At 44.0% G+C, this 72,089-nt stretch overlaps 1 protein-coding gene and 2 pseudogenes across 1 annotated transcript; 1 reads left to right on the top strand and 2 right to left on the bottom strand.

The window, feature by feature from the left end:
• Positions 1-6,262: 6,262 nt before the first annotated feature.
• Positions 6,263-7,225, bottom strand: LOC128846073 (olfactory receptor 14I1-like). Its single transcript, XM_054045147.1, has one exon. It carries the CDS (start codon positions 7,217-7,219, stop codon positions 6,263-6,265), a length of 957 nt encoding a protein of 318 aa, XP_053901122.1. The 5' UTR covers positions 7,220-7,225.
• An 8,980-nt stretch (positions 7,226-16,205) lies between these two features.
• On the bottom strand, positions 16,206-17,190 carry LOC128846071 (olfactory receptor 14A16-like; annotated as a pseudogene).
• Positions 17,191-33,070: 15,880 nt separating this feature from the next.
• LOC128846070 (olfactory receptor 14A16-like) lies at positions 33,071-34,014 on the top strand (annotated as a pseudogene).
• Positions 34,015-72,089: the final 38,075 nt, after the last annotated feature.

The raw sequence follows: 72,089 nt of genomic DNA, 5'->3' as shown, positions 1-72,089 counted from the left end.
TGTACTGCACCAATGCCTAGGTGTTTGGAATTGGATGTGTGACTTTTGCTGAGGCCCTCGGGGCAGATGAGGCTGCCCAACTGCCTGCACCTAACGTATGGCCAATGCCCTTCATAACCTGAGAACCAGGAGAGAGCATGCTTTCAGAAGTCTTAAAGAGCAACACTCTGATGCGGAAACTACAGAACCCAAACTACCAAAAAAGAAAATCAACCTTCTGCTGGTGGCATCTGACTCAGATGATGAAAATGAATATAGATTCATAGATTCATAGATTCTAGGACTGGAAGGGACCTCAAGAGGTCATCGAGTCCAGTCACCTGTCCTCATGGCAGGACCAAATACTGTCTAGACCATCCCTGATAGACATTTATCTAACCTACTTTTAAATATCTCCAGAGATGGAGATTCCACAACCTCCCTAGGCAATTTATTCCAGTGTTTAACCACCCTGACAGTTAGGAACTTTTTCCTAATGTCCAACCTAGACCTCCCTTGCTGCAGTTTAAACCCATTGCTTCTGGTTCTATCCTTAGAGGCTAAGGTGAACAAGTTTTCTCCCTCCTCCTTATGACACCCTTTTAAATACCTGAAAACTGCTAGCATGTCCCCTCTCAGTCTTCTCTTTTCCAAACTAAACAAACCCAATTCTTTCACCCTTCCTTCATAGGTCATGTTCTCAAGACCTTTAATCATTCTTGCTGCTCTTCTCTGGACCCTTTCCAATTTCTCCACATCTTTTTTAAAATGCGGTGCCCAGAACTGGACACAATACTCCAGCTGAGGCCTAACCAGAGCAGAGTAGAGCGGAAGAATGACTTCTCGTGTCTTGCTCACAACACACCTGTTAATACATCCCAGAATCATGTTTGCTTTTTTTGCAACAGCATCACACTGTTGACTCATATTTAGCTTGTGGTCCACTATAACCCCTAGATCCCTTTCTGCCGTACTAACGGCAGAAATGTGTGTAATATGTGTCAGTCTGCACTGTTTTGGATCATTATTGGGCAGTACCCATCATCAGCACGGAAGCATGTCCTTTGGAATGGTGGCTGAAGCATGACGGGGCATATGAATGTTTAGAATATCTGGCATGTAGATGCCTTGCTATGTCGGCTACGAAAGTGCCATGCAAACACCTGTTCTCACTTTCAGATGACATTGTAAAGAAGAAGAGGGCAGCATTATCTCCAGCAAATGTGAACAAACTTGTTTGTCTTAGCGATTGACTGAATGAGAAGTAGGACTGAGTGGATTTGTAGGCTCAACATTTTTGTACTGTTTTGTTCTTGAATGCGGTTATGTAACAAAAAAATTGAAATTTGTAAGTTGCACTTTCATGATAAAGAGATTGCACTACAGTACTTGTATGAGGTGGACTGAAAACATACTTCTTTTGATTGTCATTTTTACAGTGCAAATATTTGTAAAAAAAAATAATAATATAAAGTGAGCCCTGTGCACTTTGTATTGTGTGTTGTAAGTGAAATCAATATATTTGAAAATGTAGAAAAATATCCAAAAATATTTAATACATTTCAGTTGGTATTCTATTGTTTAACAGTGCGATTAAAACTGTGATTAATCATGATTAATTTTTAATTGTGATTATTTTTTTTTAGTTAATCACATGAGTTAACTGTGATTAATGAACAGCCCTAATGGTTACACATAGTGGGATCACACATGTAGGAGACTACTTAAAATGAAATCCGCAATTCATATGAAATGGGCAATTAACACAACTCTGTAGAGCTGTCAGCAGGGTCCATAGGGTCCAAAGGAGCTACAGCCAATTTACACCTGCTCTGCAACCAATGTGAATTAAATATGTTTTAAATGCCATGTAGCATTGCCTCTGCAGCCCATTGAGCCTTTTAAATTAGTGCTCTCTGCAGTAAGAGAAAAAATAATGTAATGGCTGAGCATGAAAGAAAGAAAGAAAGAAAGAAAGAAAGAAAGATAAAATTGGTTAAAGGAATCAATTACATATAGCAATGACAACGTTCTTGGTTCAGGCTTGTAGCAGTGATGGAATAAACTGCTGGTTTGTTAAGTCTCTGGTTTCTTCCAAATCATTGGAAGGTCCTCAGTCCCTTGGTTAGAATGCTCCCATTAGTATAAGTTCGTAGTCCAGAGGATAGAGCAGGAAAAAGGCAAAATGGAGATGTTTCCAGCATCTTTTACAGCTTCTCTCAAGTGAAGGGAAACCCATTGTTCTCACTGTGGAAAATTACAGGTGACAAGATGGTGTTTGGACTCACATGGGCAAGTCACATGTCCACACATGATTTCACTTAGTCATAGCAGGAAAGTCCATTAAGTGCAGGTAGGCATCTTCCATTGTGAGTTAAGTGTTCTTTAATGGGCCATTTACTTGAAAAGTTCATTCACAATGAGCTCGCTAAATACCTTACGGGTGCTACCCAGAAGCAAACATTTGAAATACAGGTATAGAGCTAAAGCTCATAACTTCAGATACAAAAATGAGACATGCATACCAATAGCATAACCATATTCAGCAAATCATAACATTTCTACTTGCACCTTACTTGACACACTTTGAGTCTCCCACCTCTTGGGTAAATGCTTTAACTACAGAACTAAGGATTATGAGGGAGGCTGCCTCCCACCATCAGGGAAACAGAGCTGTGGTTGTCCCCATTGGGCATTAGCAGGGAGTGAGTAGAAAACAGTTCAACAGCATGGGCCCAATGTATCTTGGATACAAATCTGCTGATTTCATTGGAGAGGTACCAGGAATGGGCTTGGTCCTGTGGCGGGACCTGTAACTGATTGCAGCATTCTTAGAAATTAGAGCAGAAACAAGGGGCTGCAGAATGTGGCATGAATGATACAGTGGACTCTTGCTCCAGGCTGTGAGCTGTGACTGGGATATTCAGAGTGGCTTCATGGAATTAGGTGCCCAACTCACATTCACTGGTCAATGGGAATTAAACATCTTACACCACTTTGAATACACCAGCCTTACTGCACAGAGATTTCTGTCTTGTCCCCTTGTATTCTACTTTTCTTTGCATCGCCCTAACCCTGAGTGGCCAGATGATTCCCCCCAGGGTCTGAAGTCTGACATTTTTCAGTAGTACATTTTGAAGCCCGGGAGGCAGCTGAGCAGTTTTCCACCACTCTGCATTCCCTGGAAAAGTGCTTCTACCCTGCCCTGGAGGGATCCTGTCTAGACATGACAGAGGATTCCCTTCTCCATACTTGGACATCTCTATAGTAACAGAACACAGGTGTGCAAATATAATTCCAGTGATGTTGATATTTGTGTGGCAGGGCACATCTTCTAGGGACTGGACAAGGAACCCCAGTCCATTTCTGAAGGCCACCATGAAGCCATCAAAAAGTACTAACTTCTCTCTATTTATAAAGGGGTAAGTAAGTTTGCAAGACTACGTCCATGTCTGTAGACCTCTCCTAAGCTAGGGAAAATACATAGGTCATACAGCACATGATTAAAGTCAAAAGAATTGGGATGTAGCACAAGAAGAGAATCCTACTGTCAATGAGCCATCAGTTGTTTGATCACCTGCCTCAGCAGATTCCGATTACACTGGTGTAAATTATTACATGAGAGCAGAGACTCTGTAACATGATGTTATAATAAGGCCTAGATTCGGGAGGTGTTACTCTTGTGTAGCCAGGAGTTAGCCCTGGTAGGCAACGAATGGACATTGGTATTTACTGAAATATATATTATAACACAGCAGAATACAAAAGCTGCATCTTGATTTATGTCTCCTAGATGCTTGAGTGAGCTTCTACCCACTTTCATTTGAAGAAGAACTGAATGAATACAGCAACCCATATATGTGTGCATAGTAATTTTACTTTTAAAATACTTTTGATTGAGGTGAGGTCGTGACCTCTTTGTGGTTACATTCCATGCATATTCCACCAATGCAAACATGAACGTTCAAGGAAGCTGAGAATGTGAAGGAACTGGGATGGGATTCATCAAAAGACCCAAGGAAGTTGGGTTTTGAACACCCAATGGAAATCTACAGGAATTTCATGTCTAGTTAACCTAGGCCCAGTTGACAGTCTCATTCATATGTCCAAATCCAGAAAAGCACTCATGCATAAATTTATCTTTAAGCTTGCAATGGGACTTCCCACACGTTTAAAGTCAACAACTTGCTTTTTCTAGATCAGTGCCTTTAGTTCCGAATATTCAAAGGAGATGAGTTTTAACTTCATAATCATTGTGTGTTCGGACAAGAAGGCTAATGGCATTTTGGGCTGTATAAGTAGGGTCATTGCCAGCTGATTGAGAGACGTGATCAATCCCCTCTATTCGACATTAGTGAGGCCTCATCTGGAGTACTGTGTCCAGTTGTGGGCCCCACACTACAAGAAGGATGTGGAAAAATTGGAACGAGTCCAGCAGAGGGCAACAAAAATGATTAGGGGTCTGGAGCACATGACTGATGAGGAGAGGCTGAGGGAACTCGGATTGTTTAGTCTGCAGAAAAGAAGAATGAGGGGGGATTTGATATCTGCTTTCAACTACCTGAAAGGGGGTTCCAAAGAGGATGGATCTAGACTGTTCTCAGAGGTACCAGATGACAGAACAAGGATTAATGGTCTCAAGTTGCAGTGGGGAAGGTTTAGGTTGGATATTAGGAAAAACTTTTTCACTAGGAGAGTGGTGAAGCACTGGAATGGGTTACTTAGGGAGGTGGTGGAATCTCCTTCCTTAGAGGTTTTTAAGGTCAGGCTTGACCAAGCCCTGGCCGGGATTATTTATTTGGGGATTGGTCTTGCTTTGAGCAGGGAGTTGGACTAGATGACCCCCTGAGGTCCCTTCCAACCCTGAAATTCTATGATTCTATGATTTACACCAACTGACAATCTGCCTTTCCATTTTCAAGAATCTGGATTATAATTTGTCAATGTATCTGGTCAGCAAAGAGAATCAGAGCATATTAAAATGTAATCAGATGAAACAGCTAAAAGTTCAAACACTTAATAGTAATCAAGATCTTATTATAAATAAGAACTGGTGTACGAAATGGTGACAGAAATTCTGTGGTGAATAATGGTGACAAATTAATACTTTTAAGAAAATCATGATCTGGGCACTTGGTAGTCAGGAAAGAAGCTATCTATCTATCTATCTATCTATCTATCTATCTATCTATCTATCACACTCTCCTTTAATCTCACTTATATTATATGCGCAAATATGGTAGTAATAATAACAGTAAAAATAAGTAGCCAGCTTCTGTGATCCATGGCATATTTTGTCACTTTTGGATCCTTCTGGGCTAAACCACCCTTGGCCAAATCCAGATCCCTTTAAAGTAAATGGCTAAATCCTAGTTGTTATGGTTACAGGGCTAGTTGCATCTCTGACCCCCTCAGATTTGTGCTTCATGCCTACACATTTCATAGGATAGGAACTCATGATTCTTCCACTTTTATACCCAGACCCAGGCTACAGCATCCAGTGCACCAACCATGTTCTGATTGGGTTTGGGTCCTGCAGTTCTTCCCACAGAGCTGTGACCAATTGTAATTTGAGTGACCAGCTGGTCTTTTCCAAAGTATAATTTACTTAGCACAACAGGAACAAAGAAAATTGTGCTCAGACACATCACTACTAACAGACTAAAACCCCATCATTTGAACATAAACTCAGCCATCCCTATACCTACAGAAATTCTTTCCCATCTCTTGATCAGCATGGGAATTAAAAGTTGAGCTGTCTTGAACTCCCCTCCACCCTATGAAAGGCATGACACACTGACACCCTCAATACAAGGAGAGAACAACAAAGAAAGAGGGGAAAAGACACATGCTTTTAAGCAAACATACCCCCACCCTCTTCAATTCACAGAAAACAGACCAACCAGCAAAACAAATCAAGGAACAGAGGCAATCAAGCAAATAAAACATCTCTTATCCCAAACACAAATTTTACCCCTCCCCCCAAAAAAGAGATGAGCCAGAGAGTAGATGAAGTTGACTAATGACTTTGCTGTAGCTACTGATTTAATGTGTATGGTGCTTTGATGATGTAGTGATGGTAGCCATATAAATACTTAAGATGGATTAATAGATAGGTTCGGATCTTATTTATACTGTTTAATTCTACAGTAACTCCACTGACTTCAGTGGAATTAGTCTGGACTTTAACCACTACATAAACACATTGCAGGTGATTTCCCCATGGAAAGAATATTTCCATCACTTGAATGTAGCTATAATGAAACACAGAATAAAATGACAGTCACAGGAGAAAGACAAACATATTATTCTTGGTGAATAACTTCCACACAGTCAGCCTCCTCAGGGCAGCTTTGATCTCCTTGTTCCTCATGCTGTAGATGACTGGATTCATCATTGGAGGCACCACAGAATACAGAACAGCCACCACGAGATCCAGCCCTGATGCTGAGCTGGAGGTAGGTTTCAGGTGGGCAAAGGTTCCAGTGCAAAAGAACAAGGAGACCACAGTGAGGTGAGGGAGACAGGTGGAGAAGGTTTTATGCTTGCCCTGCTCAGAGGGGATTCTCAGCACTGTCATGAAAATGTGAACATATGACACAATGATTAAAGCAAAGCAGATTAATAGCAAACATGCACTAAAGCCAAGAATGCCAACTTCACTGAGGTATGAGTCAGAGCAGAAGAGCTTGAGTAGTTGGGGGATTTCACAGAAGAACTGGTTGATGACATTGGACTGGCAGAAGGGTAACCTGAAGGTGTTTCCAGTGTGCAGGGCAGAGTACAGAATGCCACTTGTCCAGGCACTGGCTGCCATTTGAACGCAAGCACCCCTGTTCATCACTGTCTCATAGTGCAGTGGTTGGCAGATGGCGACGTATCTGTCATACGCCATGACAGTGAGTAAAGCAATATTGGATGCAGCAAAGAAGACAAAGAGAAAGACTTGGGTGATGCATCCAGCATAGGAAATTGACCTAGTGTTCAATAAGGAGTTGGCTATGGATTTGGGGACAATGACGGAGATGGATCCGAGGTCTAAGATGGATAGATTAATCAGGAAAAAATACATGGGGGTGTGAAGATGTTGGTCGAGCGCTACAGCTGTGATGATGAGAAGATTCCCAATTAAGGCTGCCAGGTAAATTACCAGAAACACCACAACATGTAAAATCTGCAGTTCTCGGACCTCAGAGAATCCCAGGAGAAGGAACTCAGTCACTGTAGTTTGGTTGGACATTTTCTTCCTCAGTTCATTGTGTCCTGCCTGTGCAAGGAAGAATAAAGACTATGGTCATCATTTTACTCTGTGTTTCATTACAGCTATATTCAACTGATGAAAATATTCTTCAATAATATCTCATGATGTGACTGTCACAGGAGTACTGCACCCATCAGTTCCATGACCAGGTGTGGTGAATGCTCCTTTCTCCTGACAATCAGACCATGAGTCAAGTGCATTATCGCACCAGTGTAAATTGGCATTGCTCCCAGTGTTGCTGGGTCATTTTTCACCATCAGAGGATCTGGCCCAAGAGTTGGCTCGATTAAATGTAGTATAAAGGCTGGAACAAATTACAACCTAAACCCAACACTGCTAACAATGGTCCCTCTATTCTGAGAAATAGCCAGCTGACAACTTGGGCATGAAACTGAAGTCCTAGAATATGCCAACATAGCCTGATTCCCACTTGCTGAGGCTACATCCAGCTTGTCTGTTATGATTCCACCACAACAGCATGTCAATGGCCTGCTGCTCAGTTACAAACTGGTTTACACTGTGCTTCCATTGGCCTGGCATGACAATCTAGCTTGGAGGATTGATCGCTCCTGGATGGTGGTGTTCACCTCTGTGAATTTAGGTCTGTGATGTGGCTCATTTGCCATCAGTACACTTAGGTTCTATGCTTGGCTGTGTCACTGACCTGCTCTCTGACCTCGGGCCAGTCACATTGACCTTTCTGTGCCTTTTTTTCCCCTTTCAATTTGTATCTGTGTATAATTATTACTCCTCCTGAGTGTGGTGGTCTTTCCCATCTAGTGGCACCGAGAGCATTTTAGAGCTTAACAAGTCTGCTCTACAGCCTTAGTTAAGGGGTTTGTGGCTTTTAGCTCATGCAGTAAAAGCTCATGGATTTAGCTCTAGAGATCCTAGGTTCAATCCTGCCCACCAACGCCCAGGGTCTGTCGCTGTTACACTTTGAAACAGAAATGCACAAGGTTGCAACAGAATAAAGTCATTTGAAATTAGGCAGCATTAATGTCCACCGCACTTCTTTAAAGTTTAAGGCTCATTGCAAATTTTCTGTTGATATTTTTTTGGAAATTTGGCTTTTTTCACCTAAAGATTTTTTTTTCTCAGAATGTGTCTGTTTTACTACTAAAAGCATAATTTTCATCTTAAAATTTTCAGCTTTCAGCTGAAAAAGTTTGATTGTCCACAACTGTCTAAAAAATAAAATCAGATTTTTTTTTTTTAAAGAAAAAATCAGCATTTTCCAGAAGGGGGAAAAATTCTGACCAGGCATTTTATTAAACTGATGGTAAAAATCTGAAGAGTTCAGATTACAATTCATATTTATGTTCTTAAATTTCCCCTCTATATTAATCCCCAACAATATTTAATTGAAGTAGCCAACTTACTGTGTTGGAATTTGTAGACTTTTTCCCAAATTGCGACGCATTCTGTCATCCACTGCCTGGATTCTTTGGTCAATAGCTATCTATCTATCTGTCTATCTATCTACATTTTCTCCACCACTGTGATGTCTTGATGACAAAGGCACAACTGCCTAAGAATCCTTTCAACCCCTCACTCTTACCTGCTCAACAATTAAAACTTAGATCAACATAGCTATACCACTCAGGGCTATAAAATCACACCCCAGAGAGGTGTACGTATGCTACTTTCACCCTTGGTGTAGATGGAGCAAAATCAATGGAAAAATACATTTTGATGATCTAGCTCCCATAACTTGGGGAGATGATATTCCTACATAACCCCCCTTTCCATCACTGCACTGTGTCTACACTACACGGTTCCTCTGGCACATCTACCGTGCTGTAGCTAAGCTGTTACAGCCCCCGTACAATAGACATGGCTTTTGAGACAGAACAGACTGTTGCTCTCTGCAGATGAGCTGGGTGTAGCTGGCTTTGATCGTCACCGTCATTAGACAACCAAAACTGCAGGAAGGTGATTTATCCGTGTCTAATTTGTAAAAGTTGGAAGGACTTATTCCCTGGAGCCCTGCACAGCTCAGAAGCAGAGGCCCAGAGGCAAAAGTTCATGAATTCATCAATTTTAAATCCAAAATGTACCATTATTATCCTGTAATTTAACCCAAGCACAGCACAGTCCCTAGAATCTCCCCCAGTTTCCCGATTGCAGCCCAGCTTCTGTGTAATCTATGGGCCACAGTTGCAAAGGGATTTAGGAACTAAAGAAAGAGCCAAGTGCCTAGTGGGATTTATCAAAACTCCTAAGTGAGCCAAGTGGCTAAATCCCATAGACTTTCAATGGGAGTTAGGTGCATAACCTGCTTAGGTGCTTTTGCAAATACCACTAGGAACCTATTAGAATAGTTAGGTGCCTAAACCCCTTTGTAATCCTGGCCTTGTGTCTATCTTGTTACGTTCTAAGGCCTGGGCTTCCTTGAACTTCAGAAACATTGAATCTATGATTTCCAAAGGAGCTTAATGGAGCAAACTTCGGGTATATACAACTGATAAGTCACCATCTGCAAACCACTACAGTCTGAGACTTTATGCAGGGAAATGTAGGTGCCTACATGGTTAAGCAAGAGCTCAGAAGAGGTTTTCAGATGTCAGTTTTGGACTTAGACACTTAAATCCTTTAGTAGATCAACACCTTGGCCACTGTTCAGTGGAGCTTGGTTTAAACAGGGGACTTTGAGGTGAAAGCAGCTGCTTCATCTCTTGTCTCCCCAGCCAACCTGTTCCCTCCTGCGGTAAAATATTTCTAGCATTCACATGGAAATAGGGTGTGAACTGTGTCCTCCTGTCCTTTCAAATGTCCAGTGGGGGCTAAGGCCAGGGACTGTCCTGCTCTCTAAAGATGCCTTGTTGAGACACAGTCTATTCCCAGGCCCACCCACAGTTGAGCTTCTGCATTATGTGCAAGGAACATATCATAAGCCCAGGGATTTAGGTACTGATAGCAACCAAAGCAATCAGATCGAGTGGGGAATTCTGCACTGTGATTATCCCCAGTGGGCATTAGCAGAAGAGTGAGTAGAAAACAAGCCCCTGAGAATGGGCCAAATTTATCCTGGGCACAAATCCACTGAGCTCCATGGAGAGGCATCAGGGATGGGCTTGGGCCTGTGGAAAGACCTGTAACTGACTCTGCAGTATCCTGTGCAATTAGAGCAGAAACAAGAGGCTGTGGGGGGCTGCAGAATGTGGAACAAATGATACAGTGAACTCTTGCTTCAGGCTGTGAGCTGTGACTTGGATATTCAGAGTGGCTTCATGGAATTAGATGCCCATCTCCCATTGACTGCACAAGGGCAGTTAGACACCTAACTCCCTTATACCCCCTTTGAATATACCAGCATTAATGCACAGAGATTTCTGTCTTGTCCCCTTGTGTCTTAGTTTTCTTTGCATCATCCTAATACTAAGTGGCCAGATGATTCGCCCAAGGTTCTGAAGTCGGATATTTTTCAGTAGTACCTATTGAAGTGAAGGTAGCAGCTGGGCAATCTTCTTCCACTCACCACTCCCTGTAAATGTGCTTCTACGCTGCCCTGGAGGGAACCTTGCTATATATGACGGAAGATTCCTTCCTCTGTACTCCTGGACTCCTCTGTAGTGATGGAACCTAAGGGTGGAAATATAGTTCCAGTCATGTTGATGTTTGTATGGTGGGGACACGTCTTCTAGGAACTGCACAAAGATCCCAGTCCATTTCTGAAGGTCACCATGACCCACAGTCCTGGGATCTGTTTTTGGCTCATTTTAAAGAGACAGGGCCATTTGTAGAATACATTTCTGGATATGGATGCTGTTTACAAAGCCCCCAAGTCTGGAGGGGCTCAGAAATGGTGGTTCTGAATCTCTCTCTAGTTTTTTGGGATGATATTGTCAAAGCCTCTTAGGGGATTTCAGAGATCCAGGGCTAGATTCACAGAAGGAATTACTATTTGATTTTTAAGGTATCTAGGCACCTAATGGGATCTTCAAAACACCCTTTGATGTCAATGGGAATTAGGTGCTTAAAGGCTTTTGAAAATCCTCCTAGACACCTAAATGCCATTAAAAATCTGTCCGTTAGATGTTCTAACACTGAGCGATGACTTCAGCAGCACCATTGCAGTACACAGGCTAGCAGCATATGGCCCTGGTCCCTTTTAACCTCCATTGCCCTCAGGAGTGAGACATCTGCTAAAATCCCCAGCACCTGTGGAAAACAGTGCCAGCATTCAGTTCAATTGCCCTATGTGCATATACTGAGGCCTGTGAACTATCCCCCCCTTATTGCCCCAACTCCCTCCCTCACCCCAGGGCCATCCTCTCCCTGGCTGAGATTGCTGCTGTGTTCTATGAATCCCAAGTAGAATTGAGAATGTAGTGCTTGTAACTTGTGTGGATCCAATATACAAAGTTTCCATTTATCTCATGATTACATTCACACAATAGTACCTTTGTGCATTGTACCTTTTGCAGATGACAACTTGGCATTGAGGGCCTCTCCACCCACACCAGTGGAGTGGCTCAGCCAGATAAGGAGGACAAGGAAGAGGATGCAAGATAACATGTCACAGGAGACCCTGTAAGCCTCTGCAGCCTTGAATGCTGAGCACAGGGCTTGGAGGATCATGGACAGCATGGTCAGGGATAGAGTGGAGAGGAGAAAGGTGCTGGAAAAAGGAGAGGGATGTGCAGCAGGAGATGCTAGTGCTTCTCAAGCAGCAAACAGTCATGCTGCAGACTTCTGTTGACCTTAAGGTTCAATAGTCCTGTGCTCGCCTCCCTCTGCAGCCTATAGAGAACTGAATTCTAGAACCTCCCCACACAGCCCCACATACATTCCATTTGGCATCTGGGGCTGTTGTACACAGTTCAACAAAGAACTAGACAAATTCATGGAGGATTGGTCCGTCAATGGCTATTAGCTAGGGTGGGTAGGAATGATGTCCTATCCTTTGTTTGCAAGAAGTTGGGAATGGGCAACAGGGGATGGATCACTTGATGATTATCTGTTCTGTTTATTCCCTCTGGGGCATCTAGCACTGGCCACTGTTGGAAGACAAGATATTGGGCTACATGGACTTTTGGTCTGACCCAGTATGGTCGTTCTTATGTTCTTATGTTCCTCCAGCTCAACCTCCACCCTGGGGGAGAATATAGGAAATCACAGCTGCACATACACTGACCTGTGAGAGACACGGTTGGTGTATGGGTTTGTGAAATGGAAATGACTGTTCTTTCTCCTTCAGATATTCTTTTCCCATTATTTATTAATTTTTATTCAGTTATAAATGTGTCTATTTGCATGCATATGGCATAAAAGGCTTTTTTTGGAAACATTTTTTCCTTGCACACATCAGGGGCTCCTTGATTTCCTCCTTTCCCCCCACCAGCTCCCTGTGTGCCACCCTCTCATCCCCCTCTGTTTCATGGACTAAATAGCTACTTTGCACAAACGGTATGCAATGCATCAATGTTTAATTTATTTTAATTTTGCTAAATTGAAAATAATTTATACCAATATAATTATTCATATTGAACAAGAAATAGTTCCCAGACATTTTATATTCATTAAATGTTAAGTTAAGAAAATTGTAAGTTTTACATAACATGAAAATATATAAACGACCTTACGGGGTCAAACCAATGGTCCATCTAGTCCAGTATCCTGTCTTCTGACAGTGGCCGATGTCAGGTACTTCAATGGGAATGAACAGAACAGGGAAATTATTGATTGATCCATCCCCGGCAGTCATCCAGTCCCATCCACTGGCAGTCAGAGGCTTAGGGACACCCAGACCATTGACTTGTATCCCTGACCATCTTAGCTAATAGTCATTGATGGATCTATCCTCCATGAACTTATCTGATTCTTTTTTATATTTTAGTACTTCACAACATCCCCTGCAACTAATTCCTCAAATTGACTGAGCATTGTGTGAAGAAGTACTTCCTTTTTTGTTTTAAATGTGCTGTCTATTAATTTCATTGGGAGACCGCTGGTTCTTGTGTTATGTGAAGGGGTAAATAACACTTCCTTATTCACTTTCTCCACACCTGTCACAATTTCATAGACCTCTATCATATCCCATTTAGTCATCTATTTTCCGAGATGAAAAGTCCCAGTGTTTTTAATCTATCCGCATAAAGAAGTTGTTCTATTCCCTTAATCATTTTTGTTGCCCTTCTCTTTACGTTTTCCAATTCTTCTACATCTTTTTTGAGATGGGGTGACAGAACTGCCCACAGTTTTCAAGGTGTAGGCATACCATGGATTTATATAGTGTCTATGATATTTTCTGTCTTATTAACTATCCCTTTCCTAATGGTTCCTAAAATACTTTTTGGATTTTTTGGCTGCATCTGCACATTGAGATGTTTTCAGAGAACTATTCACAATAACTCTAAGTTCTCTTTCTTGAGTGGTAACACCTAATTTAAACCCCATCATTTTGTATGTATATTTGGGTTTATGTCCAATGTGCATTACTTTGCATTTATTGACATTTTATTTCATTTGCCACTTTGTTGCCCAGTCACCCAGTTTTGTGAGATCCCTTTGTAACTTTTCACAATCTGCTTTGAACTTAACTATCTTGAGTAATTTTGTATCATCTTCAAATTTTGCCACCTCATTGTTTATCCATTTTTTCCAGATCATTTATGAGTAAGTTGAACAGCACTGGTCTCAATACAGATCACTGGGGGACACCACTATTTACCTCTTTCCATTCTTAGAACTGACCATTTATTCCTACCCTTTGTTTTCAGTCTTTTAATCAATTACTGATTCATGAGAGAACTTTCTCTCTTATGCTCTGACTGCTTATTTTGAATAGGAGCCTTTGATGAGGGACATTGTCAAAGGTTTTCTGAAAGGCCAGGTACACTGGATAACCGTTCTTCATATGTTTGTTGACCCCCACCCCTCAAAGAATTCTAGCAGAGGAGAGAGTAGAAACTAGGTCAACCGAATGGGCCAAATTTATCGCAGGAAGAAATCCAAATATTTCCAATGAGAGGCATTAGGAAAGGGAACAAAGGGATTTGTGGCAGAATCTGGAACTATACAGTGTACTCCTGCACCAGGATGTGAACTATGACTAGGAGTTTCAGAACAGCTTAAGGAAATTATGTGCCCAACTCAAATCAACTACCCAAGGGGATTTATGTACATAACTCCATTAGATCTCTTTTACTATCCCATCCTTAATACACAAATATTACTGTTATTTGCCCTGTTGTTCCTTCCATCACACAAATCAGCCAGATCATTCAGCACGGGACTAAAGTCTTACATTTTTCATTTGGAATGCATAGAAGCCCAGGTAGCAGCTGTACAATATTTTCCCACTCACTTGAAATGTGCTCAAACACCAGCAACCTAGTGCAAGCCCAAATCTGTAAACCTGGACTCTGAGATCCGGGTTTTTCTTTGCCATGAAGACATAATCTCTGTCTATCTAATCATGGTATTCTGTCTGCATTTGACTACATCTACATGGAATGCCAGGTCAGTGTATGTGATGGCACTTCTCCATTTACACAAAGGTTATAATGAAATGACCCCTCACAAATATCTTACCCCCGTGATTATGTCACTACTGAGTTTATCCCAGAGCCTTTGGGCAGAAACTCATCAGCATTAAGCAGGGATGTCAATGGAGCGACTGTGCATAGGTCAAGCTGAGCTGGAAGTCAAACACTAACAAAACTTCCACTCGTCTTCTCCAGGGTGTCTTTAGCCATATTTGGATCCTTGTGTGTATTAACCATTTGCCAAACCTGGATCCCATCAAAAGGAGAGGTTAAATCCCGGCGACAAAAATAGGATAACATTTTTGACCTCTTTTTCCCAAATCAGCTTGTCTTTAGGACACATGTCAAAACCCTGCTCCTCCAGAAAGCCTTTCCATCCTAGGAAAAAATGCCATGGTTTTGATGTATGTCTTTAGGTACAAAATAATAAAAGAATTCATTTTCAAGGCTCCAGGCACCCTTATTAACCATCAATAACACAATAAATTCATAGATGCATTTACATAATAATCTGTGTTATTGTGGAGAACAAACCTTCTTCTCCCTCAGAAAACCCGATTAAGGAGATGACATATGGGTAGACTAGGAAATAACAAGACATTGACTACTGCATGTAACTAATCATTCCTATTCCCCAAGTATATCTACACCCAGAAAACTAAACATCTGGAACAATGAGACCAATAAATCAATCAATTGATAAAACAAACACAATTAGATAAGCCAAACTATAAAATGCCCAAAATCTCCATCCCCAAAAAGAGTTTTTAACCCCCAAAAGGAGAAGAACCAGATGGTCCATAAAGTCCACTAGAGACTTGCTCGTGCTATTGATTTTGTCTGGAAAGTGCTCAGGTAGAGTGATGATGGGTTGCAGTATAAAACTCTAAAAAACACACAGATAGATTTTGATTTTATTTACACTTCTGGAATCCTAAATATAAGAACATAAAAATGGCCATACGGGGTCAGACCAAAGGTCTATCTAGCCCAGTTTCCTGTCTTCCTACAGTGGCCAATGCCAGGTGCCCCAGGGGCAATGAACAGAACAGGTAATCATCAAGTGATCCAACACCTGTAGCTCATTCCCAGCTTCTGGCAAACAGAGGCTAGGGACACCATTCCTGCCCATCCTGGCTGATGGCCATTGATGAACGTATCCTCCATGAATGTGTCTAGTTCTTTTTTGAACCTAGTTATAGTATTGGCCCTCACAAAATCCTCTGGCAAAGAGTTCCACAGGTTGATAGTGTGTTGTGTAAAGTGCTTTGTCTTTAGGACACGTCAAAATCTTGTTCTTCCAGAAAGCCTTTCCATCCTAAAGAAACTGATTAACTTCAGTGGTGTTGGTTTGGTTTTTTGTTTGTTTGTTTATTTTATTGGGTTTTTTTACCACTGTAAAAGCAGCATTTTGTGTAAACAGATTACGCACCATAATCTCATGGACACAACATTTTCACCCATTGATTAGATTAATTAGGAAACAGAATTAAAACAAGGTCATGAGAGCAGGTGGACATTTTATTTTTCGTGAATAACCTCAATTCAGTCAGTTTCTTCAGGGCAGCTTTGATCTCATTATTCCTCATGCTGTAGATGATCGGGTTCATCATGGAAGGCACCACAGCATAGAGAACACCCACCACAAGATCCAGACCTGATGGAGAACTGGAGGCGGGTTTCAGGTAGGCAAAGGTCCCAGTGCAAATTAACAAGGAGACCACAATTTGGTGAGGAAAACATGTGGAGAATGCTTTATGCCAGCTCTGCTCAGAAGGGATTCTCAGCACTGTAGTGAAAATCTGAGCATAAGACACTACTATTAAAACAAAAAGGCTTAATCCTAAAAGTGCATTAAAGGCAATAATCCCAACTTCACTGAGATATGAGTCAGAGCAGGCGAGCTTGAGGAGTTGGGGGATTTCACAGAAGAACTGATCCACAATGTTACCTCTACAGAATGATATTGCAAATGTGTTCCCAGTGTGCAAAGCAGAATTGAGAAGACCACTGATCCAGGCACTGGCTGCCATTTGGACACAAGCTCCCCTGTTAATTACAGTCTCATAGTGCAGCGATTTGCAGATGGCCACATATCGGTCATATGACATGACAGTGAGTAGCAAAGTCTGCCAAAGTGAAGAAGAAGAAGAAGAGAAAGACTTGGGTGACACATTCACCATAAGAAATAGATCTGGTGTTCAATAGGGAATTGGCCATGGACTTAGGGACAGTGACAGTGATGGATCCGATGTCTAGGATGGACAAATTCATCAGGAAGAAGTACAAGGGGGTGTGAAGGTGGCGGTCAAGGGATACTACTGTGATAACAAGGAGATTCCCTGTCAGGGCCATCAGGTAAATCCCTAGAAACACCGCAAAGTGTAAAATCTGCAGCTCCCGAACCTCAGAGAATCCCAAGAGAAGGAACTCAGTCACGGTGGTGTGATTGTACATTTTCCTACTCAATTCATTGTGTGCTGCCTGTGGAAAGAAGGACAAGGACAATGGTGAGGCTAAAGCACTCCAGCTTCCTCACCTCTGACAACCACTCTAGTCGACAGGCACATTATCTCTCCAATCATTAGAGTAGTTCTAATGAAATGAATACATGGAGTACCTGCTCGTTTGCTGACTCCTTGGGGAGACCTGTACAGAGGAACATAAGAACATAAGGACATAAGAATGGCCGTATTGGGTCAGACCAAAGGTCCATCCAGCCCAGTATCCTGTCTACCGACAGTGGCCAATATGAGGTACCCCAGAGGGAGTGAACCTAACAGGTAATGATCAAGTGATCTCTCTCCTGCTGTCCATCTCCACCCTCTGACAAACAGAGGCTAGGAGAACCTCACTGTGGTGATGGAAGGAGCCATCGCTTGTGCATGGTTCTGGAGAAAAAACATGTGACAAGCACATGAGAAGAAGAAGAAGATCACACCAGTATAAATTGCCATAGATCCCTTACAGTCAATGGAGTGGCATTCATTTTCACCTTTAGACAATCTGGTCCAAGAAGTGGCTTCACAAATTGCAGTGTAAATATGGAACTAATTACAACCCAAACCCATCGATCTTCAGAATGATGGTTGTCCTATTGAGACAACAGAGAGCCATTTCATGAGAGGAAACTAAATGAGTTACACAAAGTGTGGGCTGAGAGGGGAAATGATCACTCTCCATGAATATATCAGGGGTGTCAGAGATCAGCGCAAGCCCCTCTTCCTGGACACCCACTGGAATAACTGTGAGGGCAATACAAGCCTCTTTGTTCTGTATCCCATGGGTTGTGTTAAGCAGGGCCGGCTTTAGCAAGAGCGGGGCCCGATCCCTGGGGGCGGGGCTTGCTGCAAGCCCCGCACCCAGGAATCGAGCCGCGCCGCGGGGGGGAGACACGGGGAGACCCGAGCCGCGCCGCGCCACGGGGGGGATGGGAGGACATGGGGAGACCCGAGCCGCGCCGCGCCGTGGGGGGGATGGGGGGACACGGGGAGACGCGAGCCGCGCGACGGGGGGACACGGGGGGACGGGGAGACCCAAGCTGCGCCGCGCCGCGAGCGGGGGGGACCCGAGCTGCGCCGCGGGGGCCGCGCCGGGGGGGGGACCCGAGCCGCGCTGCAGAAGCCGCGCCGGGGGGGGACCCGAGCCGCGGGGACCGGGCTGGAGCCAAGCCGGGCCAGAGCCACTGGGGCCTGCGGGAACGGGCCGCGCCTCCCCGGAGCCCTTCTCCCGCCCCCACCACCCCAGCTTACCTTGCGCTGCCGGCCCGCCCCTGCTTCGTCTCAGACTTCCCGCGAATCTCTGATTCGCGGGAAGCAGGGGAGGGGGTGGAGCGTGCAGGGGAGGGGAGGAGGGGGAAGTGAGCTGGGGGCGGGGTGGACAGCTGCAGCGCGGGGCCCTCTTGGCGTGGGGCCCAATTCAGCCGAATCAACTGAATCGGCCTAAAGCCGGCCCTGGTGTTAAGCTTCTGGAGGCTGAAGGGAGTCATAGAATCATAGAATCATAGAATATCAGGGTTGCAAGGGATCTCAGGAGGTTATCTAGTCCAACCCGCTGCTCAAAGCAGGACCAATCCCCAACTAAATCATCCCAGCCAGCAGGGCCGGCTCCAGGCTGGAGCCGAGCAAGCTCGTGCTTGGGGCGGCAGATTCTACGGGGCGGAATTCCACCCAATCCTAGGGCAGCGTGGCTGCTTTTTTTGTTTTGTTTTGTTTTTTGTTTGCTGATCCAGCCACCCTGTAGAGGGTGGCGGTGCAGAGGAGGGGAGCGCCGTGCTGGGAGTGGGCTGCGTGCTTCATCTGCCCCAGCCGGTGCCAAGTCTGTAGCAAGCCCAGCAGGGCAGCCCGCATTCTTCCCTCCCCGCCAACCAGAGCGGCGTGGAGCCCTCCCAGCAGGCAGCGGGGCGGTCAGGGCTGCGAGGCGAGCTCCCCGGTTAAGCCCTGGCCGCCCCCTCTCTCTCTCCCCCCGCTTCTGCCCCCTCCCCCTGCTAGCCAGGGAACATCTGCTGTGCAGAGAGTCCCCCTGCACCCTGGCTCCGGACGCCCCCCAGGTTTCTTTTTTTCCCTTCCTTTGCCACTCCGGCCGTGCCACAAGTTTTTTTTTTTTCCTATTTTGCCACACTGAGTTTTTTTTTTTTTTTTTTTGCTTGTGGAGGCAAAAAAGCCAAAGCCGGCCCTGCCACTTGTCCTTGTTGAACCTCATCAGATTTCTTTTGGCCCAATCCTCTAATTTGTCTAGGTCCCTCTGTATCCTATCCCTATCCTCCAGACTCCCCAGTACTCAAACTTGCCTCTCTCCCACAACACCATCCCAAATGTGTGAAGCTTCTGGTTTCACTCCCTCAAGGGCGTGCAGTAGTTTTTGAAGCAATAACACACACACACACACACACACAAACTTTTTTCAATCTGTCAACTTTATACTCTTTGTATTTAAGCATATAAAGCTCAGGGGAGTACAAATCACACAATGCCATAAACATCCTAAACTCACTGTTCCTCATCAACTCACCCTTCCCTTAGGGTTCCTCTGTGTTCTGCGAGGCAGGCAGGATCCACCATCCACTGCTTACTCTGCCCCTGCCCGACCCTCCCTAATCTTACTCCAGTGCAAGATGGCTTTCTCCCCCAGTTGTCCCCTGTCAGTCTATTTAGAGACTCCTGCCGAGGGTCACCTGCTGCTTCTGTTCTGCTTTTTGCTAATTTTCCTCTGCTCTCAAAGCCCTCTGACTTAAGACAGGAGGAGGACATGCCTTCTCCCAGCTAGAGCAAACCCACTGACAAATGAATAAGGAGGAGTATAAAAATATTGCTCAGGCATGCAGGAGTGAAATCAGGAAGGCCAAATCACACTTGGAGTTGCAGCTAGCAACGGATGTTAAGAGTAACAAGAAGGATTTATTCAGGTATGTTAGCAGGTCAAGGAAAAGTGTGGGGAAGGTAACCTAGTGACAGAGGATGTGGAAAAGCTAATATACTCAATGCTTTTTTGCCTATGTCTTCACAAACAAAGTCAGCTCCCAGACTGCTGCACTGGGCAGCACAGCATGGGGAGGAGGTGACCAGCCCTCTGTGGAGAAAAAAGTGGTTCAGGACTATTTAGAAAAACTGGATGAGCACAAGTCCATGGGGCCAGATGTGCTGCATCCGGCAGATGTGATTGCAGAGCCATTGGCCATTATCTTTGAAAACTCATGCGGATCGGGGGAGGTCCCAGATGACTGGAAAAAGGCTAATGTAGTGCCCATCTTTAAAAAAGGGAAGAAGGAGGATCCGGGGAACTATGGGCCAGTCAGCCTCACCACATTCCCTGGAAAAATCATGGAGCAGGTCCACAAGGAATCAATTCTGAAGCACTTAGAGGAGAGGAAAGTGATCAGGAACAGTCAGCATTGATTCACCAAGGGCAAGTCATGCCTGACTAACCCAGTTGCCTTCTATGAGGAGATAATTGGGTCTGTGGATGAGGGGAAAGCAGTGGATGTGCTGTTATTCCTTGACTTTAGCAAAGCTTTTGATACGGTCTCCCACAGTATTCTTGCCAGCAAGTTAAAGAAGTATGGGCTCGATGAATGGACTATAAGGTGGATAGAAAGCTGGCTAGATCATTGGGCTTGACAGATAGTGATTAATGGCTCCATGTCTAGTTGGCAGCCGGTATCAAACGGAGTGCCCCAAGGGTCTGTCCTGGGGCTGGTTTTGTTCAATATCTTCATTAATGATCTGCAAGATTAATGGCGTGGATTGCACCCTCAGCAAGTTTGTAGATTACACTAAACTGGGAGGACTGGTAGATACACTGGAGGAAAGGGGTAGGATACAGAGGGACCTAGACATATTAGAGGATTGGGCCAAAAGAAATCTGATGAGGTCGTGCACTTAGGATGGAAGAATCCCATACACTGCTACAAACTAGGAGCCGAGCGGTTTAAGTAACAGTTCTGCAGAAAAGGACCTAGGGGTTACAGTGGTAGGAAGCTGGATATGAATCAAGAGTGTGCCCTTGTTGCCAAGAAGGCTAACGGAATTTTGGGCTGTATAAGTAGGGGTATTGCCAGCAGATCGTGGGACTTGATTGTTCCCTTCTATTCGGCATCTGGAGTGCTGTGTCAAGTTTTGGGCCCCACATTACAAGAAGGATGTAGAAAAATTGGAAAGAGTCCAGTGGAGGGCAACTAAAATGATTAGGGAGCTGGAGCACATGATTTATGAGACGAGGCTGACGGAACTGGGATTATCTAATCTGCAGAAGAGAAGACTGAAGGGGGAATTGATAGCTGCTTTCAACTACCTGAAAGGGGGTTCCAAAGAGGATGGATCTAGACTGTTCTCAGTGGTGGCAGATGACAGAACAAGGAGTAATGGTCTCAAATTGCAGTGGGGAAGGTTTAGGCTGGATATTAGGAAAAACTTTGTCACTAGGAGGGTGGTGAAGCATTGGAATGGGTGACCTAGGGAGGTGATGGAATCTCCTTCCTTAGAGATTTTTAAGGTCAGGCTTGACAAAGCCTTGGCTGGGATGATTTAGTTAGGGATTGGTCCTGCTTTGAGCAGGGGTTGGACTAGATGACCTCCTGAGGTCCCTTCCAACCCTGTTGTTCTATGATTCTATGATTCATTGTCTCAAGGAGTTTTACTTGTATTTAAATGATCATTGATTGCTGATCACTCCACAAATCAGGAGTATTCAGATAGAACTCCCCATTCATCATATGTTTCCCCTTTCCAGAAAGAACAGGGCAAGGGTATGCAACAGGTACCCCAGTGATTTTCTGGCTCCCCACTCCTAGACAGACCATCTGCTGTTACTACTTCTCCATATGAACTTCATACATTCAGTCAGTCAATGAGCAATTCTGGTGACTATACCAAATACAGCTTCATGACAACAATGTAGGTCAATTCCTCTGTTGATGCCTCCAGTGGTTGCTTCATACACATTTGGGCTTTTCCCACCCTTTTCTGAGTATCATGGATTTCTCAGCACTCTTTACCATGCATAAGCTTCTTTGGTGTCCATATTAACTCAGGCTACAGGCATCATACCCATAACTGTTTGCCTGCTAGCTCCAAACCAGCCACACCCTTATCTCCTTCCTCTGGGGTCCCATGGACATGACTTACCCTCTTCTCCTCCTTTATTTCCCCATAGTGTTCCAAAAAAGGGCACCCACTGTAGCTATAGGCTGCTTGGTTCTCACCTCTCTCAGGCAGAGACTAACATCCCCACTCTCTCCTGATCAGGGGTTTTCTAAGCTGCACACTGTGTTATTCCCAGCAAGCCAGAGTGTCTAAACAAGTTTACAGCCACACATTGTTTTTTCTACAGAGACTATAAACAGTGTAAATGCCCACAGGTATAGACCACAGAGCCCCTTTGAAGCAAGCACATTTATTTTTAAGGTAAAAGAATTACCGAGAAGCTGTATTAAAAATAAAATAACCTACTCACATGATAATAAACTTACCAGACATCATCCTGGTAGGAGTAAGTCCTTCAAAACCCACCAAGGCATTTTTCTGTGCTCACATCCAATCTCTCCCCTCGAGAAGTTACATAAAATCCCAGCCCACACTAATCCATACATTTTGCATTTAATACAATGGACTCCAGAGACACTTAAAGTGGATAAGCACCAGGGAAGAAGAAGATGCTACAGGACCATGTTGGCACAGCACAAAATGGAGATAAACTGGTCATGAGTAAATTCAGGCTGGAAATCAGAAGAAGGTTTGCAGCCATCAGAGAAGTGAAGTTCTGGAGCAGGTTTGCAATTACAGTATTACTTCTAAATATTAACGTTTCCCACTCTTGTTTAAAGCATGGTTTCCAATTAAGAGAGTCAGAAATTGTCCATCTTTAAAGAATTCCAGTTGTAATTTTTTAAATTTGTCAGTACATTAATTCCCTAATATATTTAATTGAAACAGTATCTTACTGTGCTGTTCATTGCAGATTTTACTCCAACTTGCTTAGTGTTTGATCCTCCAGCTCCAAGATTCTGCTATCTATCTATCTATCTATCTATCTATCTATCTATCTATCTATCTATCTATCTAACTATCTCAGTGTCCACTTCCACTGTATTATCTAAATGTCAGAGGGACAGATTTCAAAGAATCCTTTCACCTGCACACTCTGAGACTGACCTGACAGAACTAGACTCAAAACTGTTGCTCTCTGCAGAGGATCCGTGTGTAGCTGAGTCTGATTGTCAGTGACATTAGGAGACTCATGCTGTAGAAGACAATTTATCCATGTCTGTTTCCTAAGGGCTTCCTAGATTCACTCCCTGGAGCCCTGCACAGCTCAGAAGCAGCGGCCCAGAGGCAAAAGTGCATCAATTCATAGATGATTAAGGCAAAAGGCACCTCTATGACCCTCTATTCTGACCCCTACCTAGCACAGGCCCTAGGATCTGCCCCAGGGTTCCCTGATACCAGACCAGCTTCTGTTTTATCCATGAGGCAGAGTTACAAAGATATTTAGGCAACTAAAGATGGAAACAGGAGACTAGTGGGATTTACAAAAGCTCCTAAATTCAATGGGAGTTAAGCCCCCAATTTGTTCAGGTGCTTTTGTGAATTCCACATAAATACCATCTCCATGTTTAAGTGCATAAACTCCTGTATAAAGCTGGCATTGTGTCTAACATGTTAATTTCCCAGGCTTTTCTTTCTTTTCAGAAATACTAAGTCTGGGATTTGCAAAGGTGACTAAGGTATGCAAACCTGGGATGCCGACCTGCCTTGGCCTGCCTGGAACACTCCAGCCTACTGTGATATAAGTATAACCAGGCAGCAGGGGCTGGAGAAACAAGGTCAAAACACCTGGTGCTCTTGCGATCTAAACCTGGCTATGCCTCTCAGTTACTTTCCGTGCCCCAGTTTCCCAGCTTGTAACCGGAGGGATAAGCACTGAGAATGGATGAATACTACATAAGGAATCATTTATTTAGGGCTCACTCCACTATTCAGTTTGGTTCAAGCCCTTAATTAATTTTCATAGATCATGGTGAAATATTTGTTGTTGTTTTTTTTCAAAACAGAATTTGCCTGTTTCCCACAGGAATGTAGGAATCACCAGAGTCTAGTACCCGGGGTCTCACTGGGCCCAGTACCAAATACTGCACCACCCAGAACAGCTGGAGTTGGTGCTGGGGAGCTGCTCTAATTGCAGCCAGTACACGATCATTTGCCTGAGTCTGCAGAGAGCCTGAGACAATGGCTCTGACAGAATGGAACTGCCCCAGGCTTTTCCATGAGTGTTCATCTCCCAGCCCCACTGCTCTCGAGAACCCCACCAACCCCACCCCCAGCATGGGGCTCTGTGTGCAGGAGGCAGGAAGAGCACAACTGTCCCCACCTTCTCACCCAAGCAGATATTGTCTGGTGGGCAAGTGAGGACTGGGGGGACAACTGCTGTCATTCCATGTGAGCCAGGGTCAAAGGGGCAGAGCCCCATGCATGGCCCTGGAGTGTCTGAACCCAGCCCTGAGAGTTGGCAGAGATTTATGGGACTAAATGTGCCTCTTTCCTCTGGCTCCTGGGAACAGCCCTGCTCAGAGCAGTGACTCCTGGTGGGACCAGCCCCAGGTGCTGTACAGGGAGAGGCAGGGAGCATCCCCTCTCCCGTGCACAATTCTGCACTGACCTTCATGTCAGGGAGTTTCCCAGTGACTTAGAGGCTGGGTGGAGACTGGAACCATGGCGGGTTTATTTCATACTCTATCTAACAAAACCATGGAGGCTCTCATAATCCATGCCAATGTCTCACCTGCTGAGCTCTTTGTCTCAGCGATACCTTGTGGCAGTGAGTTCCCCTGTTCAACTGTGTGCTCAGCAGTCCTGGGCAGAGGACGCCATGAACACTTTTCAGAACAGGGGGACTGGGCTAGGCAGAGGAAGGAGGAGTGTGAGAGAGGAAGGAAATGATAACCAGGGTTTGCCAATGGGCAGAAGCAGGGGAAATAGTCTTTTGCTTGGAGATGGGGGTAGGTGGAAGGAATCAGGGGTGGGCGGACTATTCCATGGGCCTGGGACCAGGTCAAAGGAGTGAGGCTGAGCAGATAAGGGGACTAGTAGTCAGAGGAGTTGAGCAGGTATCTCTGAGGAAGCTGAGTCAGGAACTCTGGGTGGAGGAATTGGGTCAATGATCCTCTCTTCCAAGTAAAACCCAACAGTGATGTCATGGACAATGTCCATATTCCTGATTGAAAGATTTATTTAGTAATGTTCTGATTTCTGACATTTCAAAAGATTGGTATTTTTGGCATTTTTTACCTGTTTAACATATGATTACATTGAAATAAGAAAAAGAAGCCCATGTAAGGCACCTTAGCACGTAACTGGTAGTACAAAAAATAAAGTTGAAATAATAATTCAAAATGGAAACTACTGTTTAAAATGTGACCAATGTAAAATAAAAACATTTAATTGAAAATGATATTTTCCCACAATAAAATAAAATAAAATAAAATTGATGTCAGTGAAACAGTTAGTTTTGTTGAGAATATTTTTTTGGTCAAAGATTTCTGACCACTTTGGCTGTCTAACAGCTAAAGGTACTGACTGGAAAGGGTTTGTTCATCATTTGCTTACAGTCAGTTAGACGTACATCAGTGCATTGTTGTGTCAGGCTACAGTGGTCAGTATCTTGAGGAATCAAACACGTTAGATTCACAAGAGACCTGAGGTTCCAGCTGCCACTTGAGGCAACTGGGGCTGGACTCACAAAGAAATGTAACCTTGCAATGCTGAGTGGTCCCCACAGCTAAGTGGATGGTACCTAGAAAATCACCGAGGTTCAAAAAGCCTGCATTTGGTGCTCAATGAATGGGGAATGATGGCGCCTCAGAATGGGATCCATAAAAGCCAATGTGCTTGGCAGCTCCTCGGCTAAGGCGGCCAATGGGAGATGCAGTGTGCTAAGCCCTGCCCCACTCTCAGAGGTAGGCACCTAAGTACAGGCTACAGGGAGGTGTGTCCCGCTGCTGGGGATTCCCAGCTGTGACCCCTCTCCTGGAGTTAGGAGCTTAGGCCGTGTTAGCAGTGGAAGGAGGAGCTCCCTCACAACCATTAGCCCAGCACTAAGGGTATCACCTGGGGAGTAGGAGACCCTAGATGCACATACCCCTTCTGTCTCCCACACCCCAGGCTAATGCGCTGATCATGTGGCTAAGAGCTACAAGGGAAGTACTCCTGCTTCATCATTGTGTGTGACATGCCTATGGGGTCCTGATCCAGTAGGCAAACTCTGGGCAGACTTACTGCACTGGCTCTGCAGCCGAGTTAGGGGATGAACGCTTGTTGTCCCCTGGCTCATGCATCGCTCTGGGGGTTAGGTATCTCTCCCCTCTACCCCCCAGCTTCCTCCATTGACTCCCAGAAAGGGATCACAGTTGGGAATCCCAAGCAGAGGGAGGCACCTCCCTGCAGCTTGGACTTAGGTGCCAAATTCCCCGAGAGGGGCAGAGCTTTGTGCATGCCCCTCTCCCTGTCATCTCCCCCTGGCTGGCTTAGGCGAGAAGCCTCCTTTGCAATGTCTATATCCCTCTGTGAATCTGGCCCTTGCAGCCTGCTCAGGCTGGCTGCATCACCCAGCATGTCAGGGCCACTCCCCTTTGCAACCAGGAACCTCCGCACTCCCCATTGCATAATGTTATTACTCCCAGAATGTGACTGGACAATAATAGGCCACCTCTGGATAGGATTAGAACCAGTGCTTGGGGGCTTTCCATTGGCCATGGAGCCCATCACTTTCAGTGACCTCACCGAAGGTGCATGGAAAGAGGAGGTGAAGACAGCACAGACAAGACGGGGGATGGTGGGGAATGGGAAGCAGGATGCTCCTTTCCCACGGGGGGATAGACAAGCCAAGGGATCCCCCTCCCCAAGGCACTCAGCAGTCAGGCTGCCCCAATGGGTCTTGCCTTCAGAATCAGGGGTACAGGGATCCCTTGTCGGGCCTGCAGCTTCCCCCAGGAGCCAGTGACCAGCCCCCTCATGATGGTGTCAGTGACCAGGGTTCCCCACAATCCTTCCCCATCTCGAGGGGCTTGAAGTGAAGACTCTGCAAATCTCCCTAAAATTAACGTGGAAATGTTGGTCAGTCAGAGTCTGACTGTGATCTCGTTCACACTGGGCTTACCCCCTTTGATACTCGCCAACTCCAGTAGAGATACTAATGGTCTACATCAGGGGTTCTCAGCCTTTCTCTTTCTGAGGCCCTGACCCAACGTGCTATAAAAACCCCACGGCCCACTTGTGCCCCACTGTTTTTCTATATATAAAAGCCAGGGCTGGCTTTAGGGGGTAGCAAGGAGGGCAACAGCCTAGGGCCCCACGCCACGGGGAGCACCGCAAAGCTAAGTTGCTCAGACTTTGGCTTCAGCCCTGGGTGGTGGTACTCGGGGCCCCGGGCTGCAGTCCAGCGCAACAGGGCTTTGGCTTTCTGCCCTAGGCCTTAGTGAGTCTAATGCCGACCATGCTTGGCAGACCCCCTGGAACCTGCCTGCAGCCCCCCAGGGAATCCCAAACCCTGGCGGAGAATCACTGCTGTAGACCAGGGGTTCTCAACCTTTTTCTTTCTGAGGTCCTCCCAAACATAATATAAAAACTCCACGGCCCATCTGTGCCACAACAACTGGTTTTCTGCTTATAGAAGCCAGTACTGGAGTTAGCGGGTCACAAGCAGGGCAATTGCCTGGGTCCCCATGCCACAGGGGAACCCAAGAAGCTAAGTAGCTCAAGGCCCCAGGCTTCAGCACCATATAACGGGGCTTCAGCTTTCTGCCCTGGGACCCAGTGAATCTAATGCTGGCCCTGCTTGGTGGACCCCCTGAAACCTGTTTGAGGTGTCCCAGGGGGCCCCAGCCCCCTGGTTCAGAACCACTGGTCTACACAATTGAGGGATCAGTCTTAGGCCCATTCATTGAAGCTTCCCTACAGTTTATTCACCTGATCCTCTTGGGCATGAATGACTTGACTTTAACGGAGTTACTCCTGATTTACACCCTATTGGGTGAGCAAAATCAAGCCAACTCACTCCCGCTTTCCAATGTGTCACATATAGCACCCTGCCCATCACATCTTGCGCTTCATATTTTATTGCCTGGCATCTTGGCTAATTGCTTATATTTCTGCACAATTGAGTGCAAAGTGGGTGTCAGAGGCTACCCTTCTAGTGCAATAGAGTTTCACACCCACTTGGCACAGATGTAAACAGCTCGGATTGAATTGAGCCATTCATAGGAAGGAGATTCACATTGTGATCTCTTTCCCTAATTTTGTGTAGAGCACAGGAATTATTGTTTTTGCTCTCTCTCTCCCCCATGCGGCCTCCAAGGAAAGGCCAGACAATCCACCCTCTTATGCTGAGTGTTAACAACGAAGAAAACAACTGAACAGAAATATTCGTTCCAGATAAAATTATGAGATGCTACATGGGACCTACATCCCAAAGGACTGTAATGAGGCATTAATATAGGACCTTGCATTGGAGCAAAGACAATTTATCACTCTTCTCACCTCTGCATCACTCATTGATGTGACTCCTTTGTGAGAAGCAAATGAAGGTGCATGTGAATCTGTTCAGGGACTTCATTTTTTTTACCTACTTTATAATAATTCACGGGTTGCAAAGCAGGACAGACACCCCGGGATCTTCGCAGCATCAACAAGTCATTTATTTTTTCCTGGTATGGTTTCATATTCATTAGGGGTGCTGGGGGACTTTCAAAGGGGTATTGGAGCCCAACTATCATTTCAAAGGGGTATTGGAGCCCAACTATCATTGAATATTAGCATGGATTGAAGTGGTTCTTGTTGATATTCCTGGATGCAGGGTTACTTAATTAAAGTGATAACTAATCACAGAGATCTGGGTAGATCTAGGATAGATAGATAGATAGATAGATAGATAGATAGATAGATAGATAGATAGATAGATAGATGTGTTGTTTAGAGAGACAAAAAGAGAATAAAATCTAGTTTAAAAATGCCATCATTACAATGAATTATATTTGCTAAGATTTTTTTCTTCCTGTATCAGATTCCAGGGTTTTCTTGCTCATGTGAATAGCTCATTGTGACCTGGATTTTGCCTCAGCACTTTGCTTCAGTGATCAGTAGAACTCGTAAATATAATGGAAATTTGGACTTATGGTGAAGTTTTCAAAAGTAGAAGGGAGATACGGAGTCCATTCATCCCAAGGGTTATTGGCAATTTTTGACTTTTTAATGAAAAAAACAAAACTTCAAAATGGTTTGTTCAAAAAAATCAATTGGTCAATAAATCCCTCCCCCTCCCTCTGGAAAGCAGTCAAATGGCACAATAAATTTATAATAAATAAACAAATAAAAATAAAATAAATATTTATTCAAAAATCCAGTTTTCCATCGGAACAAAAGTTGTGGTGGGAAATTTTTGACCTTCCCTATGGATCTTCCTGCAGGGTAGCTGGATTTTCAGAGGATCTCAGTTCCCATTATAGGTGCCTAAATGAAGTTACCAGTCTTTTTTAAAGAGCAGAGCAGTCAGCACCTCCTCCTGAGAATGGTAAATTCCTTTGATAATCTGGTTTCATTCTTTGTGTGTCTAAACAGGAGTGGTCAGGTGCTGATCTTTTTCGAAAATCAGACCGAGAGTATTTTTTGTGATACGGTAGCTCAGCAGTTAAGACACTAAACTTCTAAACCTGAGCTGTGAGCTTGAATCTCAGTTAACCATCATGAGTTATTCTTCTTTTGAGATCTCCCAGAAATGTACAAGAATTACACTTGATCAGAAATTCTGTCAATTTTCATCTTTTAGCAGAAAATTTTCTACCTAGCAAAACTTTTTGTGGAAACTGTTAGCTGTCCCCCAAAAATGTTCAGTTTTTTTAAGTGAAAACTGAACAATTTCAGCCAAGAACTGAAAATATTTGAACTGGGGGGGAGGGTGTCAGAAAAAGCATTTCACTTACAAAAATCAAAATGTTTTGGGACTTTGTTGGATGAAATGTCACAAGTTTCCACTGAATTTATTTTTAAAAATGTACGTTTTTGCAATTAAAATTTTTCATGGCGGAAAGAGGAAACACTTTCTGACCAGGTCTAGGAAGAACCTGTATAGAACCTGAAAGTTACAAAAAAAAAGGTGGCAGAACACAGATTAACTTGACTTGACTTTAACGGAGTTACTCCTGATTTACACCCTATTGGGTGAGCAAAATCAAGCCAACTCACTCCCGCTTTCCAATGTGTCACATATAGCACCCTGCCCATCACATCTTGCGCTTCATATTTTATTGCCTGGCATCTTGGCTAATTGCTTATATTTCTGCACAATTGAGTGCAAAGTGGGTGTCAGAGGCTACCCTTCTAGTGCAATAGAGTTTCACACCCACTTGGCACAGATGTAAACAGCTCGGATTGAATTGAGCCATTCATAGGAAGGAGATTCACATTGTGATCTCTTTCCCTAATTTTGTGTAGAGCACAGGAATTATTGTTTTTGCTCTCTCTCTCCCCCATGCGGCCTCCAAGGAAAGGCCAGACAATCCACCCTCTTATGCTGAGTGTTAACAACGAAGAAAACAACTGAACAGAAATATTCGTTCCAGATAAAATTATGAGATGCTACATGGGACCTACATCCCAAAGGACTGTAATGAGGCATTAATATAGGACCTTGCATTGGAGCAAAGACAATTTATCACTCTTCTCACCTCTGCATCACTCATTGATGTGACTCCTTTGTGAGAAGCAAATGAAGGTGCATGTGAATCTGTTCAGGGACTTCATTTTTTTTACCTACTTTATAATAATTCACGGGTTGCAAAGCAGGACAGACACCCCGGGATCTTCGCAGCATCAACAAGTCATTTATTTTTTCCTGGTATGGTTTCATATTCATTAGGGGTGCTGGGGGACTTTCAAAGGGGTATTGGAGCCCAACTATCATTTCAAAGGGGTATTGGAGCCCAACTATCATTGAATATTAGCATGGATTGAAGTGGTTCTTGTTGATATTCCTGGATGCAGGGTTACTTAATTAAAGTGATAACTAATCACAGAGATCTGGGTAGATCTAGGATAGATAGATAGATAGATAGATAGATAGATAGATAGATAGATAGATAGATAGATAGATGTGTTGTTTAGAGAGACAAAAAGAGAATAAAATCTAGTTTAAAAATGCCATCATTACAATGAATTATATTTGCTAAGATTTTTTTCTTCCTGTATCAGATTCCAGGGTTTTCTTGCTCATGTGAATAGCTCATTGTGACCTGGATTTTGCCTCAGCACTTTGCTTCAGTGATCAGTAGAACTCGTAAATATAATGGAAATTTGGACTTATGGTGAAGTTTTCAAAAGTAGAAGGGAGATACGGAGTCCATTCATCCCAAGGGTTATTGGCAATTTTTGACTTTTTAATGAAAAAAACAAAACTTCAAAATGGTTTGTTCAAAAAAATCAATTGGTCAATAAATCCCTCCCCCTCCCTCTGGAAAGCAGTCAAATGGCACAATAAATTTATAATAAATAAACAAATAAAAATAAAATAAATATTTATTCAAAAATCCAGTTTTCCATCGGAACAAAAGTTGTGGTGGGAAATTTTTGACCTTCCCTATGGATCTTCCTGCAGGGTAGCTGGATTTTCAGAGGATCTCAGTTCCCATTATAGGTGCCTAAATGAAGTTACCAGTCTTTTTTAAAGAGCAGAGCAGTCAGCACCTCCTCCTGAGAATGGTAAATTCCTTTGATAATCTGGTTTCATTCTTTGTGTGTCTAAACAGGAGTGGTCAGGTGCTGATCTTTTTCGAAAATCAGACCGAGAGTATTTTTTGTGATACGGTAGCTCAGCAGTTAAGACACTAAACTTCTAAACCTGAGCTGTGAGCTTGAATCTCAGTTAACCATCATGAGTTATTCTTCTTTTGAGATCTCCCAGAAATGTACAAGAATTACACTTGATCAGAAATTCTGTCAATTTTCATCTTTTAGCAGAAAATTTTCTACCTAGCAAAACTTTTTGTGGAAACTGTTAGCTGTCCCCCAAAAATGTTCAGTTTTTTTAAGTGAAAACTGAACAATTTCAGCCAAGAACTGAAAATATTTGAACTGGGGGGGAGGGTGTCAGAAAAAGCATTTCACTTACAAAAATCAAAATGTTTTGGGACTTTGTTGGATGAAATGTCACAAGTTTCCACTGAATTTATTTTTAAAAATGTACGTTTTTGCAATTAAAATTTTTCATGGCGGAAAGAGGAAACACTTTCTGACCAGGTCTAGGAAGAACCTGTATAGAACCTGAAAGTTACAAAAAAAAAGGTGGCAGAACACAGATTAATATGGTTGGATATTGCTGATGTCTTCTGGGTACTCAGAGGATGAGTAACGAATGGCCAGTGTGATCTATTGACAGGACAAGCTATCATTCTTAGTTTGTGAGGGTTTCCTTCTCCTGATAGCAGGCTAGGGGAATCTGTAGGGAAGTGTGTGCTCTTCGGCATTCAGCTTACATATAGCCAGACAAGGGTAAAATGGAGTCAGTTGTGCTTCTCTGCCTTAGGAAGCAGCCTGCGTTGTCTCTCTCTGGTTTTACGTTCTTGTATGTTATTCTCAGAAATGAAGTACTGTTATATTGCTGCCTTTCAGCAAGAGTCTCTTATGTTTTTATTTAATTTCCCTATGTATAACAGACAGCAATGTCACAACCTTCCTTTTCATACAAAAGGTTACAGGGCACATGCATTGGGAAAAATATGTTTGTTTCAGCTCTCTTAATTTTAACTGCATTTTTCTTATGTCTTTTCCTTGTCTTTCCCATTCTCGCCAGGTAGGACATGACCAACCAAACTTCTGTGATTGAATTCCATCTCCTGGGATTTTCTGACATCCATGAGCTCCAGATCTTGCACTTTCTTGTGTTCCTGTTTGTTTATGTGGCCGCCCTCATCGGGAATTTCCTCATCATTGTCCTTGTGACCCTCACCATCATCTCCACAGCCCCATGTACTTCTTCCTCAAGAACATGTCATTCTTAGACCTCTGCTACATCTCTGCCACTGTCCCCAAATCCATGGTGAATGCCATCATGCAGCACCACTCCATTTCTTTCCACAGCTGCTTCCTGCAGTTGTTTTTCTTCATCACATTTGGGACAGCAGAGTTGGCCTTGCTGACAGTCATGGCATATGACCGCTACCTGGCCATCTGCAGACCTCTGAGATACAGGACAGTAATGAACAGCAGAGCATGTGTTCAGATGGCTGCCAGGTCCTGGCTCAGTGGAGCGCTGTATTCAGTGTTGCACGTGGGTAACTCATTCAGCTTACCCTTCTGTGGGCCCAACTTTGTCCACCAGTTCTTCTGTGACATCCCACCCCTCCTTCAGCTCTCTTGCTCTGACACGCAGCCCAACAAGGTCCACAACATCGTCTTAGCCCTCTGCTATGGCTTTATCTGCTTCACCTTTATCTTTGTGTCCTATGTTCACATTTTCAAAACTGTAGTGAGAATCCCCTCTGCAGGGGGCAGGTATAAAGCCTTCCCCATGTGCCTGCCCCACTTGATTGTAGTCTCCTTGTTCATTGGCACTGGATTCTTCATGTACATGAAGCCAAACTCTAGGTCCCCGTCCACTCAAGACATGTTGGTGCCTGTACTCTATTCTGTTGTACCACCGGTACTAAACCCTATTATCTACAGCCTCAGGAATAAGGAGATAAAAGCAGCGTTGAGAAAAGTGAAAAGGCAGGGGTGGAAAATGGCCACATATTTCCGATGATCTGCTAAAAAAAAAAGTCAGAAAAGCATCACAGAAGATACCCAGATACCATAGCAATGGGTGAAAAAAATAAACAGCTGAGGTTAGGATTTTTAGATAGATAGATAGATAGATAGATTCAGGATGTATCAAAGTTTATATTTCTCTCCATATGTAAGCAAATATAAGTTTCTTCTATTTTATCTTACTCCTAGTGCTGCTCAGAAAGTGTCCTGGAAATATTTTTTCTTATGTCAAATTTAGACTTTTCTTAGACAATCTCAAAACCAGTGTGTGACCTTCAGGAAGTCATTTTAATCTTCCTATGCGCCAGTTCCCCTTATGTAACATGCAGGTGATTGGGACCAAAGGTCAAAATTTCAGAAAAAAAATGGTGGAAGGGAAATGGAGGGGATAATGGAAATAGGGTATTTTGTCTTGATCTGGGTCAGATGCCTGGGGAGTCGGCTGTCTTCCAGAGCGAACTGATTTCCCTGGTGTGCAGCCTGGCTCCCAGAAGCCTTCTCCACCTATGCCTCATACATAAGGCTATGTTTTAGTCATGGGTATTTTTAGTAAAAGTGACGGACAGGTAATGGGCAGTAAACAAAAATTCACGGCCCATGACCTGTCCATGACTTTTACTATAAATACCTGGGGGGCTCCCACACTCAGCTGCTAGGCACAGGTGTGGCAGCACTCATTGGCCAAGAAGGCCAACCCCAGTCTTGAGCCTTACTGCAGGAAAGTGGATAAAGCTTCATAAACAGTTATTATAACCTATAGCAACAAATGTTAATGGAAAAAGGTACAAAAGGGAGACAGAGAGACTGGATTAGTCTGAAGTAAAAGGCCTCCTGATATAATCAAGGACTGTGTTAAGATCTCATGCCCGGTACACAGGGTAAGTGTGGGACTGGAAATCAATGCACCCAAATTGGTGTATCGGAAATTAGTTCTAAATTATGGATACATTAATGAGGGGATCTTTTTATCTCTTTATATCTTCTGGTCCTTAAAAGAGACTTCAGAGGGAAAATTGAGGGATGGGGATACAGTGGACTCTGGCTGACTGAAAGACAAGGAAAGGGGAAGAAGTGAGCTTCACAATCTTGGCTGCCACCTTCACAATCTGCAGGGACCCCAGTGTCCACCATGACACCATTGGGCCTTTGTCATCCTAATCCGGAGAGATGTCCTCATCAGACCAGGCCAGAGAGAGGGATTCAGATGATATCGCCCATTCAACTGACTCCAGCTCAAGCTCAGTCACTACTCGAGATTGGAGACTTTGCCGTCCCCCCTCCCCACTCGTATGCCCTTTTCCTTCCTCACCTTTTTCCTTCTCTTTTTTCTCCCTCTCCTTTTTCCTTCTGTCTATTAAAAGTCTGGCTTAGCTGGCCAAGATGGCATCTTCTGCAACATTTCTGTAAGCCTTTGACCAAAGAGGCAGCTAAAGGCAATGTCCAAAACAGCCTAAGAACATAAAAACGGCCATCCTGGGTCAGACCAAAGATCCATCTAGCTCAGTATCCTGTCTTCCGACACCAGCCAATGCCAGGTGCTTCAGAGGGAATGAACAGAACAGGTAATCGCCAAGTGATCCATACCCAGCTGCCCACTCCCAGCCTCTGCCAAACAGGGGCTAGGGACATCATCCTTGTCCATCCTGGCTAATAGCCATTGATGGACCTATCCTCCATGAACTTATCTGGTTCTTTTTTGAACCCTGTTATAGTCATGGCCTTCACAACATCCTGACTGATGCTAGTACCATTTGACAAGTCTCATTTTGACTGGTAAGACCATGTGCTGGGCCTGTGTTTTTCCATCAGTGAGGTTGTGAGTAAGAGTCAACGTCAGAGGCAAAAACTGCATTTTCTACCTTGGCTGTTCTTTTCTCTCCCCTCTTGCATGTGCTTGATTTGAAATGAGATCAGACTTTAAGGAGAGATGCAAAAACCCCAACACCAGACCATTTGAACTAATTTCATTTATTTTCCTGAAAAAGAACAGTTATCACCATGTTTGCCATCATCTAGAAGACAGTCAGAGAAGTTTGTTTTTGTTTTTCTTTTCCATTCTAAAGACTCTCTCCAGCTAACGGGAAAGGGAACAAGGGATGGTGCTAAAAGAAAGCCTTACTTAAGATTTTACATTTCAAATGCTTTACCTGTTTCCCCTTCTTCTTTGTATCTTTAATAAAAAGTTAAAAGGATTTTTAATAATGAGTTTGCCATGACACTGAGCAGGCTGAGGTCTCTGTAAACCAAACCCCGAACCTTGTTTAAAATGGTTTCATACTGGACAGTGACTGGGTCATGTTAACACCTTTGTCTCTTTGGGCCCATTTATTCCATTAAAATCAATACAACAGAGTTCCATCTTCATCTACATCCGACCCAGAAAAAGCCATTCCTTGGCCCTCAACAAAGTGGCCAGCATCCTAAACACATTGGGAATGCCACTGCAGAGCCTGATCATCTGCAGCCTGAGGAACATGAAGGTGAAAGGGGCCCTGACAGATGACCTCAGGAGGAAGTTGTATTTCTTCAAGGAACCCCAGGGCACTTTGACTGGGTCTCTAAGAGGGGAATTCTGTAAATGCCAAGAGATAACATTTTCAAAAGCACCTAAGTGACTCAGGAGTCAATGTCCCATTTTCATAATTGCCTTAGTCACTCCAGAGCGTCAGTCCCATTCAAAATCAATAAGACTTAGGACTAGATTTGTAATGGTACTGAGGCATCAAGTGGGATTTTCAAAAGCACACAGGCATGTAAAACTCATTGATTTCAGTGGCATGTAAGTGCACAGGTGCTTTTGAAAATCCTACTTGCACCTAAATGGCCCTCTTATGGCCCTATTAAACTCATAAGCACCTAAGTTGTATTTGAAAATGAGACTTAGGTTCTTAAATTAGATGGCTTTGAGAATTTTCCCCAATGAACAGAAGACACTGTCTCTGTGGGTATGTCTACACGACTATTTTTAGCTGACTAGCTCAATCAAAGCTAGCACAGATATTTCTGCTTGAGCTGGAAGTAACACCTGCAGCTGCACAATAGACAAATCCTGACTGTGTGTGTGTAAGAAAGAGAGAGAGAGAGAGAAAGAGGGAGAGAAAAATGACAACTAGACAACCTATATCCAGGTCAACACTAGAAAAGATTTGCCAGTATATCTATCCTGGCAGACATTCCTAATGTAAATGCAGCTTTTGCCAGCTTTTGTTGCTATAGTTTAGATGAGTTGTCCAAGAGAAATTAGCTATACAGGAAAATGACCTTTGCGCCAGTGTAACCATGTTCACATTATGGCTTTTGCCAGTATTGAAATATCACAGAAGTAAACACAACCCATAAATGACACTGCTATGATGGCAAACGTTTCTAGTGTAAGCCTAGCCTATGTGTTCCTTTGTAAGGTTACATTATAAGTGTATATTTCTGAGTCTTTCCTTTGTGTGTGTGTTTGCTAATGAATAATGTTGCTTGAATGTGTCTGTTTCAGTCCATGTATGTTATTTGGTGTGTACATAAATGCACATGTGAGGTTTGACATTCCTCTGTGTGTCCTTCAGAATGTACATACTTAGCAGCTTTGGCAATGGCCAATACTTGGCACTTCACCACAGGTCAGAAAACACCTCGCCCAGTGCTAGGGATGAGATATAATTTTCCCATTAGGCCACAAGTTTGAGAAGAATTCACTTCCCACTCAGGCACCAAATTAAGTGGCCAGTTTCTTAAAAGTTTCCAGTAGACTGGGGGCTGAGGAGAGCTGTCCAGGAAGTGATTTATTCTCCTCAAAATTTTTCTTGGTATTATTTTGAGTTTTCATATATAAATATAAAAAAACAAATAATAACAAGCCCTGAACATTTTCTATGAGAACTGAATTTTTCTGGAGAAACTGTCAATGGAATTTGGGTGTCTACATCCCCTCAACTCTTGAAAGTCCCAGTCTTGGTGACTGGGAGGTGACAGGGGAACTGGGACACACCAAGGTGGTGTAGCTGGTTTAAACTCACACTCTCAGCCTGTATCAGCCGTCGGAACAGAACCTAGGTCTCCTGACTTAGGATGAGACTAACAAATTAAAGGGAGCTAGGTGCTGACATACCATTGAATTTCCATAGCAGTTGAGTTTCTTACTGCTTTAAGCTCCACTGAGAATACCACTTGACTTCACCCTTTGAAGACTGCCCAGTGAAATCAGCCTCATGATCTCCTCTAACTGAGGGAACCATCATAACTCAACCCCAGAGCTGGTCACAAAAACAAGTCCCATTTGTCATTGTTCAACCTATTTAACGTGTTTATATGGAACACCACAACTGCAGTATTTGAGCCAGGAGGGCTAAAAACATTCCCTCAAAAGTTTTCCCAACAGAAAATTGCACGGTTGACAAAAATAAAAAAAATCACAGAAAGTATCTATTGTCCTTTTTCATTTTCCAATTTTAATTGCAAATAAATAATGACTATCCTCCCAAATTCAATAGCTAGTGGGAATGAATCACTCTGTAACCATTAAAAGATACACTCTTGTAATGTATCAAATGGGGTAAAGAGCTAAGGAATTGCAGACCAATTTAGAACTTTTTTCTCAACTTCTGTTCAGATTCACCTGGAAAGAATATGGATTTGAAACTGTGACAGGCCAGCTGGTGTAAATCAGCTGTAGCACTATTGAAATCAAAGGGCTAGATCCCCAGTTGATGAAAATCCACCACAGCTCCTTTGTAGGGCCAGATCCTCTTTTGGCATAAATAGCCCTAGCTACTCTGAAGTCAATTTGCATCAGCTCAGGGCCTGGACCTTAGTTTTTAGTCTTTGCCTTTGGGTACCTCTTAGGGCATTAAAAAGCTGCCGTTGGCCTGCGTGATCTGACTAGGGCTCATGGGGCTGAGGCTAGGGGGCTGTTTTACTGTGGTGTAGATGTTCGGGGTCTGGCTGGAGCTCGGGTTCTAGGATCCTGCATGGTGGGAATGTCCCAGAGCTCAGGCTGCAGCCCAAGGCTGAATGTCTGCACCACAATTAAACAGCCCCTTAGCCTCAGCTCTGTGAGCTGGAGTTAGCTGGCATGGGCCAGTTGCAGGTTTCTAATTATAGTGTAGACATACCCTTAATAACCAATTTCAAGCAGCCAGGGCAGCCTGAGCAGTGGGTTCCTCTGGTGGCTGCATCCCAAGAGCTGCTGATGCATTGCAGGAGAAAGAAACAAAACCTCTGCTCATCCAGAGGTAATTATGTAGAACTAATGAAGGAACAGGCTATTTCATAGCAGTTGGGGCTCTGGTGCCACAAGGCTCTGAGCTATTGTAGATCACATGTCTCTGCTGCAAATATGCATTTTATTCTGCAAACACCTGGGGACATCCTGGGGCCTCAGCCCAGACTTATTTATAGCCAAGGGTCCTTCCAGGGATGCTGCCACAATGTGAGATCCAGGGAAGGCACAGTTCCCCCTCTATGAGGTTAAACTCAGCTCGGGTAGGTTGTTGGCAAGGTTTGCTCCAGAGGTGAGATCAGACCTGGGCTCACAGACCAGGAGGGTGGATTCAGCTATTTAGCCACAGAGCAGTGACATCTTGTACTGTGACCCTGTCTGAAGCCTGGACAAGCCAGTGTGAGCTCTAGAACTGGGAGGAGCTTTTAGTCCCTGATCCCATTTAGGGCTCCTCTATAGGAACAATATGTTCACAGCCAGCTGGTGAGTGAAAGGACCCTGGTCTAGCCTGTTGCAGACTAACTGCCCTGCACACCCTGTTGACATGCAGTAACAGTTGGTTACAGCACTTCGATCCAGTGCTCTTTGAAATAGGACAAGATCAGCAAACTCACATGGACACTAAGACCACTAGCTAGTGCAGTGTAGATTCACATCCTAATTTTCCACAAATTAAAACTTCATATAATAAAATTACAATAATAATTAATGGAGATATCCCATCTCCTAGAACTGCAAGGGACCTTGAAAAGTCATTGAGTGCAGCCCCCTGCCTTCACTAGCAGGACCAAGTACTGATTTTTGCCCCAGATCCCTAAGTGGCCCCCTCAAGGATTGAACTCACAATCCTGGGTTTAGGAGGCCAATGCTCAAACCACTGAGCTATACCTCCCCCCATATATGTCATGTAAGTAGTATATGGGCCCTACCGATAATCAAATGTTAACCATGCCCCTTGATCCCTTAAGACCCGCCCACCTATCACCAGCAGTCCCTCCCCTGGCGATATTCCTTCTGGTGTCAAGCCAGACACATGACTGGAAATAAGCTGTGTCATATGACCCCTGTAACAACTCTTCCCGCTGCGATCTACCAATCAGGATGGGTTTCACCCCCATAGATCCACCCCAAGATGAGATTTGACCAATCAGGGGAGTGGGTTGCGTGACCTATCTAACAACTTCACCCACCACCCTCTACCAATCAGGAGTTGTTTCAGCAGCTGGGAATCACCCACGAGAGGAGATTTGACCAATCGGGGAGAGTTCCAGGGCAGGATGACCTATCTGGAATTGTTTTGTGTGACCCCTCTAAGAACTCCTCCCACTGCCCTCTACCAATAGTAATGGGTTTTGTCTGCAGAGGACCACCCTGAGAGCAGAATAGGTCAGGTTCTGGAATGGGATGAACCGCCCAGAAGAGGGTTATGTGTGTACTCTGCCAATCAGAGTACAGCACCATCACCCCATAAGTCCCAGCACCGGGCAGAAGAGGCCATTTCTTACCAAGCACGCATGTTTTAGAAATTGTGAAATGCTTAGAGGAAACATGGACCCCTTCACCACCCGTATCCGAACTTCGGACTTTGGTTTAGCCCCGAGGGTCTTCTATCATCGGTGGAGAAAGCGCTACATCAGCGACAGTGCTGAGGAGGAGGAGGGAGCAGCTGAGGGGAGCCCTCTGGTGAGCCTTTGATGAATATGCTGGAACCTATACCCGAAACCCAACTGCTCGTGAGACACCCCAATGAGCGTGGTGGCCTTTCGTCATCCACCCTCCTAGAGGAGGAAGGCAAACATAGCTCGGGGGAGTCACCGGCGGACAAGGTGAATGGAAAAGACGTCACTAAGGGCTCAGGTAAATGAACAATGTAGAAGTAACATTAGAGCATATGTGTGTGTGTGTGTAAGTAATGGGGTTAGAAATCGGGATTGTGTAAATCTAAAAACAAGCAGTGAGAACTTACACTTGTTTCTTTTCTGAAAATCTCTCAACAGCTCAATGACGCCTTTCTAGAGGACCCGGATGCCCTGGACAGCATTGCAGCAAACAGCAAAGACGAACCAGGCCCGCCTTGTTTTTGTTCAACGACGATACAAATGGTTGAAGAGGACTCCAAGGATGATGGCTATGAGGAGTTTAGGAGGAGGGTTGGCATGGAACTAACTGAGCCAGTGCCATGTTGTCAGCGTGAAAAAGTCATGCGGACTATTGGATGTGTTGCTGTTTATGCTGTCCTTAAGCACTGTCTTAGGGAAAAGCTTTTCAAAGATTGTGAGGGCTGTGTCATTGATGCGCCAGGCCAGCGGCACCAGGACTTTGTGACTTGGATTTCAATGGATATAAACTGGAAGCTCTGGGGCCTGTGTGCTGAGGTGTGTTTGGAAAGTTTATTAAACACTATTATTGCCATAGGTTATGCTATGCATTGTCTGTGCCTAACCCAGGAACATTTAGCACAAGGGGTGACCTTGATAAATGCTGTACTATTCAGTGGAGACCCCGACTGTGTTTTAAAGACAATGACCAAACTGGAAGATGCCTGCTTACAGCATTATATTGACTATCTGATCTGCACAAAAAGATACAGGACCCTGCTTAAGAAAAAGACTATTTGTAAGAAATCTAAAAGGATTACGTTAGAGAATGATGAGGGGACAAACGTGATATAAAACTTGGTAGCTGTAAATAAATAAAAGTCTATTGAAAAGGGCTTTGTGACTATCTGTGTTTCTGTTAGAAGGGCTCTGTGGCCCTTAAGTGAGCTAAAAGTTTTAATGGAGCATCTTAGTTTGTTTTCAAGGAGCTGTATGTCTTGTCAATAAAAAAATGGTTTGTAAGAACCTAGCTCTTGTGTCTTTGTGTAAAAGAGACCCATTTACAGCAAAAGCTGAAATGTATGTTGTAGAATTTTGTGTGTGGGGGGGGGAACCCCTAAAAATGTTTTTATAATTAAAAAACAACAACACAGGGATGGTTCAGACATGTGTTTGAGTACAATAGAGCTGACTCATCCTGTTGAACTGGATGATTTTAGCCACACCCCCATTGAATAGTCAGGGTGACTGAGATTACCCTCCCTTGTTGCCATCAGGGTTAATCGTGTTAGTGATCAATAATTAAATTTGATGGGTGTACACCCACACAACGGAGGTGGTGGGTGGGTGAGGATGGTGAGTTCTGATTAATATGAAATGAAATAAAATCCCAGGAGTTCAGAGATACTATTGGACAGTTTAAATATAACCCCAGGAGTTGGTAGAATGCTATTGGACAGATTAAGTATAACCCAGGAGTTGGTTGAACACTATGTGTCACTCTTTCTAGCAACTCAAAGTCATTAAAAGTTTAAAATAATATCTTTACAAAAATAAACAAGGGTCTAACCCCAAACCGAAATATTTCAAGGGTTCACAAACCTCCACCATACTTTAGAACAAGCATTTGCTCTAAAGAAAATCAAACATTTAAAAGCTCTGGGTATTTGTAGGGTGCTTTTTGTGGTTGTGATACACCCATTTTATTTAAAAAACAACCCCAAAACTTTAAGCATGAAATAAACATGTTTAAAAAACAAACAAACATGCCCCAAGACATTCCTTGATATCTGCCAAGGGGCCCCACTTGGGAATGGATACAGTAACTTTAAGGATTGGTGATTTACTGTTTAATACTGTAAGAAGGCCCTACAGAAATAATGTATTTTAACTAAAAGGAAAAAGAATAGATAAAAGCAGCCCAGTGTGCAGACAACTTAATTCCCACATCCCAGATCACAAATGGGAATGTTAGGGAAGGGGCCTAAAGTCCTTAAGTAACTATTAATTCAGAGTTATGGTGATTGAATCAACCTGCTAACAACAGACTTTTGAAGTCTGTTTGAGACAAAGAGGATAGTATAAAAACCTCAGGTTTTTTGGTGACTGTCCTTTTTCAACAGAAACTATCTTGGATTGCTGCTGGACTGCAAGAGGAGGTATACACTCTGTTTTTAACTCTGAAAATATATATTATATAATGTCACTCATTGGCCATTCTGTCCTTACTAAATAATGGTACCTATCTTTATTGCAGTGTGATCTGTTTAGATGGAACCAGTAACTTTAAGCTGCATTTCACCACCAGGCCAAGGTAAAAACCATTTTTAACTATAGTTGTGCTTAATACTGTTAAATTAAAAAAAAAACATTTTTGCTTGTTCTTTAACCCAAAGACCCAAACACACATGGGGGGAAATAGAGCAACCATGTGCCAGAGATCTTTTATCCTGTGGTAGAAGGTAACTTTCTGCAATTGGCTTTTAAATCCATGTGGGTTTATTTAAAAGTATTTTGTTGCAAACTGTTGGTTTTAAACTGCTGTGGTTTTATGGCTGCAAACTGGTGGTATAGTGTGTTTAAACTACCAGGGGGTTTCTGTGCAAAATGGTATTTTAAAAGTTCGTTTTTAAAACAGTCCGGTTTTTATTCTGAAAAAAATATAGTTTTTTTTTTAATGGGGCTGTTCGCCTTCTTAGAAGAGTTGGGTTTAAATTGTTAGTGATTCAAGGGCCTAAGCTAGAGATAAGTGTGGGTGTTTAAGAAAATAGCTGCAAACAGCTGGGGTGCGTGTGCATCTGAATTTGTGCAAAACAGGGTTTTTTTTTTTTTTTTTTTAAGTACATTGCTTTTTTTTTTAAGAATAAAGTATATGGCTGCAAACTGATGATATGGTGTGCTTCAAACTAACGGGTTTCTGTACAAAATGTACTTTTAAAAGTGGGTTTTTATAACAGTTTTTGGTTTTTATTCTGCAAAATGAGATGCATTTTTAAAAATGTTTTGGGGTTGGTTTTTTTTTAAGTGGTAGAAATAAACTCAAAACCTGTGTTTGTTGTACAGCCTGAAACGGATTATTTTGTTTTAAAGCTCTGACTTTTTAACTAGAAAAACACCCTAATGAGAATTTTATTTTTTAAGTTTACAAGACAGTTTCATGTGTTTTATAATAATAATGTTGTTTGCTCCACAGTATGGTCAAAACATGAGATCCTTAGACCAGAGGGTAAACAAGCTCAAAAGAAAAAGGAAAGAGACCGCTGAAAAGGAAAATTCACCAGCATCAATGGCAGATGGATAAAGCCCAGTAAATTATAGTTTGCTTACTGATTTGGTTATTTTATGAGGTTTCGTATTTTAAGTAAATACATAGGTGTGGGTGAGAGATGATAAAGTTAAGTTTTTAAAATGTTCTCCACCGCACCACAATCAGGCATGGGCAGCTGTCCTGACAATGCTGTAGTTGGAGCTACAGGGACACCTCCACCAGAACTGCCAAAGAACCAGGAATCTGCTTTGAGACCTTTAACAATGCCAATGCAAAACAGCACAAGAGTGCAGATGAAGCATCAGGGCAGTCCAAACCTCATATATGTCAAACCCAAGGACAAAACAAAAGACTGGTAAAAACCAATCACACAAACACAACTCCAGTTCCTTAGCGGCCACCACCACACCAAGCCGTGAGTGAAAATGCCCACATTCACAAACCAGAAGCACGTGCTCTGCGGATTGTGGATGATAACCCTCAGTTACATTTTGAGAGATGTAATTTAACTTCCCCTTTGTTTTTGGTTAGAAGAACTAGGGATGAGCTGTCTGCTGAGGATTTCTTAAATCGGACCTCAAAGCTGCTACAGAGCAATAGAGAGTTGCATTTTGATGTGACGTTGTGACAGTTGTGAAAAACAGGGGTGGGGGCGGTCACAGAGTTTTAAATTCTATTCTCAGTAGTCAAATTGTCCATAAAAAAAGACAGTGTTTAGTAGACCTGCCTTACACTGGTACCAATCTGTGTTTTGCGGGCAGGCTCTTGGCCGTCATGTCCAACCATAAACCAACGGATGCATAATTGTTAGCGGGGACAGGGAAATAATCATTTCCCTAGATAGGCTGGTAATGCTCCTACTATTGCAGCCTGTGGAGGAGTGGACTCACTCCTGTGGCGCCTCCTGCTGGTCATATCCGGGAATTAGCTCATTTCAGCATTGGAGCGCCCCCTACTGGTTCCATGAAACAGCACCCAGACTTGGCCAAGTTATGAGCACTTGGAAAAATCTATTTCCACATGCTCAATAGATGCGTCTTAGAGTTCCGGGCTTAGAGCTCCTATCCATGATTGGACAGTGCATGCCCCATCCCCAGGTCCTTTTCTGCTTAACTCCCACTTAGCCAGTCGATCCCCAGCCTGTAACAGTGTGTGGGATTTTTCCATCCTAAGTGCAGCACTCCGCACTTGTCGTTGTTGAGCCTCATCAGATTTCTTTTGGCCCAATCCTTCAATTTGTCTAGGTCACTCTGGACCCTATCCCTACACAGCATATCTACCTCTCTCCCCAGCTTAGTGACATCTGCAAACTTGCTCAGGGTGCAATCCATCCTATCATCCAGATGGTTAATGAAGATGTGGAACAAAACTGGCCCCAGGACCGACTCCCGGGGCACTCCGCTTGATACCGGCTGCATTTAGACATCGAGCCGTTGATCACTCCTGTTGAACCCAACGATCTAGTTAGCTTTCTAACCACCTTATAGTCCATTCATCCAATCCATACTTTTTTAACTCGCTGTCAAGAATACAGTGGGAGACCATATCAAAAGCTTTGCTAAAGTCAAGGTATATCACATCCACTGCTTTCCCCATATCCACAGAGCCAATTATCGCATCACAGAAGGCAATCAGGTTGGTCGGGCATGACTTGCCCTTGGTGAATCCATGTTGACTGTTCCTGATCACCTTCCTCTCCTCCAAGTGCTTAAAAAAAGGATTCCTTGAGGATCTGTTCCATGATTTTTCCATGGACTGAGGTCATACAATATCACAGATGGAAGGGCCCTCAGAAGGTCATCTAGTCCAACCTGCTGCTTAAAGCAGGACCAATCCGCAGATAGTTTTTTTTTTTTCCCCAGATCCCTAAATGGCCCCCTCAAGGAATGAACTCACAACACTGGGTTTAACAGGTCAATTCATACTGGTTCCCTATATGTTGGGATGCTTCAGACAAAAACCTGTTGCAGTTCTGTATAGAAATATGTAACTGGCCCCAATTATCATCGGGTGTAAACTGGTGTAGCTGCATTGATATCCATCAAGCTATGACAATGTAGATCAGCTGGAGATATAACTGTGACACTGCTTCCCATATTTTTCATAGTAATAGTATGATATGATTGTGTCATAATCCTAATGTATTTCATGCAAAATAGGTTATGTGAGGTATCATTGGAACGGTTATCATTTACTGAACATGATCAGCTTATTTGTATGCACGTATCATTGTTGTATCTAAAGTTAGCACTATTGTACTACAAAACTGTTTGCACCTGAGGAATGCCCACGAGACAGAATGCAGTCAGTCTCGCTGGCCAGCTGGGAACAAGTCAATGGACCATTAGGAAGAACAAAATGTCTTTGAAGATGCTAATCTCCCACCTTCCTGAGAAGCTTTCATGGATGCTACAAACTGCCTCTAACTTATGGCTGCTTTGACACTACAGGGTCATGTGTTCAAGTCACCTGGTACTGGTTTCCATGATAAAACACCAGTATTTTTCCACTGAGGGGGATGGGAATCACACTGAAAGACAAGGGATTCTTTCTATACGTAAATCTTATTTAAGGCAGGGGAGTGAGATAATCGAGGTTCGTTCTTCACTGAATCCCCGCCCAGGATGACTGCTGGAAACATCTAAGAAACAAATATAAAGAGGGGGATTAGGGCTGAGCCCAGGCTGAGAAGGTGTCTGACCTGTGAAAGAAATACCTGGAGTTTTAAGCTGCAAGCAAGAGCAGCTTGCTTTCAAGAAACTCAACAATCTGTCTAAATCAACATTTAGGGTTAGAAATTACTACTTGTAAACAGTTCTTTAGTATAGTAAGCTTATATTGTGTTTTTGTTTTATTTGCTAGCTAATCATAGAAGATTAGGGTTGGACAAGACCTCAGGAGGTCATATGTGATGTTGTAGTCTATGTGGTCTTATAAAAATATGCTAATGAGTGAATATAATGTAACTGGAATATGCTTCATGCAAAAGGTCTTTTGTAAGGTATCATTACAAAGCTTATAACCTGCTGAGTGTGATCATCCTATTTGTATAAATGTATCACTCTTGTATCAGAAACTAGAAATATGAAATATAACTCTGAGGGCCTATTGTAATTATGCAAAGTGTGGGCCATTAATGGTGGTTTGGAATCTTGATGACTCCCATTAACCAGGACAATTGACTGCAGTTTGCTGTGTTTTACCTGTGAGTCTTCCTGTATACGGGTGCTGTCAAGTGGGCAATAAAGTCTCACAGTGACATGTGATCATGTCACCTGAACTGGAATCCATCTTTAACCTTGTGTCCTTCCATTGAGAAGGAGGGGGTGGGAACCTTATGCAAAGATATATGTGGAACAGAGAAAGGGGGAGCCATCATGAAGAATCCCCTAGCTACCACCTGAGCTGGAACAAGAGCTGTACCAGGGGCAGGGCTGGATTAACTTTTTGTGGGCCTGGCACCAAACATATTTGTGGGCCCCTATTGGGGAAATAGGGCATGTGATGGGGGCGGTCCGCTGAGCGAGGGGCCAGTTGGGGGCAACGAGACACAGTGCAGCTAGAGTGGCCCCACTCAGCCCAGCACAAGGGCACTGTTTACAAACCCCAAACTGCTAGATGCACTCTGGCCTGCCCAGCCCTGCGCTGCCAGCCTGCCCCTTCCACACTGCCCCCCTGCCCAGTGCCCTGCCCTTATGCCAACACCCCCTCACCCAGAGACTTCCCCCACAAATCCCTAATCCCAGCACCCCCTGCCTAGAGACCCCTCCTGCTGACATCCCACCACAACTACACAGCACCATGCACACAATACCCCCTGCCCAGCTCCCGCACCCACAGATCCCCTACTGTCAGCACCCCCTTCACAGTCCTATCATCACAGCTGTACGGCGCCCCATATTCCTGAGGGAATTCTGCATCAAATTCTGTGCATAATAATTTAACATTCTGATTTTTTAAAATAATAAATAAATGTGGAAGCTCCAACATGGCAGTGGGGAGCACAGGCCACTGGCTGCATGGAGGTGGGAGATCACCCTGCAGCCTTCCCCACCCCCCCTGGGACAGGGACTTGGCAGTGAGACTGAACCTGACCCTGACATAGCACAAGCACTATGCCTGCCACAGAAACACCCTGGGGCTCTGCCCCCTTTTTGCTAGGCACACCAGATGTGGGCAGGGAGGCTCAGCCCAGCAGCAGGATCCAAGTGCAGAGGGACTTAGTGGGGGGGTATCCAGATGGGGGTAAGAGGGTTCGGGGGGGGTAAGAGGGTTCTGTGGGGGGCAGTCTGGGTGCAGGCAGCTCAGTGGGGGATCTGGATGCACAGGGAGGTGCAGGGGCAATGAGAGTCTGCAGGGGGGACCAAGTGAAAGTGGTTGGAGCTCAGTCCAGGGAGGGAGTCTGGGTGCAGGAGAGGTGGGGTTGTTGTACTTAAAGTACTGCACAGGATCTTTTCAGGGGGAATAAGGCAAATGCCATATTCATTGGCAATACATGCATCGATCAGCATTGTATCATATGCATATGGTCGATATTACACTCATGCACTCACAAACACACTCTATCTTGTTTTTGTTACCATCAAGTGCTCCCCTTAACTTCACTGGACAGGTGAGTTAGATGGGAGGGGGGTGGAGCCGGCCTTCTGCCCATCTGGATCAATGCTCCCATGTTGACAAGACCCAGGGTCCTCTGCAAGACACCTCACATTTATAGCAGCTTCCATCTCATGCATATCTATACCAGATTCAAAATCTGTGTCCGTTGGTCCTTTGTGCTGCTTCCTTCTGGGTGTTGTCCCAATACTATTCAAAGAGGTTGTTTCCAAAAGAAGGTGCTTGATTCTAAACCACACCCCTTCCCCCCCCCAGGCCGTCAATATGTCTGCTATTCTTTAGTGAGCCCACTTGACAAGTTTGATTGTCCTTGAGTCTGGCTTCCATCCCCTCTCTAACTAGTTGTCTGGAGATACTTGCCTTCCAAGCCTTGCTCATTCACACCTCATTCATTCAACATGCCAATTGATTAAGGGAGTGTTGGGAGGGGGAATCTTATTCTACTCCTAGCAAAAAGACATTTTTCTTCTACTTTAACTATCCTTAGGGGCTATAAGATTATACTAAGGCTTAACACAACATTTTCTATAAGTTTTTCTACATAGGGATCTGATACAAAGTTCCTATATCAAAGGACTTGATACAAAGTTGTATGAAAATAGCTTAATACAGGGTTATTTGAAGAGGCATAATACAAAGTCATATGAAAGTTAGAGGTTTTATATGGATAGGCTTAATACAAGTGTAACCCTTCTGCCCCTCTGAGTTGGCAGCAACAAGGGCTGGGTTCAGTATCTAGGGGTTCCGTTTCAATAACGCAATTCAAAACCAGCTCCAGCCCCCACCCAGTGACCTGGGACAATTACATACCACCCCTAGGTGCCTCTAGGAGGCAATACTTCCCCTCTCACAAGCACGGAGTCTGAGTGTAGCAAAAGCCTTTTAATAAAGGAGGGAAACAATGCAGCATTATGTTGGGGAAACTCCACAAACAGGATTCATAACACAAGCCATGAGCAAAAGACCCATCTCCAAGTAAGTTTGGCAGTATCCTTTTCCCCTCAGGGTCTTAAGTCCAATCACCCCAAAGTCAGACAACCCCAAAGTCTCTGTCCCTGGTCAGTGCCGCCCCAGAGTTCAAAAGTTTATCTGCAAAGTTTTACCCCCCCCCCCAGCCTGGGCAGAAATGGGGGGTGCACACGGAATGTTAAGGGGCACCTTACGTGGTCTGAGGCCACCTGCCCCACCTCTCTGTGGAGTTCTGCTGCAGCCTTTACCACGAATGGCTCCGCTCCTCCAGCCATCCCCGCAAACTGTTCCGCTCTGCTCCCTGTTCTGTGGGCCGCTCCAACCGTCCCACAAACTGCTCACCTCTGCCAGCCGCTCCACTCCACCAGCCATCCCATGAACCACTGCAGCTGCCCCGCAAATGGCTCAGCTCTGTGCCTCTCCGCTCGCTGTTCCAGAGGCCGCTCCAACCATCCCACAAACTGCTTGGCTCTGACATCTGCTTAGAAATATATCTGCAGGCTCCCCCACTGGTTAACACAGCACTCAGTGATCTCAGCTCAGCAATTTTAGTGATTTCAGCTCTTAGTGATTTCAGCCTGTAGTAGGGGAGCCCCAATGCTGGTGCACCATTGGCCCAAAGTGAATTCAGTTCACCAACTTATAGCTAGACTCCTAATGGAAGCAAACTTAGCTCTGCTATTCAACAGTGGAAAGAGTAGTGCAATTGATGTTCCTGGCCCTCAAAATGGGGTCCATACCATCAGGTACACATACCTGTCCCCAACCTCTCTCAATTCACTGGGTTTTGTAACCCATGCCCCTTGTCTAGCGAGTGCTACTTAGTTACTGGTGAGTCCCTCTGTCATACAACAGTTCCACTGGAATTGACTCACAGAATCAAGGTAACAACACTTTATTCTTCCTGCCCCAATAACAGAGAAACTGGGGATCCCAACCAGCCAAAGTAACCACTTTCAGTTGTTGTTGTCCCAGGCTAGGCAGGTGTGTGTGCCTATGCAAACAAGATCAGACCCTGAAGTTCTTTTCCACCCCTGCCATAATTAGAACTTATCCTGACTCTGCTTACACAAGGTTATATAGAGAAACATAATACAAAGTCATATGAAAGTTATGTGAAGATGCTTAATACAGAGATTTATCTACAGGGTTCATTTGGGTGGGGGTCTAGGTGTAGGTGGTTGAGGCTCAATGGGGAGAGTGTCTGGGGGGCTCATCGGGGAGGTACAGATGCAGGGGAGGTGAGGCTTGTCAGGTTGAGGGTTTGATGGGCCTGCTTAACAGAGGAGCCCCAGCTGCTGCCAAGGGGATCCGCATGCTGGGCCCCCATTTCCCCTATCCCATGGATCAGTAACAGTCAAGGTTCCTTCACCACTCTGAACTTTAGAGTACAGATATGGGGACCTGCATGTGAACCCCTAAACTGAATTACCAGCTTAGATCTGGTTTTGCTGCCACCACTCCCAAGTATTAACTCCCTTCCCTGGGTAGCCTTGAGAGACTTCTTCACCAATTTTCTGGTGAACACCGATCCAAACCCTTGGATCTTAACACAAGGAGAATTTAGCCATCCCGCCTCCTTTCCCCCACCAATTCCTGGTGAGTCCAGATCCAAACCCCTTGGATCTTAAAACAAGGAAAAATCAATCAGGTTCTGCAAGGTCCTTGCCCATTCTCCCCCCCCCCCCAGTGGAAAGACTTCCCCAACTGGTCTTTGGTTCTGTTCACCCCAGAATGGCCACTGGGATGAACATGGGCTAAGCTCAAAAGCTTTACCTGGTATTAGTTGGAACTACCAACTGTCTTTGAGGTTGCCAGTCTTCCTGGTGTCCACCAGAAAGAGACTCCATGTATAAAAGTCCTTGTTCTACAACAAACCGGGATCGGTTAGAAGAGCTCAGAGGTGGTGGGATGTTCCGTGCCGCCACCCAAGCTTTCTGAAGGCTGTCATCTGCTTCCTGTTCGGCTTGGAAATGTTCCCTTGATGCTGGAGACATTAGTTCCTCCTTGGACTGTGGACTTGGGCTTAGTGATGCAGGAGCTGGGGTTGTTTCCACTGCCTCGGTTTCAGTTTTGGGTTTCCTATCTAGGATGTACCTTTCTATTTCCTCAGGAAGGCCTTCTATGAACTGCTCCATTTTCACTAGGAAAAACAGATCTTCCAGAGATTTAACATTTCCTCCTGATACCCAGGCATCGCAATTTTTGTCAATGTGGTAGGCATGTCGGGTAAATTACATGTCTGGTTTCCATCTTAGGGCTCTGAACCGCTGACGGGCATGCTCGGGTGTTAGCCCCATTCTGATTCTGGCCTTGTTTTTAAAAAGTTCATAACTGTTCATGTGTCCCTTAGGCATTTCAGCCGCCACCTCTACTAAGGGTCCACTGAGCTGCGGCCTCAGCTCTACCATGTACTGCTCTGTAGTGATGCTGTACCCAAGGCAGGCCCTTTCAAAATTTTCTAAGAAGGCCTCAGTATCATCACCTGCCTTGTAGGTGGGGAGTTTTCTGGGATGGGAAGCGGTACCTAGAGAGGGGTTTTTAGGGTTGGCTGGTATATCCTGCCTAGCCCATACCAATTCCAGTTCATGCTTCCTCTGTCTTTCCCTCTTCTCCATCTCTTTTTGTTTCTGCTCCATCTCTTTTTCTTTCAGCTCCATCTTTTTTTGCCTCAGTTCCATCTCTTTTTGCATCAGCCTCATTTCTTTTTGTTTTTCCTCCATAGCTCTTTTGTGTGCAGCCTCAGCCCTGGCCATCTGTCTGTCATGTTCCTTTTCATTCTCCTCAGCCTGGAATTTGGCTAATTCTAGGTCCTGTTGCGTAGTTTTTTTCCCCTTTGCCTGACATTTTCCCCCTGGTCTACTTTAGCTATCTGGGGGGTGGGGAGGGGGACAGCTTGGAATCTTTGGTTACTGTAATGTGACTCTTTAGAAAAAAAATGAACAAGTAAAACAGGTTTCTTTGTGACTTGTCTTGGCAATATGTTAATGACCCTCCAGCAATCACAGCTGGAGCTTCCCTTCTAACAAAAGCTCTCTGTTAGAAGCTCTTATCTGTTTGTCTTCAGGGTATCTCCCCTTCACTGCTTCCCCAGCATCTCAAAGGAGGGGGGAAAATCTGGCTTTTGGTTCCAAAAAAATCCCTCACTGCTGCTCACCATGTCAAGGTTCCTTTCCCACTCTGAACTTTAGGGTACAGGTGTGGGGGACTTACATGAGAAGCTCTAAGCTCAATTAACAGCTTAGATCTGGTCTCCCAAGGACTAATTCCCTTCCTTGGGTAGCATTGAGACACTTCACTAATTTCCTGGTGAACACAGATCCAAACCCCTTGGATCTTAAAACAAGGAGAAATTAACCATCCCCCCTCCTTTTCCCCACCAACTCCTGCTGGATCCAGATCCCACCTCCTTGGATCTTAAAACAAGGAAAAACCAATCAGGTTATAAAAAAAGGCTTTTAATTAAAGAAAAGAAAGGTAAAAGAAAACCCTCTGGGAGAGATTAGCATACCAGCTACTCTCACAGACAACAGATTCCAAACACAGAGGATGTTCCCCTGGGCAAAAACTTAGTTTCACAAAAAATACCCAAATACCCAATTTGATGATTCCTCTAATTGCACAAGACAGTTTACAAAGAAATAAACCTAAACCTATTTATTTCCTTCACTAATATTTACACTTAATAAAATTCTGAATTCTGGAGCTTTCCCACTCAGGTCCAAAGTGAAACTCTGACTTAGACAAAGGGAACTTCCCTCCTTCCCTTTGAACCAGCTTGTCCTCCCATTGGTTCCTCAGGTCAGGTGTCAGCTAGGCTAGGTGAACTTCTTAACCCCTTACTGGTAAAAGACACATTAACCCTTAACTCTCTGTTTATGACTGGTTCTTAAAAAGAAGGCTTTTAAATAAAGAAAGAAAAGTAAAAATCATCTCTGTAAAATCAGGATGAAAATTAAATTTACAGGGTAATCAGTTCAAAGAGCCCAGAGGAACCCCCTCTAGCCTTAAGTTCAAAGTTACAGCAAACAGAGGTAAACCCTCTAGCAAAAGGAACATTTACAAGTTGAGAAAACAAAGATAAACCTAACATGCCTTGCCTGGCTGTTACTTACAAGTTGGAAATATGAAAGACTTGTTCAGAAGATTTGGAAAGCATGGACTGATGTCCGTTCCCTCTTAGGCCCAAGAGCGAACAACCCCAAAACGAGGACAGACTGAGGGAACTGGCGTTATTTAGTCTGCAGAAGAGAAAAGTGAGGGGGGATTTGATAGCAGCCTTCAACTACCTGAAGGGGGTTTCAAAGAGGATGGAGACAGGGCCGGCTCCTGGCACCAGCAAAGGAAGCAGGTGGCTGGGGCAGCCAGTAGAAAGGGGTGGCACTGTGTCCGTTGTTGGGGTGGCACGTTCGGATCAGCGGCGGCAACAATTTGGCGGCAGCTCAATCGGCCCGCCTCGGATCGGCGGCAATTCGGCGGCGGGTCCTTCACTCACTGTCTTCCTCTTCGGCAGCAGCTCGATTGGGTTATTCTTTTTTTTGTTTTTCCATTGCTTGGGGCAGCAAAAAAGCTGGAGCCGGCACTGGATGGATTTAGGCTGTTCTCGGTGTTGGCAGATGATAGAACAAGAAACAATTGTCTCAAGTTGCAGTGGGGGAGGTCTAGGTTGGATATTAGGAAAAACCTTTTGACTAGGAGGGTGGAATGTGTTACCTAGGGAGATGATGAAATCTCAATCCTTAGTGGTTTTTAAGTCCTGTCTTGAGAAAGCCCTGGCTGGGATGATTTAGTTGGGATTGGTCCTGCTTTGTGCAGGGGATGGGACCTCCTGAGGTCTCTTCCAATCCTAGTCTTCTATGATTCTATATTTCCATCTGTTCAGTTTTTAAACAAACAGCTAAATGACATAGCAATCTAAACTCAAGAGTCCTGGGATTTTTTATGACTCAAAAGCCAATCAAATGTCCAAATTTTCCCTGAGTCTCACATACTTTACAGCAACTCAAAGCTCAGCCAACTCCACACATATGGAAAACACTTGCAATATGTAAATCCCAAATCTGAAAGCTCCATAAACTTCTTAATAATCTCCCTTGGAACCAAAATCCCAGGTGGCTAATGCCCAAATCCCCAGTGTAGAATCTTTATTGGTCTTGTCTAGTGAAACTCTGGTGATTTCAGAGCTGTTTCTTCTTATACCAGTGTTAGTGGAAAGGTTAGAAATAATATAATGAGATTTCTAGGGCAGATTCCTCTTTGGACCTGGATGTGTTTTCTTCACCATGAGAGCAGTGAACAACTCCGAGACATGACTTCCCAGTGTCATTCTTCATTGCTTAACGTCAACTGGCCCTGAGATCACAGACATGGTAGCGTGAAGGGATCAGAATTTAGACATAAAGTTTGGAAAATGTGAACTGTAATACTGAGAATTTGAAACTGTTCTATGACAATTCTGTTTTGTGACAAGTTTCAAAGTTTCATAAATTGTTTTTGTTCTTCAACGGAACAAAACCAAAACACTTTGAACATTTTCATGAAATGGAATTGGCTGAAATTTCTGGTATTGGAGTAAAAAGGTCAGGTTTTCAGTTTCTTCTATCTATCTATCTATCTATCTATCTATCTATCTATCTATCTATCTATCTATCTATCTATCTATCTATCCTCAGAAGCGATCTGAGAGCCCTGGATCTCAGAAATTTTCCCATCAGAAATTTCATTGAATCAATATATCTCTTGCAAGCATCTCCACTTCAATGAAACAGCAGCACATTTTGATGAAAATACATTTACTTGAAAATGTTCTGACCAGCCTCTACTAAGTTGCTTGCATTTGTGTTATGGAGCGGGAGGAAATGCTCAGATAAGGAAATAATATTTTGAGTGGAGTTTAACACTGACAGCCAGATATTCAAAGGTACTTGGGCACTTATACTTACAGATAGGTGGCTAGTGGCATTTTCATAATAATGTAGGTGCCTAACACCCATTTAAAACAATGGGAGTTGGGCACCTCAGTGCCTTTGAAAATCCCACTAGGTACCTATCTGCATCTTTAGGCACTCAAAGACATTTAAAAATCTGGCCCTTGATGCTTGAAGAGCATTTCCATGTATAGAGTTCTTACAAAATATAAATTACATAACCCATACATCTCCCCATAAATTCATAGATCCCATAGATTCCAAGGCCATAAGGGATCATCGTAGTCATTTAGCCTGACCTCTTGTACAACACAGGCCAGAGAATGTCCTCAAAATATTTCCTAGAACAGATTTTTTGGGGAAAAAATCCAATATTGATTTAAAAACATGCCAGTGATAGAGAATCCACCATGATCCTGGTTAAGTTGTTCCAGTGGTTAAGTATCTTCACTTTGAAATATGTATGCCTCATTTCCAGTCTCAATGTGTCTAGCTTCAACTTCTAGCCATTGGCTCATGATATACGGTATCTGTTTTACTGAAGAGGGCAGAAAAACATCTGGCAGTTCAGATCTGGCTTTAGCAGATGATATTTCAGCTTTGGAGCTGGCCGAGGAACGTAACAGCATTTCATTAAAACTTTTGAAATTTCAAACTTTATTTTTTGCAATTTTTAATGATACATTTTAAAATATTGATGAAAACATTCTCAGACACTGGGTTCCAGCCTGAGAGTATTAGCAATGTGCTTTGCATAGACACAGGAATAGCTTTACATGGACAGAAATAAGGAGCTTTACTGTCCAGGTCAGATTTTCACTCACTTTGGCTGAGATTTTCAAAGACAGCTCTAGGAGGTGAATCCCCAACCCCCATTCATTTTACTGGGAATTTGGCATCCCAGTCCCCTAGAGCAGGGCCGTCCAGAGGATTCAGTGGTTATGGGGTCTTCGGCGGCGGAGGTCCTTCTGCTCCAGATCTTCAGGGCACTTTGGCGGTGGGTCCCGGAGCGCGTGAAAGACCCACCACTGAATTGCCACCAAAGACCCAGAGCAGAAGAAGCCCTGGGTCTTTGGAAGTGGGTCCTTCACTCGCTCTTGGTGTGTTCGGCGGCACTGAATGACCCGCCGCTGAATAACTGCAGAAAACTCTCATGTGGGGCCCTGAAAAATCTCATGGGGGCCCCTGTGGGGCCCGGGGCCTGGGGCAAATTGCCCCACTTGTCCCCCTGGGTGACCCTGCCCCAGAGATCTAGGAAAATCTCAGCCTTTGTATTTGTAATCATGTATTTAAAGTATATCTAGCAGCCCTGTGGCTGTAGTACATGAGCATCTCAAGATATTTAAAGTATTTGTCTTAATACAGTCCTATGAGGTAAGGAAGTAGCATTATCCCCATTAGGATGGGAAACTGAGGAACAAAGAGGCTAAGGACCAGGCTTCTAAAGATGGTCAGACACTTAAAATGCAGATAGGTGCCCCGTGGGATTTTCAGAAGTGCTCAGCTGCCTTAAGAAGCCTAAACACCTTTAAAAATGTGCTATAAGTGACTCGTGTAAGGTCGGACAGGACGTGTGTGACATCGCAGGGAATGAAACCTGCATCTCCGCAGTGGCAGGCTGCTATCCTAATCATTGATCAACTTCCTCATCCACTGACAGGATAGGGCCTATGCTGATTGATCCAGCACATGCTGGGCCCATAGAAACATCCCTGATGTCTCACCCAGTCCTCTGTGTCAAGCTGATTTCTGTGCAGTGGCATAGAGTATCCAATGGAAATGTTCCCTCTTGCAGTAGCCAGTGGGCCAGGCACAACTTCCACAGGCTAGTGGCAAGTGCTGTTTGGAGGGACAGTGTTCCAACAGGGAAGTGGGGCAGAGTAACTCAGTACCAGGCCAGTCAAACACAGGATGCAAATGGAGGAGGAAGGAACTGAATGCTGGTTTGCCAAGTCCCAGCCTAGTGCTCTAACCATTGGGCCATCCTTCCCAAATAAGTAGAAGACTTTAACCGAAGCAATGAAATATCTGCTGCTTTGGGGCAGGGATGGTTCCTGCAGGGGGATGGGAATGGGACTTTGCTTCCTAGGTCTGTGCAATGGCTGCAGACCATAAACTCACCGAGACAAGTGGAGTCAGGGGATAGAAGCTGATAATAAGAATGCTCCATGTTCTGGTGCAGAAGTGCTTTTGAAACCCCACTAAGCACCTATCTGCATCATTTGGAACCTAAATACCTTTACAAAACTGGCTCCTATTGACTAAGATTTATGCTCCCTGGTGGAGTTCAATGTTCAGCTGCTTGTACTGGGAATTGGGTGCCTGACTCCTCTAAGCACTTTTGGAAATCTTAGCCTGTAAGCCCGACATACTTCAGCATAAGGGTAAATTGTTCCAAGCTATCTTTATGATTTAGGAGCCCTGGTCCCATCTCCTAACATTAGCCACCCGAGCTAAGACACAGGAGAGTCAGGTGGGCTTGAGACCCCGCACTGCAACGTCCACACTGATAATGTTAATGTGCTAGCTTGCTCCAAGCTGCAGTGTAGATATACCCTTAGGAGCCTGATTCTCATTGAAAGTTCATGGTCTACACTGCTTGTTCTCAGCACTGCTGGGTTTAGCCCTGGATTTTCAAGGGAGTGGATGTCTGACACTCTTAGGCTGCTTTGAAAAACTCGGCATTAGGTGCCAAACCTTAGCCTGATTTCATAGAGTCAGGTCGGGGATCAGTCCCTGGCTCTCAGTCCCTTCCATCAGAGCTAAAGTGGGATTTTCAAAAATTTAAAAGGACCAGATTTTCAAAGGCATTTATGCACCTAAAGATGCAAATAGGATCCTAGTGGGATTTTCAGAAGTGCCTAATCTTCATACATGCCTAACTTTCATTGATTTCAAGAAGAATTAGGTGTCTAACCTGCTTAGATGTTTCTGAAAATTCCACTAAGCAACTATCTGCATTTTTCGATGCCTAAATACTTTAAAAAACTTGACCATTAGGCACTTCTGAAAATGCATCTAAATACCTTTGTGAATCCCACTCTAGGTCCCTAAAACACAAAGATGTCATGGTATATTAGCCAGCTAGGTTCTTTTGAATATCCTACTAGGCACCTAAATATCTTTAACAATCTGGCTCTTCTGAAAGTCCCACTATTAATTCCTAAGGAAAGGGAGAAAAAAGTCATTGACAAATGGAAATCATGGTGGATAAAGGGACATAGAGCTTCAGGGAAATTCAGTGTTAAGTCTGAACTTAAAAAGAAACCCAATATTTGAAAGAATGGAAATGCTCAGTTCAAAACACCCAAACAACCTTAACTCTCCCCCTCTGGCTTCATTCTGAAATAATGAAACATGCATTTTGGGAGACTCTTAGGCCTGGTATACACCTAAAATGGAGGTCAGCCTAGCTACATCATTCAGAGCTGTGAAAATGTCGTGCCCTGTGTGACATAGTTAGATCGACCTAACTCCCACTATAGCCACAGTGTGGTTGATGGAAGAATTATTCTATCAATGTAGCTACCGAGTCTCAAGAGGGTGGATTTACTACAGTGATGGAAAATTCCCTTCTTTGACTGTAGTAAGCATCTACACTGCAGTGGCATAGCTTGAAGTGTAGACACACCCTCACTCATCCATAAATAGGGGATTTATTTATCAGTGTTCATGCACTCCACTGTGCTTTACTCTTTATTGTAGAGTGGTTTTGTTGACTCTGACTAGGAAACATACTATCCACAGATAAAGACATGCATCAATAATTTCTGATTAGTGAGATGGACGGAGGGTATTCACAACATCCTCACCCCTTCCATGTGCCATGAGTTATACAAATGCTTCTAGATTCTGTACTAGCGTCTCTACACACACAAACTCCCAGCACTGTTGAGCTTACATACTGTTAGACTATAGGAATCATCTGATGATTTTACTTTTAGTAGAGTTCCCTGTCTATGACCAACACCAGAGAGAAAGATGAAAGGAGTGCAGCAACATATAGTTTCTTAAACTGCCCAGGATTATGTCTCCTTCTTGAGTTTGCAGAAGCAGTCGATTTCACAGGGATGGGGGAAAGAAGGAAATTCCTAAAGGAAAAACAACAACATGAAACAAAAACATTGCTAAGCTGGAGTTAAGACTCACAGTTGTTACCAGTAATTTAAGAACAGTAATACAAAAAAGCAAGTGAACATATTTTTCAGAATTTGTTGGTGGATCTAAATTTTCAAAACATTTCGGGGGAGGTGGTGCCTCTGTTATAAGCTGTAGCTTAGTGGTTCGCAGACTTACCTGTGGGGTGGGACAACTGGGTTTGATTTCCCTTTTTGCCTAATACAGAGAAAGGATTTGAATTTAGGTCTTCCATAATAGAGGAGCACATCCTAGGATATGGGATCTGCTATTTTGTGTAAATAAATAAAGATAGACTGGAGCAAGGATTTGATTTTGAGTATCCCCATGACTATCTTAACCACCAGGCTATAGAATCATTCTCACCAGCTTTCTGCCACAAATACTAACAATCACTATGAATTGCTATTATAAATGACAATGGGCCTGGGACGCTACCACCCAGTAGTTCATACACTCACCTAGCATGTGAACCACCACAAATATGAGGTCTAGGTACCTAATTAAGCATCTATCCTTTTCCACTGCAGCTACACTGCTATTTTTTGTGTGCTTTCCCAATCAGAAAGGGAATTCCTAAGCAAAATAATGCACAAAACAAAAACTTTGTTAAGGTTGTGAGTGGTTACCGGTAACTTAACCGTAAGAACTTCAAGGAGTTCATCATTCTCATTAATGTCCTCCCTGCAGGTATATTTTAAGGATCCTAAATGGAACAGGAGAAACTCACCACCCGGTGACAGAATTTATTTTGGGGTGCATCTCTCAGAGCATAGAGCTCCAGCATTTCCTCTTTCATGTTTCCTCCAAGTCTACGGGACTACATGGCTTGGGAACCTCACCATCATCATCACCGTGATCTCTGACCCCCACCTCCACATGCCCATGTACCTCCTGTTGGCCAACTTGGCTTTCCTGGACCTCAGTGAGTCCTTGGTGACTGCCCCCAATATGCTAAAGGACCTCCTGTACCAACGCAAAGCCATCTCATTCAATGGGTGTGTCAAGGCTACTTCCCCACTCAGAACTTTAGAGTACAAATCTGGGGGCCTGCATGAAAACTTCTAAGCTTAACTACCAGATTAGATCTGGTCCACTGCCACCATTCCCAAAGTGCTAATTCTCTTCCCTGAGTAGCCTTGAGAGACTCTTCACCAATTCCCTGGTGAATATAGATCCAAACCCCTTGGTAAAAATCATCTCTGTAAAATTAGGATGGAAAATAACTTTACAGGGTAATCAAACTTAAAGAGTCCAGAGGAATCCCCTCTAGTCTAATGTTCAAAGTAACAGCAAATTGAAGTAAACACTGTAGCAAAAAGGTACATTTACAAGTTGAGAAAACAAAGATAAAAACTAACACGCCTTGCCGGGCTGTTTACTTACAAGTTGGAAATATGAGACACTTGTTCAGAAGGATTTGGAGAACCTGGATTGATGTCTGGTCCCTCTCAGTCCCAAGAGCGAACAACCCCCAAAACAAAAAGCACAAACAAAAGCTTTTCTCCCACTAAGATTTGAAAGTATTTTGTCCCCTTATTGGTCCTTTGGGTCAGATGTCAGTCTGGTTACCTGAGCTTCTTAACCCTTTACAGGGAAAAGGATTTTGGAATCTCTGGCCAGGAGGGATTTTACAGTACTGTACACAGGAGGGCTGTTACCCTTCCCTTTATAGTTATGACATGCCCCCCAAATCACAGATAGTGTTGGACAGCCGGTTCCACACTGGCTGTGATTTCTTCCTGGAGCTCTAGGAGAAAACAGAGTTAATAAGACACATGTACCTTTAGACATACTACTGATTATATAAAAAGTAACAATATGTTCCACATTCCAAGAACAATGTTTAACCAGTTGATTCTGGGAAACTTTCCCCGGAGAGTGCATCAACCACTTTGTTAGAAGCTCCTGAAATGTGTTGTATTTCAAAATTGGCATCTTGGAGAGCTAAACTCCACCGAAGAAGTTTTTTGTTATGCCCCTTGGCGGTATGAAGCCACTGTAGCGCAGCATGGTCTGTTTGTAGTTGGAAACGCCGTCCCGAAACGTATGGGCGTAGCTTTTCCAGCGTATACACAATGGCATACCATTCCTTTTCGCTGATTGACCAGTGGCTTTCCGTCTCAGACAGTTTCTTGCTGAGAAACACAACAGGATGGAATTCTTGATCCAGTCCTTCCTGCATTAAAACTGCTCCCATGCCCCTCTCGGATGCATCTGTGGTTACTTGGAACAGTTTGTCAAAGTCTGGGGCCCTTAGCACAGGGTCAGACATGAGTGTCACCTTAAGGTGCTTAAAGGCCTTTTGACACTCATCAGTCCACTGAACTGCATTTGGCTGTTTCTTTCTAGTTAGGTCTGTCAGCAGGGCGGCACTTTGGCTGTACTGTGGTACAAATCGCCTGTAATATCCAGCCAAGCCTAAGAAGGATTGGACCTGTTTCTTTGACTTTGGAACCCACCACTTTTGGATAGCATCCACTTTGGCCTGTAGGCAATTTATAGTTCCTTGACCCACCTGGTGCCCCAGGTAAGTCACTCTGTTTTGGCCTATTTGACACTTTTTAGCCTTAATAGTTAGTCCTGCCTGCCGGATGTGCTCGAAGACTTTTTCCAGGTGCTCCAGGTGTTCTGCCCATGAATCAGGAAAAATGGCCACATCATCGAGGTAGACAACTGCAGATTCTCCCAATCCCGCTAGGAGACCATCTACAAGTCTTTGGAAGGTGGTGGGTGCATTTCGCAGCCCAAAAGGGAGTAAATTGAATTCATACACCCCTGCCTGGGTGACGAAGGCTGACCTTTCCTTGGCGGGTTCATCTAGTGGTACTTGCCAGTACCCCTTGGTTAAGTCTAAAGTAGAGATGAATTGGACATGTCCCAATTTCTCCAATAGCTCATCTGTGCATGGCATTGGATAGTTGTCAGGACGAGTTAAAGCATTTAGCTTACGGTAATCCATGCAAAAGCGTATTTCCCCATCTGGTTTGGGAACTAGAACCACTGGAGATGCCCATGCACTCTGAGAGGGGCGGATTATACCCATCTGTAGCATGTCCTGGATCTCCCTTTTTATAGCAGTTTGAGCATGAGGTGACTCCCAGTAGGGTAGGGTTCTAATTGGGTGAGCATTACCTGTGTTAATGGAGTGGTATGCCCGTTCGGTCCATCCTGGAGTGGCTGAGAACACTGGCGCAAAGCTAGTGCACAGCTCCTTGATTTGCTGCCGCTGCAGATGTCCAAGTGTCGCAGAGAGGTTCACCTCTTCCACGCCACCATTACTTTTTCCTTCATAGAAGACACCTTCAGGCCCCTCCGCGTGATCTGTTTCCTGGGCTGTAAACTGGGAAACCTTTAATTCTCTGGAATAAAAGGGCTTAAGAGAATTAACATGGTATACCTTAGGCTTTATGTTGGAGGTGGGGAAGGCTATGAGATAGTTAACAGCTCCTAGGTGCTCCTGGACCGTGACTGGTCCTTCCCACGATGCTTCCATTTTATGGGCCTGGAGCGCCTTTAAGACCATGACTTGGTCTCCTACTTTGAAGGACCGTTCTTGGGAATGTTTATCATACCATTCCTTTTGCTCTTCCTGAGCATCCATTAGGTTTTCTTTAGCAAGGGCTAATGAGTGTCAGAGGGTGCTTTGTAGGTTGCTTACAAAGTTTAGAATGTTAGTTCCTGGAGAAGGGGTAAACCCCTCCCATTGCTGCTTCACCAACTGTAATGGCCCCTTAACCTCGCGGCCATATACAAGTTCAAATGGTGAAAACCCTAAACTGGGATGTGGTACAACCCTGTAGGCAAAAAGGAACTGCTGCAACACTAGGTCCCAATCATTGGAGTGTTCATTTATGAATTTACGTATCATGGCCCCCAAAGTTCCATTATACCTCTCCACCAGGACATTGGTTTCATGGTGGTAAGGGGTGGCAACCAAGTGATTCACCCCATGAGTTTCCCACAGGTTTTTCATGGTCCCTGCCAGGAAATTAGTTCCCAAATCTGTAAGGATGTCGGAGAGCCAACCTACCCTGGCAAAAATGTCTGCTAATGCCTGACACACACTTTTAGCCCTGGTGTTGCTTAAGGATACTGCTTCCAGCCATCAGGTAGCAAAATCCATGAAATTCAATATCTACTGCTTTCCTCTAGGTGTCTTCTTTGGGAAAGGACACAGAACATCCATGGCTACTTGCTGAAATGGTACCCCAATTATGCGTAGTGGCTGGAGAGGGGCTTTGACCTGGTCTTGGGGCTTTCCCACTCGTTGGCACACCTCACAAGACCGGACATAATTAGCAATGTCCTTGCCATTCCCCCCCCCCCCAGTGGAAGGACTTCCCCACCGGTCTTTGGTTCTGTTGACCCCAGAATGGCCACTGGGATGATCATGGGCTAAGCTTAAGAGCTTTACCCGATACTTAGTGGGAACTACCAACTGTCTTTGAGGATGCCAGTCTTCCCGATGCACACCAGAAAGAGTCTCCTTGTATAAAAGTCCTTGATCTTCCACAAACCGGGATCGGTTAGAAGAGCTGAGAGGTGGTGGGGTGCTCCGTACCGCCGCCCAAGCTTTCTGAAGGCTGTCATCTGCTTCCTGCTCGGAATACAGATTCAAACCCCTTGGATCTTAAAACAAGGAGAAATTAACCATCCCCCTCCTTTCTCCCACCAACTCCTGGTTGATCAAGAGCCAACCCGCTTGGATCTAAAAACAAGGAAAAATCAATCAGGTTCTTAAAAAAAACACTTTTAATTAAAGAAAAAGGTTAAAATCATCTCTGTAAAATCAGGATGGAAAATAACTTTACAGGGTAATCAAACTTAAAGAGTCCAGAGGAATGCCCTCTAGCCTTAGGTTCAAAGTTACAGCAAACAGAGATAAACACTCTAGCAAGAAGGTACATTTACAAGTTGAGAAAACAAACATAAAAACTAACACGCCTTACCTGGCTGTTTACTTACAAGTTGGAAATATGAGAGACAAACACGTATGTGATGGAGTTGCTGATGGTCTCCAACAATGGGCTGGTCACCACCGGAGCCTTCATCGCATTGCTCATATCCTACACCATCCTCCTGGACAAGATAAGGACATACGTCATGGAAGGGAAACATAAAGCCCTGTCCACCTGCGCAGCTCAGATCACAGTGGTGAGTTTACATTTTGGGCCTTGTGTCTTCATCTATGACCGGCCTTTCCAGAAATTGACAGTGGACAAGGCAGTGTCTGTGCTGTACACAGTGGTCACTCCAATGCTGAACCCAATGATCTACATCCTGAGGAACATTGAGATGAAAAGTGCCATCAAGAAATTAATGGGAAGGTTCCTGTGCTCAAGGAGGAAAGCAAACTTCTAACAGATTTGTGTGGCAGGCCAATTGTATGTTTTGCAGTTCTAAATACTTCCAAGCTTTCCTAGGTATCTGGATGCTCAAATCCCATTAATTTTCATGGGATTTAGGCATGTTTAATCCCTTAGGCAGCTTTGAGAATCCAAACCTTCAATCTGAAATTATATTTATTTTAATTTCAGGAGAAGTCTGACATGAAAGAACCTGATTATAGGCTTTATGATCGGGGTGTGCAAACTTTTTGACCCAAGAGCCACATTGGGGTTGTGAAATGGTATGAAGGGCCGAGTAGGGAAACCTGTGCCTCCCCAAGCAGCCTGGTCCCTGCCCCCTCCCACTTCCTACCCCCTGACTGCCCCCATCAGAACTCCCCCATCTAACCACCCCTGCTCCTTGTCTCCTGACCGCCCACTCCCAGACCCCACCCCCTATCCAACCCCCACACTCACTGTCTCCTGACTGTCCCCCGCCAGAATTTCCACCCCATCCAAACAGACCCTGTCCCCTGAGTGCCCCGTGGGATCTCCTGCCCCTTACCCAACCCCTTCCCCCCACTCCTCTTCTCCTTTCCATGCTGCTCATAGTGACAGGACAGGTTTAATGGAAAGCTTGGGAGGTGGGCAGGTGCAAGCCATGCTGCCAGGGTTATGAGTTCAATCCTTGAAAAGACCACTTAGGAAACTGGGGTAAAAATCTGTCTGGTATAGCTGAGAATATTACTATATAAATTAGGCACAAACAGGAAGTAAGTTGGGATTCTGAAAAAAGGAACTTGGATTTAAGCTTGCTGGAAGTTCACTCCAATAGACATTGAATTGTTTGCATCTTCAGACTTCGGGTATTGTTGTTCTCTGTTCACACAAGAAAGACCAGGGAAGTGGGAGGGTGAAGGAATAAGTCCTTTAAGATTTCCCGAAACATTGGATGATCCTTTCACACCCTTTCACAAACCTTTTTCACTCTGACCACCAGAACTCTAAGAAAGGGTGTGATTCTATGTAAGAGATGATACAAAATATCAGCTTAATTTCACATTACTGCTGTCTTTTTATGTAATTTGGAGGCTTGTATCTTTACTAAATGTTCTAATAAAATTGTTTAAAGTTTTCCTTTGCCCTCAGTGTGTCATCATATTGGGGTTCCCAACCAGACGATTAGACAATCAGACCTTCTTTTTACCAAAGGTCATTAAATACCACCCAATGACCTCTATGTTTTTTACAAATGTGGCATCACTTCTCCCCACTCTCTCCTGGGGTGCCTCTAGGGTGACCCGACTCCTGCTGGAGTAGGTCCTTCCTCTGGCTGGGTGTCTCAAACTGGGCATTTTCCCGGTCTCTGATCCCTCACCATCACTGTCATTTTACCTAGGGGCCCCAAACCTAGTGTCTGTATATTTATCAGCCAATTTACCAGCAGGGATCACATCTCACAGATTTCTGTCTATGAACTATATCTTGAGATTTTTCAATATTTTATGTTTATTAAAATGAGATAGAGGTTCTAAGCAAAGAGAATCTCATATAGTGGAACAAACATAAAACTAGGCATCATGGTGCAGATACTGAGGTCACGTCAACTGGAATAGCTCCATACCACTATGCTAAGTTACAGCATCCAGAGATCTGGTCTCATTGACTCTAACTGCATTATGGCACATTTATGCAAGGTGTGTGGGGGTGGTACGTTTATTTGACTCCCTTAACTCCAATGAAGCTACAATTGATTTACACCAGATGAGGATCTAACCCTTCGTAATTGTTCAGTCTCTCTGTCATACCTACAATCAGTGTGAAATAAACATTTTTAAGATGTCATATAGCATTGCATCTGCAGCCTAATGAGTCTTTTATTTTTGTGATATCTGCAGGAAGAAAACATATAATTGCTGAGAAAGAAAGAAAGACAGAAAGACAGAAAGAAAGAAAGAAAGAAAGAAGTGGTTCCATTCATCCAAATAGATATTGAAAATCAGATACAGAAAATCAAAGCAACACTGAATTTCTCCAAAGTTCTCTCCCCAGTGGGAAGGAAATGCTCCTTAGCCATTAAAAGTTCCATTCTTGAAATTAATCCCATGGGGCAAAGAGTTAAGAATGTGCAGACTGGTTAGGAACTTCTGTCTCCTCTTCAGATTCACAGGCAAAAAATATGTATTTGAAATTGAAGAATGGGCCAGATCGCCAGCTGGTGTAAATCATCAGTAGCTGCAATGGAGTTAATGAGGCCTAATTCCCCAGCTGATGAAAACTATATAGTCCATAGGCATCTCATCCACAGCTCGTGTAAATCATAGTAGCTCTGTGGAAATCAGAGGGTCACATCTCCACTTGGCGTAAACAGCCCTAACTACTCAGAACTCAATGGAACTGTATCAATTTACACCAGTTTAGGACGTAGCTAGGAGCTTCTAGTGTTTGCCTCTGGCTGCTTCTTAGTGACCAACATCAAACAGCCAGGGCAGCCTGAGCTGTGGGTTCCTCTGGTGGCTGCATCCCAAGAGCTGCTGAGGAAATGCAGGAGAAAAACATCTCTGCTCTCTGAGAGCTGTTTATGTGGTGTTAATGAAGGAACAGGTTATTCCAGGCCAGCTGGGGCTCTGGTGCCACTGGGCTCCAAGCTATTGTAGGTCACATGTCTCTGCTTCAAATACATATTTTATTCTGCAATCTCCTTGGGATGTCACTTGTCATTCAGCCCTGCCTTGTTTCTGGCCAAGAGTCCTTCCAGGGATGTTGCCATCATATGAGATTCAGGGTGGGTCATTTCCTCCTCTGGCGCGGGGGTTAGGTTTGGTTAGGGCTGGTTATCAGGGTGGTTTCTTCCCCAGGTGAGATCAGAGCTGGGCTCACTGCCCTGGAGACCAGATTCAGCTACTTAACCCCAGGGCAGGTACATCCTGGGCTGTGATCATATCTAAATACCACACAAACCAGGATCAGCTCTAGAGTTCAGAGGGGCTTTCAATCCGCCATCCTATCTAGTCCTTCACCTCTCAACCAAGCCTGCCCCAGGAGGGGAGCAGGGAGTGGTCGTCTGTGGAGTGGGTCCCTGTGTGTCGGGAACTGCAGAGACCCAGCTTCTGAGGGAATATGGTGAAGAAGCAGGGAAACAGCTGCTGGATAACACAGTGGTGGGGGCATTATTGAGAGATATAGAGACAGACAATGACTGAGAATCCTGGCAGTGGACTGTCAAATGCTTCTCAGGCTGGGAAACATTCCACAAAGACCAACACTGTAAGTTTGCTATTTCAGTTAATATGTTTGGATTTTAATATACTGGAGGAAATGTAATAATAGAACTATGAATTAAATTGAAACTCTAAGACTTTTACAATCATTTAATAAAACATCTAGAGCTCATTTTTTCTTAGCAGAAAAAAATCAATTTTTATAGAAATTGTGAAACCTAAACATTTTTTGGTTTCATCCATGGAGCACCAAACAATTGCTGTTAAAAGCTGCTGAAATCTGGAAAAAAATCACAGATTTTTTGGAAAAAAAAATGTTTTGATTTTGCCAATACTTATGTTGTTTTTATGAATAACAAAGAGTTCCCAGGAAAATGTTTTCAATTGAAAATCCAGTTTTCCTTTGGAATAATTTAAACAGATTGCAAACTTAGATTGAAAACAAACAGATTGGAAACAGATTGAAAATTTAGCCCAGATTGGAAATCTATAATTAAACCAGGATGCGAACATTAATATTCTCCAATAACACCACATTTACAAACCCATTCACTCTATTGGAATCGTGTTTAATTTGCTGTTTCAAACAGTTACTTGCAGGATGGTAAAACTAAGTAAACAGCAAAGTTGATACCCACAGAATATGCATTATACATGCAGGCACCTTTAGACTTAGGCACAGACAGATGAGGCCACCAGCCAAAGCCTGTCGCTACCCAAGGACATAAAGGAGGGCAATGGGACTAGACCCCAGTTCTCCTGCTCTAGCACCATATCCTCTGTCCCACACTGATGCCTGCTAAACAGACAGCACACCCACATAGTAAGACACAGTCAATGCCCCAGAGATTTTAAAACCAAAGTAGACACAGCAGAGAAAGGGATCGAGGGGAAACAGAGGCATAGGCAGGAGAAATGACCAGCCCAATGTCATACAGCAGGTCAGTGGCAGAACCAGGAATAGAAATCAAATCTCCTGATGTCCACTGACCCACACAGCACAGACATAAGGTCACAGAGGGAAATGACACAACATAGAAGTAGCTGAGTAATGCTATTAGCCCCTCATCATAAAGAGATGAAAATGAAGCTGTGATTTGGTGCCACAAATCAGTTTTGGAAACAGGCAGCAGGCTGTCTGTGTGGTGTTGCTGTGGAATCCTTACAACTGAGCTGTCATATTGGCTGCTTTGTGAGTACATGTGATATTTCCCTGGAAAGTGGAAATCAGGCACCATTAGTTTTTTAGTATGTTACCTCCACATCCAAGTTTGCAACCTGCTGTCTGACTAATAGTGGGATCAAATTGGCTAGAATTCATAGGTTTGGGTGTGCTTTGTCCATCCTTCATACTGTATTTTATCATGCCACATCCTGAGCCAGATTTTCAGATAATCTGAAAATCAGAGAGAGAAGATCTCTTCAACACTGAATTCCTCCACAGTTCTGTCCCCAGTAGGAAGTAACCATTACAAGTTCCATCCTGACAATTAATCCCTTGGGTCAAAGATCAAAGAAAGTGGAGACGGGTTTGGAACTTTTGTCTCCTCAGATCAGATTCACAGGAAAAGAATATGGATTTGAAACTGTTTATGGGCCCGATCCCCAGCTGCTGTAGATCTGCAGTAGCACCAGCAGAGTTAATGAAGCCAGATTCCCCAGCTGGTGAAAACGGACATACACATCTATCTTGATATAACCCTGTCCTCGGGAGCCAAAAAATCTTACTGCATTATAGGTGAAACTGCGTTATATTGAACTTGCTTTGATCCACCGGAATGTGCAGTCCTGCCCCCCTGGAGCACTGCTTTACCACATTATATCCGAATTCATGTTATATCGGGTCACATTATATCGGGGTAGAGGTGTACTTCCATGGACCTCTTAGAGCCAGATCCCCAGCTAATGTAAATCAAAGAAACTCCTTTGAAATCAAAAGGCCACATCTCCACTTGGCTTAAAGAGCCCAAAACATTCAAAACTCAGTGGAACTGTATTAATTTACATGGGCTGAGGACGTTGCACTGAGCTTTTAGTGTTTGCCTCTGGCTGCTTCTTAGTGACCAACATCAAACAGCCAGAGCAACCTGAGCTGTGGGTTCCACTGATGGCTGCATCCCAAGAACAGCTGATGCAACATAGGGGGAGAAACGTCTCTGCTGTCTCAGAGCTGATTATGTGGTGTTAATGAAGGAACAGGCTATTCCAGGCTGGCTGGGGCACTGACTCCACTGGGCTCTGAGCTATTGTAAGTCACATGTCTGTGTTACAAATATATATTCTATTCTTCAGTCTCCTTGGGACTCCTGTAGGGCATCAGCCCTGCCTTGCTTTTTAACCAAGGGTCCTTGCAGTCATGCTGCAATCATGTGAGATCCAGGGCAGGTGCTGTTCCCCTTCTATGGGGTTAGGGTTGACTAGGGCACGATGTCAGGGTGGTTTGCTCCTGAAGTTAGATCAGAGCTGGGCTCACAGCCCTGGATTCTGGGTTCACCTATTTAACCGCAGAACAAGTACATACTGAGCTGTGATCATGTTTGACATGAAACTCCTATAGACTTCCAATGGGAGTTCAGCACCCAACAAGCACATTCTGAGTGTGCCCATGTTTGAAGACTGCAGTAGCTGTGATTTCTTTTACAGCTTGGAGAGGCTTCACCTCTCAGCCAAGCCTGTCTGAGGAGGGGAGCAGGGAGCTCCCATCTGTGGAGTGGGTCCCTGTCTTCTGGGAACTGTAGAAAGAACCAGCATCTCAGGAAATATGGTGAAGGGGCAGAGAAACAGCAGCTGGATAAATCAATAATGGGGCATTATTGATAGGTACACAAACAGGAAATGATTGAGGAATCCTTGTGGTGGAGTGTCGAATACATCACAAATTGGAGAATATTCCACAGAGAAAACACAGTAACTTTGCTGTTTGCAATTAAATATCTTTGGGTATCAATATAATGGGCAAATTTCATAATAGAACTATGAGTTACAATTGGAACTCTTCATAATGTTTAATATAATTTAATCAAACATTTAGAGATCCCCAGAGTTTTTTTTTTCCCCAGCAGACAACAGTTGACTTCTCATAGAAACTGTGAAAACCAAAACTTTTTTCTTTTTGTTCACTGAGAACCAGACAATTTCAGGTAAACGGCTTAAAACCGAAACATTGTCAGTGAATTTAAAAAAAAAAAAAAGTTTTGACTTTTCCAGTACATCGGTTGTTTTTCAAGAATAGCAGAGACTTCCTTGGAAAATGTCTCAGTTTAAAATCTAGTTTGCCTTTGAAATAATTTAAACTGAAAATGTCTGAATACCCCAGATTGGACATATAGATTTAAACCGGGGTAGGAACACTGATATAGTCCAATAATAGTACAATTTGAACCCAGTCACTCTATTGCAACTGTGTTTATTTCTGTTTCAAAGGGATACTTGTCGAATGGTAAAACTGAGTAAGCAGCCAATAGCATAGGTATTAAACATACTAGCGCCTTAGATAGAGAACAGTGAATTGAAGTCCCCAGCCAAAGCCTGTCTCTCTTATTCCTGCCCAAGGACATAGAGGATGTCAATGGAAT

The sequence above is a fragment of the Malaclemys terrapin genome, chromosome 12 (genome assembly GCF_027887155.1).
Source record: "Malaclemys terrapin pileata isolate rMalTer1 chromosome 12, rMalTer1.hap1, whole genome shotgun sequence".
In the NCBI taxonomy this organism is placed as follows: domain Eukaryota; kingdom Metazoa; phylum Chordata; order Testudines; family Emydidae; genus Malaclemys; species Malaclemys terrapin.
This window is presented reverse-complemented; position numbering and strand designations above follow the sequence as displayed.

Bases quoted from the DNA above. Each gene is read 5' to 3' on its own strand.
- LOC128846073 (XM_054045147.1), bottom strand. From the start codon at position 7,219: ATGTCCAACCAAACTACAGTGACTGAGTTCCTTCTCCTGGGATTCTCT.